General features: G+C 44.2%; 2 protein-coding genes across 2 annotated transcripts in view; one reads left to right on the plus strand and one right to left on the minus strand.

Moving 5' to 3' along the window:
* Positions 1 to 30495: 30495 nt before the first annotated feature.
* Positions 30496 to 41037, minus strand: LOC126003934 (homeobox protein SIX4-like). The gene is made up of 3 exons (XM_049770264.1): positions 40223 to 41037; positions 36430 to 37115; positions 30496 to 31315 (listed from the first exon to the last, which is right to left on the minus strand). The coding sequence occupies exons 1-3, from the start codon at positions 41035 to 41037 to the stop codon at positions 30519 to 30521; spliced, it is 2298 nt and encodes a 765-aa protein (XP_049626221.1). The 3' UTR covers positions 30496 to 30518.
* A 21984-nt stretch (positions 41038 to 63021) lies between these two features.
* Positions 63022 to 71865, plus strand: part of MNAT1 (MNAT1 component of CDK activating kinase) — a 193736-nt gene continuing 184892 nt past the window's right edge. Inside the window, exon 1 of the mRNA XM_049770473.1 lies at positions 63022 to 63114. Within this exon, the coding sequence (XP_049626430.1) occupies positions 63026 to 63114 (89 nt within the window). The 5' untranslated portion in view covers positions 63022 to 63025. The remainder of the gene's footprint in view (positions 63115 to 71865) is intronic.

The raw sequence follows: 71865 nt of genomic DNA on the forward strand, positions 1-71865 counted from the left end.
TCTGTGCTCAGAAATTGCTCCTGGCTTGGGGGACCATATGGGACTCTGGGGATCAAACCAAAGTCCGTCCTGGGTCAGCAGTGAGCAAGGCAAACGCCCTACGACTGCGCCACCGCTCTGGCCCAATTGTTTGATAAATTGATGAGAGTCCTTGGGAGGGTTCCCAGGTTCCCTGAGCACTGCTTAGGAGTTCCCCTCTAAAAGAAAAATTCTATAACACAAAACAAGAAGGCACAAAGAAGTGAATTTTGTCCTAAAAAAGTAGAACACATTATATAAGTGCATTTTTTTCTCAGCACAGTGAAGTAATGAGTCATTAAGAAAGGTGTCCAGCCTTGTGTACAGAACGTGACTAAAATACACAATCGAATTAGCAAACCAAACAGTGGAAGCAAACTCAGACAGAATTCTTTGCCCATCAGGACAGGCCAAATCAAATAAGAGTATTTTGTATTGGGCTGTGAAGGTCAATAAACCCAAACTTGGCCAGTTCAGAAGAGGCAGATATGAAGAGATCAGAGAGCGAGCTTTGTGCTCCAGCCTCACCCCAAAGTTCAGACTCAACAGCAAACTGTGTTCCTGTGGCCTGGAAAGTGACTTAGGAAGGAAGCAAACAACTATATGCTGGGTTCAGAAAATCATTTTCACAGGCCACCAAGGGTAAGCAAGTTGGATTCTAAAGTTCTAATTAGGGGCTGGAGAGAGAGAGCACAGTGGTAGGATGTTTGCCTTGCACGCTGCTGACCCAGGACGGACCTCGGTTCGATTCCCAGCATCTCATATGGTCTCCCAAGCCCCAGGAGATGGTGTTTCAATTCCTGGAATCCCATATGGTCCCTGAGCCTGCCTGGGGCGATTTCTGAGGGCAAAACCCAAGAGTAACTCCTGAGTGCTTCTGGGTGTGACCCAAAAAACAAACAAAAAAAAGTTCTTTTGTTTTGGGGCCACACCTGGCGGTGCTCAGGGGTTCCTCCTGAGCTCCTGGCAGGCACGGGGGACCCTATGGGACACCGGGATTTGAACCAACCACCTGTGGTCCTGGATCGGCTGCTTGCAAGGCAAACGCCGCTGTGCTATCTCTCCAGGCCCCCAAAAAATGTTCTAATTAGAAGGTAACTATGATCTTTTCCCCCAAGCAACTGCAAGGCAAGTAAGGAAGTTTTCCAGAAGCACATCGAAACTCCCAGGGCAAGAGAGAAAAGAAAGATATTATTTATTTTGCAGGCTGCTGCCTGGGTCCAATCCCCAGAATTCCATCTGATCCCCATTATTTCTAGAAGTAATTCCTGAGAGTAGTGTTAGGAATGATCCTTGAGCGTCACTGGGCATGGCCCCAAAGAATTTTTTTTTAAAGTAATTGTTTTTTATTATTTTTTGGATGATATGACACTGTGGCTTACTTTCTTTCTTTCTTCTTTCTTTCTTTCTTTCTTTCTTTCTTTCTTTCTTTCTTTCTTTCTTTCTTTCTTTCTATCTATCTTTCCTTCCTTCCTTCCTTCCTTCCTTCCTTCCTTCCTTCCTTCCTTCCTTCCTTCCTTCCTTCCTTCCTTCCTTCCTTCCTTCCTTCCTTCCTTTCTTTCTTTCTTTCTTTCTGTCTTTCTTTCTTTCTGTCTTTCTTTCTTTCTTTCTTTCTTTGTCACACCGGTGACACTCAGGAGTTACTCCTGGCTATGCACTCAGAAATCACTCTTGGCTTGAGGGACCATATGGGACATTGTGGGATCGAACCATGGTCCGTCCTAGGTCAGCCGTGTGCAAGGCAAACAGCCTACTGCTTGTGCCACCGCTCCAACCCCTGTGGCTTACTTTTCTAAGCATTGTTGTCATGATATTTAGTAGGAATATGTTCTGAAGGGCATCTGTGGCCTCTTACAAGTTCACAGAAGACAGTGTGTACAGAGAGTGTGTGTGCTTCTTCCTCCCCGGGAGTTTGTCTTAAGGTGACTGTCAAAACTTGTATGCACATAGGTAAAATAGTGTCAATCTTCACATTTAGTGAAATAAGCACACCTTTGTACTCATTAAAAAAAAGAAAAGAAAAATGAAAAGAAAGCTTAGATTCAAGTTGCTGCTGTCATCAGAGACCTCAGTCTTGTGGAAAACGCAGCTGTTATCGTTGATGCTGCCACTGAGCAGAGAGAAGCTGAAAGGAGAGCCTGGAAAGAGTTCTTGGTTCCAATCTGTCCCACAATGAGTGCCAGGAGATGATGAATTCCTTTTAATTATGGTGTTTTGTCATTTACAGCTAGGAGAGCCCTGTCTCATATTAAAGGACCGTGTAAAAGGAATGGAAACCAGGGATTGGGTTAGTGGTAGAGAACTTGAGTTATGTGTGAAGCTCTTGTTCAATTCCCAGCACCACAAGGTCCTCCTGAGACTGTTGGGAGTGACCCCCAGGACAAAGAAATGGGAATAAATTGATGAGCACTGGTGGGTATAGCCTAATAAGAGGAAGAAAGAAGGAAGGAAGGAAGGAAGGAAGGAAGGAAGGAAGGAAGGAAGGAAGGAAGGAAGGAAGGAAGGAAGGAAGGAAGGAAGGAAGGAAGGAAGGAAGGAAGGAAGGGAGGAAGGGAGAGAGAGAGGAGGGAGGGAGGGACGAAGGAAGGAAGGGAGAGAGGGAGAAAGAAAGGAAGAGAGGGAGGAAGGAAGGAAGGGAGAGAGGTAGGAGGGAGAGAGGGATGGAGGGAGGAAGGAAAGAAAGAGGAAGGAAGAAGGAAGGAAGGAAGCAAAGGATGGAGAGAGGGAGGAAAGAAGGGAGGAAGAATAGAAGGGAAGAAGGGAGGGAGAAGTGAGGATGGGAGGGAGGGAGGGATCATACCATGGGTAACAGAAGAGTTTGTATTCCTTGCCTTTCATGTGCCAACCTGAACTTGATCCCTGGCATTCCATGTAGTTAGTTCCCTGAGTCTTGCCAGGAGTCATTCTTGAGTACAGAGCCAGGAATTATCCCTAAACATCACTGGGTGTGCCACCAAACAAACAAACAAACAAATAGATAAACAAAAACAACAAAATAGTAAGAAAGGAATAAAGAAAAAAGGAAAGAAAACAGTAGAAACTAATTTGCAAATGTAGTAATACCAATTCTCAGCGACAATTGATTCTATTTTCTCATAGATACTTGTTTATTTTATTAAACTATTTTTGGGTTTTCATTAGATTACTTAAATCAACTTGTTTGTTTTTTGGGGGCAAATCTGGCTGCCCTTAGGGGTTACTCTTGGCAGGCTTGGGGGACCATATGGGATTCTGAGGATTGAACCCGGTAGGCTGCATTAAAGGCAAAGTCCTACCCGCTATGCTATTGCTCTGGTCACGTTTAAGCAATTTTTTAATCTTTTTTTTTTTTTTTTTTTTTGGTTTTTGGGCCAGACCCAGTGATGCTCAGAGGTTACGAGGTTACTCCTGGCTATGCGCTCAGAAATCGCTCCTGGCTAGGGGGGCCATATGGGACGCCGGGGATCGAACCTCGGTCTATCCTGGGTCAACCACGTGCAAGGCAAACGCCCTGTCATAAAGCAATTATTTAATAGGTGACACCCCCAGTAGCCCTTACGGGTCAAGAGAGCTGTATCTGGGGGTGCTCAGGGGAGTTTGCAATTCTGGCAGTAAAACTCAGGTTCTTGCATATGTGACGTGTATGCTCTTACATTTTTTCTCTTCCCCTTTTCTTCTCCCCTCTCCCTGAAATGTTACTGTTGTCCTGAGATGACTGGGGATCATGGGCATCTCACTATAGTGTGGTGCTTACTATGGGGGAGGGTCACAGTCCTTTGGCTGCGGCTCTTACAATTCCTGGCTCTTTTGCTCACCAGGGGTCACTGTCAAACCGAGCTTGACATGGGCTTGACGGGACAGACTTCCTTGGTCTTGTACAACTATGATATTGATGGTCCATATCTGGTGGTACTCAGAACCGATTCCTAGCTTTTTGCTTATGATCACTACTAGTGGTGCCCAGGAGACCACATGGGAAGCTGTTACTGGTATAGCCATAAGTAAGACAAGCACCTTAACTATTCAACACACACACACACACACACACACACACACACACACACCAGTTTATTCTTTCCTTCTTGTATTTATTTATGTATTTATTTAATTTCTCTCTTTATTTTTTTAACTACAAACAGGTCTTTGCTGAATATGTTCAAGTATATTTGTAGACAAATCGATGGTGAGAAAGTCCAGTGGTAGAGCATTAACTTTGAAGTTACTCTTGAAGTTTGATTTGATTCCAGCACCAAACAACAGCAGAATAGCAATAAAGACCAGGATGTGCTCAGGGATAGAGTATTTACTTTGTATGTATGTGTGAGTCCTTGAGTTTTGAATTCCAAGGCTCTAAAAGACAACAACAAAATCCCTGTATTTCTAGAGGAAAAGTTATTGGATTAGAATAGTGCATTTTGGGGCCAGAGTGATAGATAGTACAGCAGGTAGGGTGTTTGCCTTGCACACGGCAGGTTTGATCCTCAGCATCCATGTGGTTCCCTCAAGCACTGCCATGAATGACCCCTTCAGCACAGAGTCAATACTGAGCCCTGCTGGGTGTGCCCCCCCCCCAAAAAAAAAGAGAATAGTGTGTTTTGTGGGGGACAGAGGGTAGTTTGGGCTATACTAGCAGTGCTCAGAGTCTACATCTGACTCTGCATAGAGATTCCTTCCTGGTAAAGGGCTCAGGAACCCATTTCGGATGCCAAAGAATGAATCTAAGTCAGCTGAGTATAAAGCAAGAACCCTGCCACTATCCTCTCAAACTGGCCCCTTGTTGGTGGATTCCCCCCCCCCCCAGTTCAATCAATCTGTCATTTTCTTTAAATGGCTTTCCCTGATATGTCTATCATTTTATACTTTTAAGTGTCTCTGGTGTAACTTTTTATTTTGTAGTTTTCATGAGATTAGAATCACTTTATCTGTATCTCTGATGGTCTGTGTGTGTGTGTGTGTGTTTGTGTGTGTGAGTGTATGTGTGTCTGAACAGATTCTATTCAAGTCCTCCTTTCATTTGGTTCTTGTTTCATTTTATTTGTGTTTACATTTCTGTTCTGCATCACTATACTTAACAATTTCTTTTTAAGGGGTGTGATTTGGGTCATAAGCTGTGCCAGGAATGAAACTTGGGTCAACTGCATGCAAGACAAGTGCCTTGCTTTGCTTCCTTTATTATCTCTCCTTCCCCATTCTCAATATTTTGTTTCCCTTTTATCTTTCTTCTTCTTATAAAAGAAAAGAACAGGGCCCGGAGAGATAGCACAGCGGCGGTTGCCTTGCAAGCAGCCAATCCAGGACCAAAGGTGGTTGGTTCGAATCCCGGTGTCCCGTAGGGTCCCCCGAGCCTGCCAGGAGCTATTTCTGAGCAGACAGCCAGGAGTAACCCCTGAGCACCGCCGGATGTGGCCCAAAAAACAAAAAACAAAAAAAAAGAAAAAAGAAAGAAAGAGAAAAAAACATTTTTCAACTATATTGCCCTTTGTCAGGGAAAGTATTTCTCCATAATATTTGAAAAATAATTTTCAGAACTCCTGAACTGAAAATTTTTCCTTTTTATTTAAACATTGGGACAACAAAGCTGTTGTTTTTTTTTGGGGGGGGGTTTGGGTCACACCCATTGACGCTCGGGTTACTCCTGGCTATGAGCTCATAAATCGCGCCTGGCTTGGGGGACCATATGGGACGCCGGGGAATCGAACCTAGGTCGTCCTAGGCTAGCACAGGCAAGGCAGGCACCTTACCTCTAGTGCCACCACACCGGCCCCAAGCTGGTTTTTGTTGTTGTTGTTGTTTGTTTTAGTTTTGTTTTGTTTTGTTATTTCGGACCACACCCAGCGACGCTCAGGGCTTACTCTTGGCTCTGCACTCAGAAATGGTTCCTGGCAGGCCTGGGGGCCAGATGGGATGCTGGGAATTGAACCTGGGTTCGTCCAAGGTTGGCCGCTTGCAAGGCAAAAGCCCTAAAGCTGTGCTATCTCTCCAGCCCTACAAAGTTGCTCTTGACTGAGTTTCAATCTTACAGTGTACATCACCCTTCACCCAGGAACATTTCCCACCACCAAAGTCCCTGGTTTCCCTCCCACCCTCGCCCCTGCCTGCCTCTGGGGCAGGCATTTAACTCTTCACTCTCCTTCTCTGTCATGGTCTCTTCCCCCACCTTTTCCTTATTTGTCAGACACTGTGGTCTGCACTATTTTTAATGGAGGAGTAACCATGCATAGCACTTAATTGAAATATTTTTTATCCTTTTGAATTGTGAATATGTTGTTTCATTCTCTCTTAAATTGGAAATTGCTGACTGAGGAATCTGATCTAGTCTGACTGGGATGCATTTATTACATATTTTTTCCTAATAGCCTTTAATATGTTTATTTTTGGTTCATAATTAATAACAATATGGCCTTGGTTTTTGAAGTGTGTGTATAAGCTTTTTCTATTTTTTTTTCTTTTTTGGAGGGTGGTGTTGGTATTGTGTTACACCAGTAGCGCTAAGGGGATACTTTCTTTATTTTTTTTTTTCTTTTGGTTTTTGGGTCACACCCGGCAGTGCTCAGGGGTTACTCCTGGCTCCATGCTCAGAAATTGCTTCTGGCAGGCTCAGGGGACCATATGGGATGCCGGGATTCAAACCACCATCCTTCTGCATGCAAGACAAATGCTTTACCTCCGTGCTATCTCTCTGGCCCCAAGGGGATACTTTCACCCTGCTACTTAAAGGGTCCTTCTGGCCACTCTGGAAGATTAAGCAGTGCCAGAAGTCTGATCTGGTCTCATACATGCAAAACACAAGCCCTAGAACTTGGAGTTATCTCCCTATCAACAGCTTTCTGGATTTCTTTGGTTGCTTTTTTATTCGATTTTATAAATTCCAGTTACAAATTCTTTTAATTTTTTTTTTGGGGGGGGCCACACCCGGCAGTGCTGAGGGGTTACTTCTGGCTGTCTGCTCAGAAATAGCTCCTGGCAGGCACGGGGGACCCTATGGGACACCGGGATTCCAACCAACCACCTTTGGTCCTGGATCGGCTGCTTGCAAGGCAAACGCCGCTGTGCTAGCTCCACAGCCTCAAATCCTTTTAATTTATTTCTCTTTTTTCTCTTCACTTTCTGGCATACTCATCATCTTTATATTTTCTCTTTTAATAGTTTAATAGTTCTTGGAAAGATTCTTTTCTAAATCTTTTTTCTTCTTTTATTGTATTTTATTTTATTTTATTTTACTTTTGGTTTGGGGGCCACATCCAGCAGTGCTCAGGGGTTACTCCAGGCTCTGTGTTCAGAAATCTCTTCTGGCAGGCTTGGGGGATCATATGGGATGCCTGGAATCAAACCCAGGTCTGTGCCTGGTCTTCTGAGTGCAAGGCAAATGCCCTACTGTTACGCTATTTCTCTGGCCCCTTTTTTGTTCTTTTAATTTTTATTCAGAAACTCTGATTGACAAAGTTGTTCATAATAGAGCTATTTGAGGCATATGATCTTCCAACACCGATCCTGCCAACAATCTTTTTCTCTCCAGTGTCCCCAGTTTCCCTCTCATGCTCTCAATCTAGCCCTTGGCAGGGTTATAACAAATTTATTTCATATTACTTGCTCCAACAAAACTTAAAGGAATGACAAATGGGAGTATCAGAAAACAAGTCAATGAAAGTCCATTTGTGATGATTGATTTCTGTTTTTAATCTTTCTAAATCTAGTAGAGGTCAACCAACCTTATACATTAAATTTTTTTATAACCATATATACTTACTTTTTTTTGGAGGGGGTCACACCCAGCCGCTCTCAGGAGTTACTCTTTGCTCTGTGCTCAGAAATCGCTCCTGGCAGGCATGGGGGACCATATGGGATATTGGGATTCTAACCACTGTCCATCCTAGATTGGCTGCTTGCAAGGCAAACACCCTACCACTGTGCTATCTCTCCAGCCCCAATATACTTAATTTTTTAAATTTTATACTTAATGCCTCTTGTTGGGAGATTACTCCTGTCCCCTAGAGAAGTTCTTTTCAAGCTCCTTGCAAAACTGGTTTCAAGGTTATGAATTCCCTAAGCTGTTGCCTATCCATAAAGCTCTGTATTGTTCCTTCAAATCTCTTTTTTTTTTTTTTTTTGGTTTTTGGGCCACACCCGTTTGACGCTCAGGGGTTACTCCTGGCTATGTGCTCAGAAATCGCCCCTGGCTTGGGTGGACCATATGGGACGCCGGGGGATCGAACCGAGGTCCTTCCTTGGCTAGCGCTTGCAAGGCAGACACCTTACCTCCAGCGCCACCTACCCGGCCCCGTTCCTTCAAATCTCAATGATAATCTAGCTGGATAAAATATTCTTAGTGAGGTTCTCTTTCCGTTGTTGTTTTGTACTATAATCCCTCATTCTCTCCTGCCTTGTGGAGTCTCATTTGATAAATTTACTGTACAATTGTTGTGCTTTCCTCTGTATTGTACGTTTCTGTTTTAATGTTGATTTCAATATTCTGTGTCTGTCTTAGAATTTTGCCATTCTGGGTACAATGTGCCTTGGAGTTTTCTTTATTTGGCCTATTTTTGCGAGGACACTTAGGGCTTCTGGGATCTTGTGCCTATATTCCTGAACTTTGGGAATTTGTTTGTTGGTTTGTTTTGGAGGTTATACCTGGCAGTGCTCAGTGATAAACAAGGCAAGAGCCTTACCTGCTTTACTATCTCTCCTGCCCTCTGGGAAAATGTTATCAATGATGTTTGTTTGCTTGTTTGTTTCTTAGGTCACGCCCAGCGATGCTCAGGGGTTACTCCTGGCTCTGCACTCAGAAATTACTCCTGGTGGGCTCAGGGACCATATGGAATGCTGAGGTCAAATTCAGGTTGGCTGCATGCAAGGCAATTGCCCTCCACACTGTTACTATTGCACCAGACTGTCCATGATTAACTCTTGTTTCTTTATCACATTTGCTTTCCTGCTCTCCACATGCTCCAATGAAGCTTATTGTTCCTCTTGAACTTAACCTCACAGACAATTTTTCTATTTTCCTAGCAGTTTATCCTCATCTCACTGTCTTTGGCTTAACTTCTGTTAGTATGCTATTAAGAGATTTTATTGAGGGTTAGGTTTTTGGTTTCTTTTGGTTTTGGGTCACACTCAGTGATGCTCAGGGGTTACTCCTGGCTACGAAATCTTCAGAAATCGTTCCTAGCTTGGGGTACTCTATGGGACGCATGATCGAACTGTGGTCCATCCTGGGTCAACCTCGTGCAAGGCAAACGCCCTACTGCTTGTGCCACCGCTCTGGTCCCGGTTATATCGTTCTGGAGCAAGCCTCATATGGGATGGTAGAACAGGAAGCCACACATCTTTCTTTCTTTCATTCTTTTTTTTTTTTTTTTTTGGTTTTTGGGCCACACCCGGCGGTGCTCAGGGGTTACTCCTGGCTGTCTGCTCAGAAATAGCTCCTGGCAGGCACGGGGACCATATGGCACACTGGGATTCAAACCAACCACCTTTGGTCCTGGATCGGCTGCTTGCTAGGCAAACACCACTGTGCTATCTCTTCGGGCCCATTCCTAAAGTTTTGTTTGTTTATTCGGGGACCACTTCCAGCTGTGCTCGAGGCTTTGTACCCAGAAATTATTCTTAGTGGGATTAGGGCCATAGTGATCTAGGTTTGGTTGTGTGCAAGGAAAGCACCCTTCCCTCTGAACTACCTCTCTAGACCCCAAAGACCTCTAGACCTATATCTCTCTCTTTACTATAATTTTTGTTTTGTTTTTGGGTCACAGCTGGCTCAAGGGTTCCTCCTGGCTCTACACTCAGAAATTGCTCCCAGCAGGCTCGAGGGACCCTATGGGATGCCGGGATTCGAACCACCGTCCTTCTGCAGGCAAGGCAAATGCCCTACCTCCATGCTATCTTCCGGTCCTGTTTCTTTATTATAATTTAAAATTTTTTAATTTTATTTTAGGAACTGTGTTTTTCAAAACCGCTATTAGTAGGGTCTCCTAGTTGAAGGATTATAGCAGCACGCCCTTTACCAGAGTTCACTTTCTTCCACCATTGTCCCAATGCCTCCCTATTCCTTCTTCCCCATGGAAGCATCTACTAAAGACCAGTTCTTCATTTCTACTCCTTTTGGGCATTAGGTTATTCCGCTACCATTATTCTTCCTATCCCACATAGAAGGAAGGTCACTCTGTGTCTGTCCTTCTCCTTCAGTCAGTGTGATGCTCTCCATGTCAACCACATAGCCTCCAAACGCATGATTTCGCTTTTCCTTACAGCTGAGTAGTATTCCATTGTGCATGTTCATTGTTTCTTTATTTTGTCATCTGTTCTTGGACACTTGGGTTGTTTCCAGAGTTTGGTTCTTGTGAATAGTGCAGCAATGAGCCTGTCAGTGCAAATGTGTTTCCTGAGTACTGGAATTTTAAGTCCATTTTCACTTATTTTCTCTGAAAGACTGGCCTTGTTTGTTATGTTTTCCACAAAGGTTTTCAATTTATTCCTTGGTTTTTCATATTAAGTCTCCCTGCATGAGATGTTTTTACGGCCACAACCAGCAGTGCTCAGGGCCTCCTCCTGGCTCTGTGCTCAGGAATCTCTTCTGGTGGTGCTCAGGGGACCATACATGGGGACAGGAACCAAACCTATGCTTAGCCATCAGCAAAGCAAACTCAGTGCCAATGTACTTCTCTCTGTCTCTGTGTGTGTTTTTTGTTTGTTTGTTTGTTTTTTGGGTCACACCCAGCAGCACTCAGGGATTCCTCCTGGCTCTGTGCTCAGAAATCGCTCCTGGCAGGCTCCGGGGACACTATGAGATGCCGGGGTTTGAACCACCGTCCTTCTGCATGCAAGGCAAATGCCCTCCACGCTACCTCTCCGGCCCTATAAGTGATTTTTTTTTTTTTTTTTGTTTTTGGGCCACACCCGTTTGACGCTCAGGGGTTACTCCTGGCTATGTGCTCAGAAATCGCCCCTGGCTTGGGTGGACCATATGGGACGCCGGGGGATCGAACCGCGGTCCTTCCTTGGCTAGCGCTTGCAAGGCAGACACCTTACCTCCAGCGCCACCTACCCGGCCCAAGTGATTTTTTTTTTAATAATTTCAATCTCTAGTAAAGAACTTTTTATGGACCTGCATTCCTTTTCTTAGTTCATTAATATTTTGTTCTTCATTAGTGTGACTTGATGTAATTCATTGAATTACTCAAAACAATTCTTTTAAATTCGTTACCCATTAAACTCTCCATTTTCAAGTCATTAAGACTGATTTTTAAAGACTATTCTTTGTCCAACAGATTTAACTGTTTTTTTTTTTGTGTTTTGTTTTTGTTTTTGTTTTTTTTGCACTTGCTTTCTTTTTCCAGTAGAATACAAAAAACAATGGTTTGAACACCGCTGAATTTTAAGAACCTTGGGCGCATTGGGAGAGACAGATTGTATGCTGAGGTTCTAAATTTAATCTCGGACCAGTGGAGGACTAGCCTCCACTGGATATGGATCTGAAATCCCTCTCCATCTCCTCTCCCTTGTAATCAGACACATCTGTAAATGACTTGGTCCCAGATCCACCTTCTAGGCCCCATCAGTCTAAGCCACTAGTTACTGTAAGTGGCTGACTTTGGAGACGAAGTTTCCTGTGTTTCCAATTAAATAAACAGAAAGGTTTTAGCCTTCCACATTGTGCCAGTTCTCCTTCTCTAGGAGTTATTAAGGACAGGATTTTGTAGCCAGAAGTTTTGAGAATTTTAGGTTTTTATCACATAAAGTGTATGAAAGGGAAAATGAGAAAGAAGGGTTCTCCGTCGTTCTACCTGTGCTAAAATTATTGGGGATTTTGTTCAGCCATGGTTTCCTACCTTGGTTCTGTGGATCTTTTATTCCTCCAGAAAGGGCTCTTGAATTAGATATTGAAGGGTAGGGGATAAATAAAATTTAAAATAAAGATGGAAGAGGAGCCAGAGAGATAGCACAGGCTGGAGAGCATTTGCTTGCACACAGTTGACCTCGGTTTAATCCCTGGCACCTCATATGGGCTCCTAAGAGAAATGGCACAGCGGTAGGGCATTTGTCTTGCATGCAGCTGACCCAGGATGGACCTCAATTTGATACCCCGGCATCCCATATGAACCCCCAAGATAGGAGTAATTTCTGAGTGCAGAGCCAGGAGTGTAGCCCCAGAGCGACACCAGGTGTGGCCCAAAAACCAAAAAGAAAAAGAAAAAAAGATAAGGGTGCATTTGCACCCCATATTAATTGTAGTGCCATTTACAATAGTCAAAACCTGGAAATAACTAATGTACTCAATGGTAGGTAGGTGAATTAATGGCAACATATATATTTATGTTATATTTATATCTATCTATTGACACACAATAGAATAGTACTCAGCTATAAGAAAAGAATAAGTCAGGGCCGGAGAGATAGCATGAGGTAGGGTGTTTGTCTTACATGCAGAAGGACGGTGGTTCGAATCCCGGCATCCCACATGGTCCCCCGAGCCTGCCAGGAGTGATTCTGAGCATAGAGCCAGGAGGAACCCTTGAGCGCCGTCGGATGTGACCCAAAAACCAAAATCAAAAAAAAAAAAGAATAAGTCCTTCAGTTTACTAGAATTTGGATGGATAACTTATTATTTTCCAAAGACTCTTGTATGTGTTTTTACATTTATTCTTCCTATGTGTCATTCTAGTGTCTGGATTCTGGGTGAAGCTCAGAGTTTATCAGAGCAGAAGCAGTAACATAATTCTATTTTCCAAAAACAGTTATATAATTCCTTCAACAGAGCACAGAAAGATACTAACTTCTTTCTATAATATTTTTATTTTCTATATTTTTGGGGGTTTTTTGGGGGGGGGATCACACCTGGCAGTGCTCAGGGGTTACTCCTGGCTCTATGCTCAGAAATCGCTCCTGGCAGCTCAGGGACCCTATGGGATGCCGGGATTTGAACCAATGACCTTCTGCATGAAAGGCAAACGCCTTACCTCCATGCTATCTCTCCAGTCCCTATTTTCTATTTTTTTAATAGTAGTCATCCTAGGAGGTAGGAAGGTAAATGCATGTATGATATGTACATCTTAATATGTATCCTATGAGGCATCTTAGTACGAGCCATTTAATATATATTCCTAATATGTTGTAATTTAGATTTGCATTTATCTAATGACTAATAATGATGATCAGAAGCTGCTCATATATTGTTGGACAGTTGTATGTTATTTTCAAAGAAACGTCTATTTAGGTTTCCTGTCCCTTTAAAATCTGATTATTTTCTTTTTCTATAAGCTCAGTTCCATAGACAAGTTCTCAGGCTTTGTTGCATTTGGCTATTATTAATTCCCTGACTCTGTTTATTAATATCCCACATATGTTAATGCTCTGTCTCTTTCCTTCTGGCTTATTTCACTGAGCAAGATGTTCTCCAAATTTATCTATGAAACATTTTATCTTTCTTACAATTGAGTAGTGTTCCATGGGGTATATGGTGTTTTTTGTTTGTTTGTTTGTTTGTTTGTTTGTTGTTTGGGGGCCACACCTGGATGTGGTCAGGGGTTACTCCTTGCTCTGTGCTCAGAAATCGCTCCTGGCAGGGTTGGGAAACCATATGGCGTGCCGGGGATTGAACCCGGGTTCGTCCTGAGTTGGCCACGTCCAAGGTAAACACCCTACTATTGTGCTACTACTCAGGCCCCCATGGTATATATGTTCTACAGTTTCTTTATCTGGTTCTCTCTTCTTGGGTACTTGTATTGCTTCCATATTGTGGCTATTTTGATTAGAGCTACAAGGACAAAGGAATGCGTATGTCTTCTCTGGACAGAGATTTTGTGCCCTGAGTAGTTGCCAAAAAGTGGAATTACTGGATCATATGGAAACTCAATTCCTCGATTTTGAAAATTGTCCAGATGGTTTTCCCACATCCCAGCCAACACTGGTTGTGTTTGTTCCTTGCGCTTTTTGCCGCTAGTGAGATATGATATCTCATTGTTTTTGGTTTGCATTTTCCTAATAATAAGAGATGCAGCGTGCTTTTATATATAACTATTGACTGTCTATATGTCTTCTTTTTGGGGGGGGGGTCACACCTGACATCGCTCAAGGGTTACTTCTGGCTCTGTGCTCAGAAATCACCCCTGGCAGGCTTGGGGCACCATACGGGATGCTGGGAATCGAACCACTTTCTCCTGGGTTGGCCATGTGCTTTTCTTAAATTGATGTTGTCCTATTTGGGTTTCTTTCTTTTCTCTTTTGTTTTTGGGCCACAGTGCTCAGGGTTTACTCTTGGTTCTGAGCTAATGGGTCACTCCAGGCACACTTGAGGAACCATATGGGATGCTGAGGATTGAAAAGCGACAGCTGGGGGCCGGAGAGATAGCATGGAGGTAAGGTGTTTGCCTTTCGTGCAGAAGGTCATCGGTTCGAATCCCGGCGTCCCATATGGTCCCCTGTGCCTGCCAGGAGCAATTTCTGAGCATGGAGCCAGGAGTAACCCCTGAGCACTGCCGGGTGTGACCCAAAAACCAAAAAAAAAAAAAAAAAGAAAAAAAAAAGAAAAGCGACAGCTGGGCCTGGAGAGATAGCACATTGGTGTTTGCCTTGCAAGCAGCCAATCCAGGACCAAAGGTGGTTGGTTCGAATCCCGGTGTCCCATATGGTTCCCCGTGCCTGCTGGGGCTATTTCTGAGCAGACAGCCAAGAGTAACCCCTGAGCACTGCCGGGTGTGGCCCAAACACCAAAAAAAAAAAAAAAAAAAGCGACAGCTAAGTACAAGGCAAGCGCCCTACCATCTTGGAGTATTATCACTCTGCCCCCAATGTTGTCCCATTTGTTTATATATTGTGTGTGTGTGTGTGTGTGTGTGTGTGTGTGTGTGTGTGTGTATTTTGGCCAATCTCATTGAATCACTGAAGATACCTCTAGATTCAATGTCATGAAAGATTCAGTTTATGTTTTCCTCATTATAATTTGTGGATTGAAGTCTGATATCAAGCTATATATTTTGTTGTTGTTGTTTGTTTTGAGATACATGGTTTACTTCTGGTTCTGCACTTCAAAATCTCTCCTGGCAGACTCCAGGGATTATATGGGATGCTGGGAATCGAACACCATACCTGCTATGCTATAGCTCTAGCCTTCTTATATCAAGCTCTTTAAACCAATTTGAATTTTTTGGTTTGTTTGGGGGCCATATATGCTGGCGTTCAGGGCTTACTCCTATCCCCTATATTATCTCTTCAGCCTATTTCCTCTTCTTTTTATTTTTTATTTACTTTTGGGTCACACCCGGTGACACTCAGGGGTTACTCTTGGCTTTACACTCAGAAATCGCTCCTGGCTTGGGGGACCATATGGGACACCCGGGGATCGAACCGCGGTTTGTCCTGGATCATCTGCATGCAAGACAAATGCCCTACCGCTGTGCCATTGCTCCGACCATATTTTTCCTCTTCTTTTTTAAAAAATTACTTTAATTTCTTGAAGAAACCTAAGAGTAAAAAGTGAAACCAGTGAAATATCTTGAATCAGAAAAACTTAAAAATTAAAAAAAGTTAAAAGGCTCATATAAAGGCTATAAAATAAAATAACAGAAAATATTTATTATAGGTCTCACGTGGGGTCTCTACTATGATAAAGTAGAGAGAAATACTTTGTATTCAGCATTTCAATGATTATTATAATTGAGAGTGGTTTTTTGTTCTTTTGTTTGTTTGTTTGTTTTGTTTTGGGGGCACGCTTAATGATGCTCAGAGGTTACTCCTGGCTCTGCACTCAGAAATAACTCCTGGTGGTGCAGGGGAGACCATCTGCGGTGAGGTTGGCTGTGTGCAAAGTAAAGTGTTTAAAGATCTTGATAGCTTTGTTTGTTTGTTTTATTTTGGTTTTTGGGTCACACCCAGCAGCACTCAGGGGTTCCTCCTGGCTCTATGCTCAGGAATTGCTCCTGGCAGGCTCGGGGAACCATATGGGTTGCCAGGATTCGAACCAACTTCCTTCTGCATGCTAGGCAAACGCCTTACTTCCATGCTATCTCTCAGCCTCAACCTTGATAATTTTTTTTTTGTGTGTGGTTTTTGGGTCACACCCAGCAGTGCTCAGGGGTTACTCCTGGCTCCATGCTCAGAAATTGCTCCTGGCAGGCACGGGGGACCATATGGGACCCCGGGATTTGAACCAATGACCTTCTGCATGAAAGGCAAACGCCTTACCTCCATGCTATCTCTCCGGCCCCAACCTTGATAATTTTTAACTTTAAATAAATACTACACATGGGCCCGATCTTAACCATATATTTAATTTTCTTTTAATATGTACCATTTAAAATAAAATAAAGGTAAATTTAGTCCTATATTTTTCACTCTTTGTATAAAATAAACTTTACTGTCCCACTGTAAGCTCAGTATTGAACATAATTTTGCTACCTGATGTCAAAATAATGCACTATTTCTTTGAGTTATCTCCCAGACACCATATTTTTGTTTTTGGGTTTTTTTTACAGCTTAATTATAGCTAATAACTTTCAACACATAAATGCTCTAAAAGGAAGTTTTTCAGATTCTGTTTAAGACAACTACGGAGGAAACTCTACTATTAATTACTTTCAGAGTAATTCAATTTCTTGGTCTGAACTGGACAGATAGTTCAATGGCTTGTCTTTAGTACCATCTAGTCTCCCGAACATCACCAAGAGAGACCCCTAAGCACAGAGCCAACTGTGGTCTCCAAACCAAAAACAAAGAACAAATTCCGTATCTGGGGGCCAAAGAAATAGCACAGCAGTAGGGTGTTTGTCTTGCACGCAGTCAACCCGGAAGGAACCTGGTTTGATTCCTGGCATCCCATGTTGGCCCCCAGCCTACCAGGAGTGATTTCTGAGTGCAGAGTCAGAAATGACCCCTGAGCGCTGCTGGGTGTGGCCCTAAAAGCCAATCAATAAAGTTAAATAAAAACCCAATTTCATATCTCGGTCTTGATGAAGAACAGGGAAAAACTGCAGTGTTCTCTTTTCCTCAGATCGACCTTTTTTCTGTTCCCACTCTACAAATATCCTATATTTCTTTCTCTATCCTTTCCCCATTTCTTTTCTGCTCCTTTAATCCTGTTGCTTTTAAAAATTTAGAACGCTTTGCTCAGTATTGGGGTTTTTGCTTTGTTTTGTTTTGCTTTGTTTTGGGACCATAGGAGTTACTCCTAACTCTGCACTCAGAAATCCCTCCTGGCATGCTCAGGAGACCATATGGGATGCCAGGGATTGAACCCAGTGAGCTGTGTGCAAGGCAGCTACTCTACCTGCAGTGTCTAGTGTCGCTCAGCCCTTTGCTCAGTATTGTTAATCTGCATCTTATGGTCCATTGTTAAAGCTTGATTCCTCTGCAGTTTTCAAAGTCCTTAAAATGTAAAATCCCCGGGAATAGGAAGTTGGACTCAGCAGGCCTTAAATTGCTCATTGCCAACACCAGGATTACCACCTAAAGCTGAGGAGGATGTTCGGAAATGCCTGAGGCAAAGGCAGACCCATAGGGAGGAATAAAGTGGATGCCACTGGAAAAGGTATAAGAAGATGGTGGCACCCATCACAGGTTGTTTCCTCAAGATCACCTTTGTCAGGTGAAGAGACGGATAAAGTGCTTGCTTGCCTCATTTGTGGTTAACCCCGTTAGATCGCTGGCACCATCCTTGATCTCCCAAGCACTGCCAAGAATGATCCCTGAGAATAGGGCAGTAGTATGCCCTGAGCACCACTGTATGTGAGCACCCCCCAAAATATTTCACCTTATGTGACAGCACTTAAAAGGGTAGAGTCTGGGCCCGGAGAGATAGCACAGCGGCGTTTGCCTTGCAAGCAGCCCATCCAGAATCTAAGGTGGTTGGTTCGAATCCCGGTGTCCCATAGGGTCCCCCGTGCCAGCCAGGAGCTATTTCTGAGCAGACAGCCAGGAGTAACCCTTGAGCACTGCCGGGTGTGGCCCCAAAAAAAAAAAAAAAAAGGGTAGAGTCCACTTTTCATTCCTCGCTTGATATGATCTTTATTAACCTTGTTTCATTTTCTTTTTTATTTTGTTGTTGGGCCACACCCAGTGATGCTGGTGGGTTGCTCCTGGCTCTGCACTCAGAAATTACTCCTGACAGGCACCAGGGGCCAGATGGAATGCTGGGGATTGAACTGGGGTCAGCCGCGTGCAAGGCAAAAATGCTTTACTGCTGTGCTATCGCTCTACCCTTTGGTTTTTTGTTTTGTTTTGTTTTGGTAACTACATGGATTTTAGGGCTGGAGAGATAGTACAGTAGGTAGGGCACTTACCTCGCATACAGCTGACCCAGTTTCAATCCTCGACACCACATTTGGTTCCCTGAACCCCTTCAGAAGTAGTCCCTGAGCACAGAGCCAGGAGTAATCCTGAATAATAACCCCCCAAAACAAAACAAGACTAAATGGAGCTCAAGTACAATGATTGTTAGTCAACATATTCCTTTTACCCAGAGAGGTGGAATGATATTTCTTCCCAAATCTCATGCTAGTTAGAGTTCAGATTTTCAGATGGCAAAACTCATGCCTTACTTACTTTTCCTCATAGAATCTTTAGACACCTGTTTGGTTCAAACACAAATCATAGAAATATCGCCAGAGAGGGGATATTTTTAGAAAGCATATCTATACATTGGTATAAATAGCTTTTCTGCACATCACCACTTTTTGGAAACATTGATCTAAAAAGACTTAGTGCATACATTTTTTTGCTAATGTTCCACTTGACTGTCAAACTTTAGCCAAGTTCTATCATCTGGAACCCAGCCTCATTTTGGAGTAAGTGGAAAAAACCTTGGAACAATAACAACAACAACAACAAAAAGACCATCAAGAGGATCCGCTAATGTAAAAAGCGTCAAAGAACCACTCTACCCCAAAATGTATTGATTTATTTTTATGCTCTAAATAGGGCTAATACTTTACCCAATTTAGCCATCAAGTTCTCTAATCCATAGTAAGTGAACATAATTTAAAGGGATGCATGACGGAGTCACTAGTTATTCAATTTTTTTTTAATATATGGACCACACCCAGAAGAGCTAGGATTACCAGGGGAACACCCGATGATGCGAGTGTGTGTGGGAGTGGAGTTTGTGTGTAGAGATTGGGAGCTAGGCATGTGATACTACTTGGGTTCTATCTATCTATTTAACTATCTATCTTTACATATATAATTTTGTTTGTTTGTTTTGTTTTGAGGCCTTATCTCAGTGGTTCTACAGGGCTACTCCGGGAAGTACATGGTGGTTTGAGTAGTATTGTAATTTGGACCCGGCTTCCTGCATGCAAAACATTTGTTCTAGTTCTCTAAATTATCTCTCTGGCCCTCAACAAATACTTTTCAAGTATCTGCTATTTTTTTTTTTATCATACTGAATGCCAAAGAAAGAAAGAAAGATAAATCAAAGGACCAGAGAGATAGGATAGGGTATTTGTGTTCACATGGCTAACCCAGTTAGATCTCCTGCACCCCATATGGTCCCTTGAGCACTATCAAGGGTGATCCCTAAATGCAGAGCCAGGAATAGGCTCAGAGCTGGTTATGGCCCATAGAAACCAAAACAAACAAAAGATGTATGTGTAGAAGAACAGATATGTCATTGCAGTGGTGTGGTAAATGCTGTACTTAAGAAAGGTCTAAATCCTTGCCCAATCCTACCTATAGGGGCCAGAGAGATAGCACAGTGGTAGGGCATTTGCCTTGCACGTGGTCAACCTCGGATGGGCCTGGTTCGATTCTCATCATCCCACAAGGTCCCCTGAGCCTGCCAGGAGCCATTTCTGTGAGCAGAGCCAGGAATAACCCCTGAGTGCCGCTGGGAGTGACCCCAAAACCCAAAAATAAATAAATAAATAAAATTTTAAAAATCCTACCTATAATGGACCATACACAATTTAGCTTATGAGAATGAGGCAGAACCACTAAACTGTGACATGTAGTGAGCTGTAAAAATTGGGTAGATAAGAAGAACCCAGTTTCTTTTTTTGTTTTGTTTTGTTTTTTGGGCCACGCCCAGTGACGCTCAGGGGTTACTTTTGGCTACGCGCTCAAAAATCGCCCCTGACTTGGGGGATCATATGGGATGCCAGGGGATCGCTAGGTTAGCACGTGAAAGGCAAATGTCCTACCACCTGTGCCACTGCTCCAGCTTCTCTTTCTTTTTTTTTCTTTTCTTTTTTTTTTTTATTTGAAAAACCTTGTTTCTTTGGGAAGCTGTTTTGTGGACCTAGAGATGTAACTAGAAAGATAGGTAGGGTCTGGATCTTGGGAGTTTTGTATTTTGAATTACTAAATGGAATTTCCTAGACAGTGGAAAGTCACAGAAATATTGGGAGGGCTATATTTAAATTTTTTTATTTTTAAAATTTATTGAAGGGCTGAAACGATAGTGCAGTGGGTAGGGTAGCCTACCTGGGACTGACCTGGGTTCAATTTCCTGGCAACCTATATGGTCCCCTAAGCCTGCCAGGAGCGATTTCTGAGTGCAGAGCCAGGAGTAACCCCTGAACGCCACCAGGTGTGGCCCACAAAAACAACACAAAACAAAAAAATGTATTGAATCATCATAAGATACAAACAGAACTACCAAGTTATTTCTGATTCAGTTTTCGTCATACAAGGTTTGAAAGCCCATCCTTTCACATGCATCAACTTCCCTCCACCAATGTCCCCAATTTCCCTCCCAGCTTTCCTCTATGGGACACATTTCTTTTTTCCCCTTTATTCTCTTCAAGCAGGGGTCTCAAACTCAATTGACCTGGGGGCCGCAGGAGGCAAAGTCGGGGTGAGGCAGGGCCGCATAAGGGATTTCGCTTACCGAATATTTGCAATAAAAAAATCGCATTAGTAAGGAAAAAAAATCGCAAAAAATAGCATTAAACATTTGCATACCCTGAACGGAACTGCTCGGGGTATGCGAATGTTTAATGCGATTTTTTCTTACTAATGCGATTTTTATTGCGATTATTCGGTAAGCGAATAATTGTGAATACTGCGGTATTTGAAGGCCAGCCGCGGGCCACAAAATGTTGTATGGAGGGCCGCAAACGGCCCGCGGGCCGCAGATTGAGACCCCTGTCTTTAAGCATTGTGGTTAGCAACACCCAGTTTCTGTCCAGAGAGATGACTTTCCACTATCATTTGCCACAGTGGGCCCTTCTCTGCCCTAAGCGCCCTCCCATATGGTGGCAAGTTTTCTACTAGGACCAAGTCCTCTTGGTCTCTGTTTCTTTTGTATTATTCTTCTATTATGTTTCATTATATCTCACAAATAAGTGCAACCATTCAACATCTGACCCCCTCCTTCTGCTTTTACTCAGCATAAGGCTCTGCAGGTCCATCTGTGTCAGCACTTTTCTTGAATTCATTTATTCTAATGGCTGCATAGTATACTATTATGTAGTTGTATCATAATTTCTTTAGCCATTCAACTGTTCTAGGACACTGGTTGTTTCCTGATTTTGACTATTGTGACTAGAGCTACAATAAACATAGAAGTGTAGATGCTTTTTCTGCATTGTGTTTGGGAAATTGCTGGGTCATGGAAGTTTATTTCTTCTTCTTCTATTTTTTTTTTTTTTTTTTTTTAGGAATGATCATACTGTTTTCCCCAAAGGCTGGGCTAGTTGACATTCCCAGCAGTAGTGAAGGAGCATCCTTTTCCCCAGCATAACCCCAACACGAGTTTTTGTGTTCTTTGTGATGAGTGCCAGTCATTTTTGGTGTGAAACGATATCTCATTGTTGTTTTGATCTGCATTTCCCTGATGACTAGTGTTATAGAGTATTTTTTCATGTGCCTTTTGGCCATTGGAGTTTCTTCTTCAAGAAACTTTCTAGGGCCCGGAGAGATAGCACAGCGGTGTTTGCCTTGCAAGCAGCTGATCCAGGACCAAAGGTGGTGGGTTTAAATCCCGGTGTCCCATATGGTCCCCTGTGCCTGCCAGGAGCTATTTCTGAGCAGACAGCCAGGAGGAACCCCTGAGCAACGCCGGGTGTGGCTCCCCCCCCCAAAAAAAAAAAAAACCAAGAAACTTTCTGTTCATCTCTTCCCTCATTCTATGGGAAGAAGGCATCCCCTTCAGGAGCTACTTCTGGCTCTGTGCTCAGAAATCTGTCTTGGCAGACTTAGGGGACCATATGGGATGCCTATGATCAAACCTGGGCTGGCCGTGTGCAGGGCAAATGCCCTACCTGCTGTGCTGTCACTCGGGCACCTTCTCCCATTTTTTGATGGGGCCAATTAGATTTTTCCTCTTATAAAGTTCTATCAGTGCTTTATATATCTTGGATATTAAACTATATATAATCTCAGATGAGTGGTGCACAAATAATTTCTCTCAGTCTGTGGGGTGTCTTGGTCTACTGGTCTTCATTTCCTTTAAGGTACAAAAGCTCAATTTAACAGAATCCTATTTATTTGTGTTTGCTTCCTCTTGCTTGGTCAGTGAGCCACGGAAAGTTTTGAGACGGAAAAGTTGTGATCATGTGATGAAGATCATATTCCAGAATGAATCTTGGATTTGTTTTTGTTTTTGTGCCACACCCAGGCCTTACCCCTGGCTCTGTGTTCAGGTAGGAACCCTTCTGGTAGAGACCAAAGGCCATTTGTGATGGCAGGGTGTAAACCCAAATTGTCTGAGTGCGATGCAAGCACCTTACTCTCCATTTTTTCTTGGCTTTTTGTTTGTTCGTTTGTTTTACCAAACCATAGGGTGAGTGAACATTACAAAAACAGTGGGGAATAGGTTTAGGTTGAAGATAATAATTTATATTTTCTTTTTTTTTTTTTTGGTTTTTGGGCCACACCCGGTGACGCTCAGGGGTTACTCCTGGCTATGCGCTCAGAAGTCGCTCCTGGCTTGGGGGACCATATGGGACGCCGGGGGATCGAACCGCGGTCCGTCTCCTAGGCTAGCGCAGGTAAGGCAGGCACCTTACCTCGAGCGCCACCGCCCGGCCCCCAATAATTTATATTTTCATAGGCAGGGTCCTAGAGAACATTCTGAAAAGGTCCCTGGGGAGTTGGATCCACGAGCTTCCAGTTCACGGCGTCGGGTCAGATCGCAGACAGAGGTCTCAGAGAGTCCAAGATTATGAAGATATTTTGGGAAAAACTGCTCTATAAGTTTCAAGAGCTCCTGAAAGTGTTTCTAGTCTGACAGCTTCAGACAACATAACCAAGCCTTTGAGTGCTTGCATCCTACAAGGTCAGAACACACAGTCTACACGTCGATCTTTGAAAGTACAAATCCTGTTATCTCCCTCTTTGCTGCTCAAACTCTCGTCTACACTTTCTGGCACCACCTGAAGAGTTCTATCTGCGATCTGGCCCCTCCCATGGCCCTGACTAGACCTGCCACATGAACCTCCAGGTCCTTTCCTCCTGCTCTTCCCTATCTCTGGAATGCTCTCTCGGGCAGGCTCGCTTTCATCATTCAAGCCTCTTTGAAGAAATATTTTTTTTTCTTAGTCCTTCCTTGACCAATCTGTGCACCCACAATATTCTAAAAAAATTTTTTTGTGGCTGACTTTCTAGTTCTGATCTGTATCTGATGTCTATTATTTATGTATATATTTTATAATATTGGACATTGTGACATGCAAAGATAAATTTTCATAGTACTATTTAAAAAAAAAGTTCTTGGGTGTTTTTTTTTGTTTTTTTTTTTTTGTCTTTTCCCTTACCCTTATCCTTTCCCTTATCCTTGTGTGGACATGAGCAGGGCTTGCACATGGTTCGTTGTGTTGCTTGCCAGGGGTCACACAGTGGTTGCAGAATACCTCCTTGTTGGCCTCAGCTCTCATCAGATCGCACACTTTAGTTCCCTGCTTTCATAGAGGTTAATGAGGGATCTCACTCATTTAATTGTGACAATCTATTCTGGTAGGAATACTAAAGCACATGCAATTAAAGCACATTCAACACACACACACACACACACACACACACACACACACACACACACACACATACACTGTGTGCTTGGGATCCTAGATAGCAGAGGGGCCCGGGGCCTGTTTTGTGCATGTTGTTGACAAAGGATATAAACTCACAGCCTCAAGCTTGCAAAGCAGGCACCATCACCCAGGGCCCTGTATTTCATAATTTTGGAGATAAGGCATGTCTTTTATTTTATTTTATTTTTTGCATTTTGGGCCACACCCAGTGACACTTGGGATTGATTACTCATGGCTAGGAGCTCAGAAATTGCTCCTGGCTTGGGGGACCATATGGGATGCTGGGGGATCAAACAGGGGTCTGTCCTAGGTTCATGAGTGTAAGGCAAACGCCCTACCGCTTGTGCCACTATACCGGTCCCAAGGGTGTGTCTTTTAGTATCTTGGGGCATTATGTGGGACAGGGATCACAGCCATGCCAAACACACATGGCAGCTCTTTGAACTGACTCCCCAAATCTAACATTTCTTATTTCTTTTGTTTTTGTGGGTCACTCCTGGCTTTGCTCATGGCTTCCTTCTGGCTCTGTGCTCAGGAACTATTCCTGGCAGGGCTCAAGAGACCATATGCAAGGCCAGGATAGAACCTAGGTCAACTGTATGCAAGGCAAGTGCTTTATTCCCTATATCAGTGGTCGGCAACCTTTTTTTTCAACCGAGCCAAATCTCGCCAAAACCACGATGGAAACTTATTTTGAGAGCCACACAGGGCGCGCATTGACAGAGGCTAGGAGCAGAGTCCTGACTCCTGGAGCGGCCGCCCGGCTCTCACACAGAAGAGCCAAATGAAAAGTGGAAAGAGCCGCATGTGGCTCGTGAGCCGCAGGTTGCCGACCACTGCCCTATACCATCCTTCAGGCCTGATTAAGGGAAACTGGAAAATTGGGGAGAAATTATATAACCGAATCATTCCCACTGAAGGTTTCAGAATTGGATCAGCTACCCCTGAGGTGCCACACACAAAAATGTCTTCAGTGACTCAGTGACCTCATTGAATGTTTAAAACTGTTTATGACACTCTAGAAGGGGGCAAGAAATATACCCCAAAGGACTGGGATGTTTGTCTTGCATACATAAGCATTTTGGCCTCCGAAACCACGTGGATCCTCCCAGGCCCATTAGGTGTGGCCGAACCTTCTAGAGCCACTGGGTCCGGGCAGTCCCACCTTGCCTCCTCTCTATCCTGAACATCGGACCAAATATTTCGAGGGTGGTCCCTGGGCCCCAAGTACTACCAGTGAGCAACCCCTCACCTGTAAGGTGTTCCCGAATGTGCCTGCAACGTGCTTCAATAGCTAAGGCCATATCTTTGGTTGTAAGACCCTGGGTTAGATTCTTGGGGTAGGCAAAAATGTTCTCAGATGTAATTGATTCATACTAGTTTGATTCTGTTGAGATATACTGTTCACTGTAACTTGTTTTGATTATGAAATTTGATAAATGACAAACATATGAAGAAGTCAAAACATAGTTGAAATAATTTTGGTAGGACTTAACTAGTTTTGCAACTGAAGCTATTACCTAGTTTCTTCATTTCAGTATATGAGGCATTGAAAATTAAATGTCATGTTATTTTAAAATTAGGACCAAATCTACACCAAATGTCTTTTATATATATATATATATAGTTCTAACCATAGCCTCTGTGTGTATGATAGAGTAAGAGAGAGAGAGAGAGAGAGAGAGAGAGGAGAGAAGAGAGAGAGAGGAGAGAGAGGAGAGAGAGGAAGCAAGGGGGAGAGAGAGGGAGAGAGAGAGGGAGAGAGACAGATATGGTGGTGCTAAAGACACACCTAACTTTGCACTCAGGAATAACTCCTAGTGGTGCTTGGGGCCGCCATATGCAATGCCAAGGTTTAAACCAGGTTCAGCCTTATGCAAGATAAACACCATAACCCCTATACTTTCACACTGGTTCTGCCCATAATTTTTAAGTTAGCGATAGAACCAAATGTGATGTAACCAGATTGCCAAAGGACGGTACTTTAAAGATGGGTAATGGAGGCTGGATAGTACAATAGTAAGAGCATATCCCTGGCAAATGGCTGATGCAAATTTGACCCCCATCACTCCATGTGGTCCCATGAGCACAACCAGGAGTGATCCCCGAGCACAAAGGCAGGAGTTAAGTGCTGAGCAGCACTGTGCACCTCCCTCACAAACAAAACAAAAATTAAAAAGTGACAGTGAGGATTAGTAGATGGCTAGTTTTATGAGGCCTGTCTTGCAGGTTTGTGGCTGGAGCTAATCCCTGGAGCTGCCCAATAGGCTGAGAAAAAATCCAGTTCTGTCACAGGGTGGGCTCTGGTGCCACAAACTATTTCTGGTCACCTTTCAGGCATGTACCAGCGTTGTGACAGAAGGTACATCCCTAGCAAGCACCAACACTGTCAGATGCCTTAATATGATAACAAGAACAGACACATTTCTTTGAGGATGAAAATGAAGCCACTCAGATCCAGTGAATTTGATAGTTAAGCCAAGGGGGCTGGAGCAATAATACAGTGGGTAGGGGGTTTGCATTATATGTTGCTGACCCGGGTTCGATCCATGCCTTCCCCATATGGTGGTCCTCAGTCCACCAGGAGTAACCCGTAAGCATTGCCAGATGTGGCCCCCAAACCAAAATAGTTACATGAAGCTCAAACATTTTGGTAAGAGATTTCCCCCCCAAAACTGATCTTACTCTCCAGTTTATAGAATGTGTATGACTTTTCTGTTTTTCTTTTAAACACTCTACACTTTCCCAGGGATAAAATAATTCTTTAACACAAGCTATGTATAAATATAAAGTTTATTTAGCATAGTGTTTAGAAAAATAAGTTCACATCATTTCAGAAAACAAACAAAAACACTTAATTGTCCAGGCAATAACCCCTATTACAGTACGACATACATACTTTAGATCTCTTTGGTTGGGTAATTAAGCACAGAAATGTTCCGGGACATGCTCTGTGTGCCATCACCGACCAGTGCAGTAAAAACTCTGTCACCCATCCCATGATATACATTCTGTATAGATTTTCTTTGTGTAAGGCACAGTAAAACCATATGGAGTATATAGAATGGGTTGCTTCTAAACATACAGTACATGCAACAAAGGAATAAAAAACCTTTTGAGAACCCTGAAAGCCAAAAGTTACATGCTATATCATTTTGAGTAATAAAATGTATGATGGTAATATTAAATTAACATGAAATCTATCATTTAAATAATAATAATAAAAAAAGAACACCAACCGTTAGGCTCTATCCTCCAAGTTCTAGGAAGAATTTGAAAGGATTTTGTAAAATTTCATTCTTTCCCCCCCATTTTCCTGAAATGTTCCTATTTTTATGATGAGACCTGTCAAAAGCATTTAAAGAAATGAATGCCTGGCTATGTTTTAACGCACACTTGTCTGACGTGTAGCAGGGCAGGCTGCAACACATGCCAAAGAATCCATCCTTTATCATGCAAGACGCAGGGAGCACGTACAAGATTGAATGTCAGTGTGCAATTTAGCTCTGGGGTTTTAACCTATGTCTATAAGGTCTGCCTGCATTTCACGACTATGAATTTTTAATCTACGGCTATGCAGTCTGCCTGCCTCTGGTAACACAAGAAAAGCATGGACGTGTGTACAATGCAGTATTTTTATGACTATAAATATACATGATCTATAAAACAGTACAACAGAGGTGCGCTTGCTTGCTCGAGCACCAAGCGCACCTTCTTCTAAACAACAGACTGTCTTTTACTAGATGTAACAAAGAGCTGAATGCCAATTCTGGCTGATGGAGTGCATAGTCTCACAACAAAAGTCCCACAGCCAGCAGCAGGGTTTGGGGCTCGTAGGGAGAGATATTAGAGACCCCAATTCTGGTAGATCCTCTGAGGGGATCAAGAGATGATTATTTGCAGCATCTTCAAGCATTGGTTTATATTCGAGAAATTCTGCCACATAAATTCTAAGGGTTCAGAGTCTGGCCCTTTATTGCAAAAAAATAAATTTGCAATTCTGTGCAAGGAAGTCATGGAGGTTTACATCTTAATGTATTCACATATCTATGGGCTATATACCAACTGGCCCATATTTTACTGAAAAGAACAGAACAGTCCAGTTCTTTAGAATGTGCATTGATTCTTAATCTGGCATATCGTGTAACTACCTGGATAATTACAGAAGTATAATTCCATGATGTTGAGAGTATGGTTGGATTTCGTAGGTAAGTCTTAGTATATTTTGTGCTATCTTTTTCTTGAGAAAAGAGGAAGAACTGTGAATTATACCTATTTTTGGAAGACATGTAAAACACTTCCAGTTATATATATCACATATATAACTTTTTATACTTTCCCATTTCCCTTACTGGATGATTTAAAAATAATCCACAAACTTGATACCTGCAGCAATCAAAGAGGAAAACATTTTCATGTAAACTATACTATAGAACCATTTAGTTCATTTCAGTAATATGATCAGCACACACCCACAGGGGTGTGGGAGAAAATGTGTAAGTGAATGGAACTGTAAAACACCTGGCTTTGTAAAAAAAAAAAAATAATAAAAGTAATTTCAGCAGTTTAGAAACATTCACTAATTTCATTAAAAATGGGACCTAAGATCTTTTTTTTTTTTTTGTGGTTTTTTTTTTGGGTCACACCCGGCAGTGCTCAGGGGCCACTTCTGGCTCCATGCTCAGAAATTGCTCCCGGCAGGCACGGGGGACCATATGGGACGCCGGGATTCGAACCGATGACCTCCTGCATGAAAGGCAAACGCCTTACCTCCATGCTATCTCTCCGGCCCCGGGACCTAAGATCTTTATTAAAATGATGGGAAAGGAATCCTTAATAGTCTCATCTATGCCTGCAAGTTCCATCTGTGATAACAAAAGTTAAATCCTCTATGGCTCTTATTTCACAAGAGTGCGTAGGTATCTACAACACTCTGTTACGATCCCCAAGAAAACAAAACTGAACAACTTTTATGTCCAACTTAAAAAGCTCTGAAGACAACGATCATTGTCCTATTTCTTGCTTTCCAGAGACCCGAGACCTGAACTCACGACACAAATCTATCTGAATGATTGTACCTTGTGCTCAGAATCCTAATAAAAACTATAACCACAGCTCACAACATTATAAAAAAAAAAACAAACAAGCTTCTCAGAGAAACCCTCAAGATTTACTTTTAAAGACATGATAATATAGTGCAAACAACAGTCATGTCATAATGCAACAACTACTGTAAAACATTCAGAACGAGGCTGATGAACAGGATGGGCTTTTGCACAACAGAATGCACATCTTCTTCCTTTACTTTAACATAGGTGTTTTCGTAGCCTACAGGACTGATTTTACATGGTTGTCTAAAACGGTTACTTTCACTCTCAATGAAAAGCATCAGTAATCCTTATTCATCCATCTGCATTATGAACATCACCTATAAATGAAAACTCGAGTTCAGATTTAAAGCGATTTCGTGGTGAAGTTGAACCCTGTTAGATAGTAGGAAAGAGCCACCAGTGCTTCTGCGGATACTTCAGTACCTTAAGAATAAAAAGGCCACCAGGTCAAAAGGCACGGAGAAGTCTATAGAAAACAGTTTCAAATGAATCCGAGTTGCTAAAGAAAGAATACGACGCGAAGGAAAGTACCAAAATCCCAATATCAGAAGTCAGAGTTCCTATTTCAGTGTGAATATTGACAATAAACTCCTGATAAAAAAAATCATTACTTTTAAAATCCTACAAAAACTGAAACTTCGTCAAGAACTGAAAACTTCTGTTGGAAAACTTCCTGTTCAAACAATAAAAATAAATTAAACAGTAAGAAAACAGTTTTTTTTTTATAGTTCATAGTATCCGAAGTCTGAGAAACATACAGCATAAATAAAATCCACTGTAATTGCTGAAATCCTTGCTCATCAGTCTAACTTATTATTTACAACCACATTGAAGACTTTCAGAGTTTTTAGTGGAGTTGCAAACTTTCTCAGCCACAATGAGTTGTTTATTAGCAGTCACATCTGGAAATGCATAATACAGACAAACCAAGACTTTCACAAAAATGCGGAAAAACAAAAAAAAAGTATATACTCAAAAAATAGATATATATAAACTTAAAATAGTGTAAAGTACCTTTATATTTCTTAACCTTGTCAATGCCCATGGAGTAAAAAGTAAACAAAAAACTATTGTTTCTAGAGCTCTGTCATGTCATGTAGAGTCTGCTACATTAGGGATAGCTACTTTTGAAGAAATCACTTCTGTTCCATTTGATCTCAGAATCCTATGCTCAAGTTGGATTATACACGGAGTTAATATTTCATCTCCATCACTGCTTCCATCTAGTTCAGAGAGAACAAATGGTGAATAAAAGGCTGCAGTAAGGCAGCCCTATTCCTGCATATTTAACCATGATCTTCATTGCTGACCAATCCCTCCCCCCAAAAAATCACTTGAATGCATCTACTTGCAAAACTATTGGTTCTCCCGAAGTGGGAAACGGCTTTATGTCCTCTGAGCTTGGTGAAAAGATTTTCTCCCCTGAATGCAGAAAGAAAAAAGGCAAGGCAGTTCATAAGTCTTGCATATCCTCGTCCAACTGGACAGTCTGGAGCTTAGCGAGTTCTTTTTTGTCTGTTTCCAGGTCTTCACAGACCGCCTCCACCATGCCGTCCAGGACATATTTGGATTTAGAGTCTAGCATCATTAAGCTGTTTGTCGCTTTGCTTTCAGAATTTGTCAAGAAATTATCTTTTAAGTTAGCGACCGACTGCAGGACCAAACGATGATCCCGCACAAAATCCTGGTGCACGGCAGGGGCAGGGTGACTCACCTGGTCTTCGGCCGCTGCCACCATGTCCCCCAGGGCAGCCTGAGTCATGGGGACTGACAACAGATCTTGGCCAGTAATCAGCGAGCAGTTCTGAAGGGTGACGTAGTTAGTGCTGCTGACCGAGGTCACAGTAGTTTTGCTGGCGACAGAGGTGGACAGGGGCTGGCTCTCTGCGATGGCAGGGGTGAGCTCAGCGGGATTGAGCAGGGTCGGGGGAGTCAGGGGGAAAGAGTGAGTGGGGGACACGTTGACCAAAGAGGAGGCCAGTGGGTGAAGGCTACTTGCTGAGATATTCTCCGAGGACAGGTTGGCGTTTCCTTGTGCGTTTTGATTAACGGGCATCAACTGGGAAAAGATGAGGCTCCTTTCCAAGCCTTCCTGCTTCACAGATCCGAGGTGTTGGCCTGAGTTGGGGACGGTGTAGACCACCGCGCTGGGGGCCAGGGAGCTCAAGAAAACCTTGCCTTGCTGGACTGGGGTGGGCTCGCTTGTGAATGTGCTGCAGTCAGAAGTGCTTGAATTGACTGAAATATTACCTGAGAAGGAAAAAGCACAGTGTCATTGATGGAAGGGAGAAGGGAAAAGTAACATTTCTACAGTTCAATGGAATTGCTTGGAGCACTTCAAACTGAAATGTCAGGGGCTGGAGTGGTGGCACTAGTGGTAAGGTCCTTGCCTTGCTGGCGCTAGCCTAGGATGGACCGGTCCCCAAGTCAGGAGTGATTTCTGAGCGCATAGCCGGGAGTAACCCCTAAATCACCGGGTGTGGCCCAAAAACCAAATTGGGGGGCTGGAAGGATAGCCCAGTGGTAGGACATTTTGCCTTACACAAGGCGAGCTGGGATGGGCCCAGGCATCCTTTACAGTCCTGAGCCTGCCAGGAGCAATTTCTGAGTACAAAGCTGGGAGTAACCTGAGTGCTGCCGGGTGTGCCCCCCCCCCAAAAAAAAAAAACCAAAAAATATTGTTGATTTTTAGGCCACACTTACTCAGGAATTACTTCTGGCTGTGCGCAGGGTACCATATGGGAACCTGGGTCAAGTGCTTGCAAGGCAAACGCCCCCCTGGCTGCATTATCACTCAGGCCCCAGGGCTGTTATCTCTTACTTAATTGATAATTGCTGCTAACTCTGATAAACTGATCCAAGGCATAAATGCCAAACAAAACAACTTTATTTGGTTTGTCTTCATGGGCCACACCCAGGCACTGGGAGGTTCTTCCTGGCTCTGCGGTCAGAAATCGTTCCTGGCAGGATAAGGAGACCATATGGGATGTCTGGAATCGAACCCAGGTCCTTCCTGGGTCAGCTGCGTGCAAGGCAAATGCCCTACTGCTGTGCTACCAGTCCAGCCCCAAAGCAACTTTTGGTTTCTCTTACTTCACCTTGGCAGACCATATGCAGTAAAGTAACAGGGATCAAAGCCAGGTCAGCATCATGGAAGGCAAAGGACTAACCTGTATGTCTTTCATTTTGGACACAAATGATTTTGTAACAGTTTTTTTTTTTTTTTTTGGTTTTTCGGCCACACCTGGCGGTGCTCAGGGGTTACTCCTGGCTGTCTGCTCAGAAATAGTTCCTGGCAGGCACGGGGGACCATATGGGACACCGGGATTCAAACCAACCACCTTTGGTGCTGGATCGGCTGCTTGCAAGGCAAACACCGCTGTGCTATCTCTCCAGGCCCTGTTTGTAACAGATTTAAAACATAGACAATGTAGGGGCCGGTGAGGTGGGCTAGAGGTAAGGTCTCTGCCTCGCAAGTGCTAGCCAAGGTAGGACTGCAATTCGATCCCCCGGTGTCCCATATGGTCCCGCCAAACCAGGGGCAATTTCTGAGCACTTAGCCAGGAGTAAACCCTGAGCATCAAACGGGTGTGGCCCAAAACAAACAAACAAACAAAATATAGACAATATAGAAATGTAGACAACACAAGTTGTATACCCTGGAGCTTCAAGTTAATCATATGATCTTGTAAGGGCAAGTTGCAAACTTTCACCAAACTAAACTTAGAGTAATGTCAACTCAACAAAAACAAAATTTAAAAAATTTTGTTTTTTCTGGCCACACCCAGTGATGCTTTGGGCTTACTCCTGACTGCACTCAGGGATTCCTACGGGTAGGCTCATGCAACCCTATGGGATACTGGGGATAGATCCTAGTTAGGAAGCATGCAAGGCAAAAGGCCTACCCATCCTTTCTCTTGCCCCCCAAAATTTGAATTTTTATTTTTCCTTATGCTGTGCCAGTTCTCAGTATTCAATGTTGTGAAAGAAATGATAATGAAATGTACTTTATAAAAATATTGATTGGGGTCAGATATAAAGCTAGATTTAGTCAGAAAGTAAGTTGGTAAAGTCCAGTCTACTTCAACCTTTGACGCCCTAATTCCCCACCCAACTCAGGACTCAGAGTGGCCTTTGAGCATCTCCGGGTGAGGTCCAATAATGGCCCCCAAACACCATCCCAATGCCAGAGCCGGTGCTTCTCTAAAGGTGCCAATCTTTTGAGACTCTCAATGTAAGGATCTTCAGAGGCCAGAAGTTGAGGAAAGCTGAGTAAAATGGTCAAATTGGGTAACTCAGACAATATAGATGGGTCAGAATCTCAAATATCATCTAAGCCTTTACACAGAAATAAAATGATTGATAACAATTGCAATGCTACTGAAGAAAAATGAGATTTAGGGGAGAATTTTTAGATATGCTAATTCAGATATGCTATTTATTTGGTTATGGTTTTTTTGTTATGAATATTTAACAAATGATACTATCTGTTAAACTTCAGCCACAAAGGTAATTCATCCGAAAGTTTCCTTTTAATTATAGTTGTGATTAGATAGATATATGCTATATAGATAAATCAAGGTAAAAGGTTGCTATGTCTCTCAAATTTTCAGCAAGGCAGTATGTTTAAATGAAAACCATGTGGGCATGTAACTAAATGGGAGATTTGTATTAAGTCCTTTTGATTCCTAGCACCAAGAAAACAAAGACAAAAATAAAAATAAAAAACGAAAGTGCTATATTTGAACTTTAGCGAGAGTTATAAATTTAGGTGGCACTTTCCCCTAGCTGTTAAGGAATATAAGCAACCACTTCTGAATGTGTAGAAACAACATCCATTGATGAGGGGAAAACCACAAAATGTGATCTAAGATTTTACTTTGAAGTATAATGTAGGGCCAGGAAGATGCTATAGGGGCTTGTTAAAGGGCTTCCTCACAAATAGACAACCCCAGTTTGATGGCCAGTACCCCATATGGTCCTCTGAGTATGACCAGGAGTGAGCTCTGAGCAAAGAGTGATGTTTAGTCCCTGAGCATTGCTAGGGATAGTCCCCAAACCCAAAGAAAAAGCATAAAGCATAAACGCAATTGACTTTTTTTTTTTTTTTTTTGGTTTTTGGGTCTCACCCGGCAGTGCTCAGGGGTTACTCCTGGCTCCACGCTCAGAAGTCGGCTCCTGGCAAGCACGGGGACCATATGGGACGCCGGGATTCGAACCGATGCCCTTCTGCATGAGAGGCAAACGCCTTACCTCCATGCTATCTCTCCGGCCCGCAATTGACTTCTAATAAAACAATTCTGAATCAGTAGAATGATTTCCAATGAAACATTTTTAGGTTCAAAGCATAACTTAGTGATGATAAGAGAAATCCTACTTTTTACAGTCATAAAGTGAGCCAAGGATGTAAATACTCTGCTGTTTCATATAAAATCCTAACTAAAAATGGTAATCTCTCTTGCATCAATATTTTAAGGCTCAGTGTCTGTTTTTATGAAGGGCTGAATAGCTGAACATAGTAAAGAGGAATGAAATGCACAATTACTATCAAGGCACATTGTTTCTTAAACCCAAGTGATTAAAACTTAAAGCTTCAAATCACCCAGTTAAGGCTTGTTAACCTTGTCATTTGCTCTTAGCATTTTAATGGAAAAATGCTAATCTTAGTATTCCTATTAAATATCCCACTAAAATTTTTAGTGATGAGTTTGTAGTAATGTTTTTCTAAATGACAATAATTTCTGCTCTTCTTTTCTACCCTGAAGAATTACTTTTGCTTGTATTTGTCTTTAGAAAAACATCATCTACTGCTTGGAAATTCTGACAAGAGGAAAGGAGTTAAACGACTATAAAACGAATAAGCACTTTGGCTTTCCCTGCAGTTTGAACTTCTTTTGTGTGTCCTATGCTGGAGAGTGGCTTGGCTAAATTCTTTCTGTCACCTGGAGCAATGAAGACATTAATAGTATATTAATTATCTTACCTAAAGAAAAAGAATTACACTCCATAACAATTTTTCTCTGAATGCTTCACATCAGTGGAAACAGAAGAATTTAAAAGTTGTTCATATACACACATACTTTTAAAAAAATATAAAATTGTTTTTTACAGAATATCAGTCTTTAGGGCAAGCAATTACTAATCTGGACTTGGGGGCTGGCGAGGTGGTGCTAGAGGTAAGGTGTTTGCCTTGCGAGCACTAGCCAAGGAAGGGCCAGGGGCAATTTCTGAGCGCTTAGCCAGGAGTAACCCCTGAGCATCAAACGGGTGTGGCCTGAAAAAAACAAAAAACAAAAATACAAAAAAAAAAAAAATCTGGACTTGAAGATTTATTTACAGGCGGGCTAAACAAGCCTGCACAAGATTTCCCACTCCTGAATTCGAGGGGCTTTGCAACCTTGACTGCTAAATTCTACCCATTCCTGTTTCTATGTAGAGAAAATGACAGCACAATTCAGACCTGTTTAAAGTAATGAGGAACTGGCATATCGGTTTCAGGTTTCCTGAATTTCAGACCAGTTCTTAAATCTACTAGATTGTCTTTAATGAAGACATGAACATGCACTAGCAGGGGTCCTCTAACTTTTTAAACAGGGGGCCAGTTCACTGTCCCTCAGACCATTGGAGGGTCTGACTCTAGTAAAAACAAAACTTAGGAACGAATCCTTATGCACACCGCATAGATCTTATTTTGCAGTGAAGAAACAAAACAGATGCAGATACAATCTGTGGCCCGCGGGCCATAGTTTGAGGACCACTGCAAGGCTTAGAGCTGGCTGCCTTTACATACACGAGAGCAAGTCTACATGCAGAACAAAAGAAACCCAATCACCTGGTTCTCCTTTTAGACCTTTTAAATAATACAATGCAATATAAGGGACCTCGTCTTTTTAGCTTTATCCTCTAAAATCCTTATTTTTGTCAAATAAATAATGCTTAGGCAAAGTGCACACACTCTTACCAACTGCTGGGCTAATTTTGTGTTCGTAGCCATATTATTAATTTTTAATCTTAAAATGTCAAGCAATGGGGTTATTTTATAAGCATCAATTGACTTCTCATATTTCTAAAATCGTAGAACTGGCAAGACTTGCTAAGAACTGTATTTTTCCATTGGGCTGGTAGGAAAATAAAATAAAAGCTCATCCCCACGCTGCAAAGAAATCAAGCAGACTGGATAATTAGAGAGTGGGGGCTGTAGAGAACCAACAATTGATGGCGATTCTGCATTTGTTGGGAGTGAGAAAGGTACCAAGACCAAGGACATCAACCTCTGGCCCTGATCAAGAGGGTCATCTGTAGCAGCTGACTAACAACATAACCGGTTACTGGTGCATTGTGGTTATAACAAGTGAGACTTTTACCTTGTGAGGCTGACACTGAGACAGGAGGCAGCTGCAATGGAGAAAATCCAATATTCCCATTAAGGAACTGGCCGTTGGCCCCGGAATTGGGGATCTGGACGATGCCATACTGGTTGATTTGCACGGGCGTCGTAAAAGTCACCACAGAGCCCCCCTCCTGGGAAGCCACTGTCTGGATGCTTTCCCTCTTCACTTCTGTGCTGGGGATCAGCCCTGGGAATGAGGCAGGGGCACTGGGGGTGTAGGAGGTGATGGCGGAGTTAGCTGCAGAACTCTGGAGGACTTTGAATTCCTTCACATCCTGGGAGGCGGACCCCAGAATGTCAGTCATGGACAGCCCATTGCTCACGACGTTGGAAGCCATCTTTGGTGGGTTCAGTGACACGGTCTGTGTGTTCCCCACGTTTAATCCATTAAGGATGACTCCGGTGGGTCCCTGAATGAAAGAGTTTCCGTTAAGGAAGACAGGCGAAGTACTTGCGGGCACCAAGCTTCCGTTTAACAAGACTCCGGAAGAGCTTAGGGAGATCTTGGCGTTTCCGATTTGTTGCATATATACCGGCTCCATGGGGCTGGAAAGGCTGAGGTTGGTGACACCCTCGGATGGACTGGAGAGAGAATGCGGAGACAAATCCTCGTGTCCCTTGCTGGACTCATCTTCAGTGCTAGGATTGCCATCGGACTCGCTGGAGAGAGTGGGGGAAGCAAGAGAGTGGAAGGTCAGGGGATGACATTCGACACAGGGCCATTTGTTTGGAGAACCCATGAAAGGCACTTTTGAAAGAAAACACAGCAGGGAACCTTGCAGTCCTGTTGAAACAGGAGGTGCTGCAGCAGATTCTAAACAAGACTGAGAATCTGGGAAGATGCACTTTCAGATCACAATTATTTTTTTGCTAATGCTTTCAGATCAAGCCCATAGATCTGGGAGATGGAATGAAGCGATGGGGAGAACTGTATAATTAGAAATCGAACTTCTTACTGTCAAAGAGGCTTTTACCTTTACTACAAGAAAAAAACTCATGAAACACGGTTTTTCCTGTTTAGGAAGAGTCTATTCTTCCCCTAAAAGCAATCCAGATCAGTGTAATTTTTGGAAGGAGATGAAATTGCCAACAAAGCAAGAGATGGGATGCTGCCAGATTGTCAGCAAGGGACTCACTTTTCTCACTTCCTCCCGAACTTCTCCTCCACTAGACTATGACAACTTTCTCAACCAAGTGGCTGTCCTGGTTGTAGGAAAGGCGCTTTTCCACCCTAAGGATGGTGACCTACAGTCGCCTTTCAATGCAAAGGAAGCCACAAAGGGCCTGTTTAACACCATCCAGAACCCTGGTGAGGTGGGAGGGAAAGGCTGTGGGGGTCATTCTGGGTTCCTGGAAACATAACACTGCCAGTCTCCAGTCCTTTGTTTCTCCTGGGGCTGGAGGTTCCTATTTGTACTGGGCCCCGGGTGGCACGCATGGTTAGCAGCTTGGTGGATGCATGGCAGGACCTGGTATCCCTGCATGCCAGGCGGCCAGTCTGCTTTGCTTTCAAGCCGCAGGCTGGCGAGGGAATTATTCGGGGGGGGGGGTGCTTGGGGCTGCTGCGGGGCCAGGAGCGCAAAAATGCGCTTTGATTTACGAGCTGAGGTTGAGCTGCCACCGCCTTCTGCGAGGGTGACTCACCAGGGCTGCGTGGAGGAGGCAGATCCGGAGGGGCTTAAACCACAGCTGGGCCGGGGTAGGGGTGAGGGGTGTGGAGTTAATGGCAGGCAGGGAAGGGGGGGAGGAGAGGCAAAACCGGCCTAGGGAGACCCAGGGGACGGGAGTGGGCCTGGGAGCCGGCCTGAGCAGCGAAGGCCCCTCTCCCTCCAATGTCCCGGCCCCCAAGATTCCGTTGGCTGGTTGGGGAGCCTGACACCGGATCCCCGGTCTGTCGTAGGGACTCGGGCAGCTCGTGTAACCCAAGCCCCCTCCCGGGTGGGTCCTCCAGCCAGCAAGTCTCTTTGGGCAAGGGCTACTAGCAAGGTGCGTTTTGTTTTGGTTACCGCAGGCTGCGCGCCAGGGCGCAGGGGCAGGGGCGCAGGGTACGGGCGACAGGGGCGGGCCCTGGAGTGCTTGGAGATCACCTTCACCGGACTGGGGGGGGGGGTAAATCTCGGGGGTCAGGGGGTCCCCTCGGCTCCGAGAGGCTTTGGGTATCTTTCTTCCCAGTCCTCGCGGGCCTGCGGCCACTTGGCCACTTTTCTTTGGGCGACCTTCACCTTTCCTTTAACTCTGGCCCTCAACACACAAGCCAGGTGCGCCCCAAAGATGGAAAACCGGCATTTTCCACCGGCTGGGGGTGGAGTGGGTGGGGCAGAAGGGGGACCAGCCAGCCACACAAGTTCCACTGCGTAATGGCGAGTGAGTGCGTGCCCCGCGGATCTCGGCCTCCAGCCAGGTCACCTTCTACCCGCGACCTCCTTCCCTGGTGGGCCCCAAGCGACAGGACGACCGACGGACGGACAGACAGGCAGGCAGGGGCCCGAGGCATCCCAGCAGCATCCTACAAGCCCCACTCCCCGGGCCGGCCGGCGCTGAAACCCGATCTGAAAGGGCCCAGAATCAGGTTTCAAAACACAAGAGTCGCCGAGCGTCCCCTACACCCCACGTTGTCTTTGCCGCGGCCGCGAAGGGGAACGCGCGGGGTTTATGATTAACTCTGTCATGGAAAAAAAAAAAAAAAGCACCCCATACCAAAAACCCTCGAAGTCCCCAAAAGCACATTTCTTTTGGATCCCTCCCAAGAGTCACCCACTGCCCCCAACTCTTCCAAGGAAAGCTCCCAGACAACCAGAAGCGAGGAGCGTAGAACCCGGGGGCGTCCGGCAAGGCGGGGGAGCTCGCGCCTTCGCCCCGGGAAAGTTGCAGAACCCGGGGGGCCTCAGGGGGACCCAGAGGGGCCGAGGAAGCCCCCCAGTTTGCTCAGGGGTGAGCTCCTCCACCCTATCCATCCGTTTTCCCCCAGCAGCCGGAGGAAAAAAGTGGCCACTTCCAAGCAGGAGGGATCGAATGAGATGGCACCAGGGTGGGACCCGGGACCAGGCGAGGCAGAGGGGAGGACGGAGCCCCAGGCGCGCGGCTGGAAACTTCTGGGGGGGAGCAGGGGGAGCAGGAGGAGGAGGAGGAGTAGAAATAGGAGGAGGAGGAGGCGCTCCCGCCCCTCTCCCTACGCCCCTCTCCCCTCTCCCCTGGCCCGGGGCGCGCGGGGCGCAGCCAGCCAGCCAGCGGGCGGGGGGCGGGGAGAGGTGGGCAGCCGGGCCGGACCCGGTGGGGAAGGAAGGAAGGTAGGTAAGCGCCATGTTTTCCGAGCCCCAGGAGGGAAAGGCAAAAAAGAAAAAAAGAAAAGAAAAAAAAAGAATGAAAGAAAAAGGGGCAGTTGGGCAGAGGCTGAGGCAGGGCCAGGGTTGGGAGGGGTGCCGGGGGTCCCCAGTGGGGTCCTCCCACTGCCCCCCCCCCGGTGCCTGGCCTCAGGAGGGGGAGAAGGCCAAATAGAAAAAGAGAAGAAAGGCAAGCTGGGCAGGGGCAGAGGCTGGAAGAGATCCAGGGGTAGGAGCCGGGCCAGGGTTGGGGCGGTTGTCTTAGGGGGTCCCTCCAGTCCTTTCCGCCCCCGTGAGCCCAGGAGGGGAAGAAGGCAAAAGAGCAGGAGGAGGAAAGGCGGTTGGGCAGAGGCCGGGAGCAGGAGCCGGGCCGGGGTCGGGGAGAGCGCGCGCCCGGGGCCCCCCGTCCTCCCCGCGCCCCGCTCCTCCTCTCCGCCTCGCACGCACCTCTTGGACTGCGCCTCGGCCGGGTTGCGGTCGCGCTGGCGGCGGTTCTTGAACCAGTTGCTGACCTGCGTGAGCGACAGCCCGGTGATCTTGGCCAGGTGGCGCTTGTCTGCGGGCGACGGGTAGCGGTTGTGGCGGTAGAGCTCCTTGAGCGCGTTGCGCGAGCGCTCCTTGAAGCAGTACACCGTCTCCTCGCCGTCCCAGATGGTGCGCGGCAGCGGGAACTTGCGGCGCAGCCGGTACTTGTCCACGGCGCCCAGCGGCCGGCCGCGCGCGCGCTCGGCCTCCTGGTAGCGCGCCTGGTACCACAGGCGCTGCAGCAGCGGGTGGTGCGCCGCGTCGAAGCTGTGGCCCTCCAGGATGCGGTAGAGCTCGGGGAACACGCCCTGGTGGAAGGCCACGAGCGCGCGCGCCCGCAGCAGGCTCTGGTCGCCGCGCAGCAGGTCCCCGCGCGGCAGCGACCACAGGAAGCGCGCCAGCCGGTCCAGGTGGCCGCCCTGCTGCAGCGCCTCGCACACGCACGCGACGTGCTCGGGGGACAGCGACAGCGCCGGCGACAGCGCCGGGGGCCCCGGGGACGCGGGCTCCGCGCGCGCCTGCATCTGGAGAGCCTCGGCGCACAGCTGGAGGGGCTCCGCGCCGGGCTCCAGGGCGAAGGGCGCCGCGATCGGGCGCGAGAGCGGGCTCGGGGGGCTCCGCCGCGCCCCCTCCGGAGGGGCCCCCTCCGGGGCGCCCTCCAGCCCATTCTCGCGCTTGATGTCCGCCGCGCCCGCCGCCTGCTGCGGCCGCTGCCCGCTGGGGGAGGAAGAGGACATGTTGGCCGCCCGCTTATTGGCCTCCCGAGCTCTCGGCCCTCTTTCTCCGGGCTCCGCCGGCGCCTCCTCCTCCTCCTCCGGAAAGCCCCCTCCCCCAGCTCCCCCGGCTCCCCCCTGCGCCCCCGGCCTCGGCTCGGCCGATCAGGTTTCCCCCCTCCCCGGCCACGCAGTCACCACGCGCGCGGACCGCCGAGCCCGGACGCGACGCGCGCTCCCCGCCGCCGCCGGTCCCCCCCAGCGGGACTCCTCCGAGGCTCGCCGCATACTAGAAGGCACTGGCGGCCCAGCAGGGCCCCGGCCGGCCGGGCCGAGCCGAGCCGAGCGGCCTCATTGGCTGCCCGTGCGCACCGGGGGGAGGAGGAGGCGCCGCCGAGGCTCGGGCTGGCCGGAGCCTCCCCCCGCCACCCGCCCCGGCCCCAGGCGCCTCCCTCCCGCGCCTCCTCCGCCTCCTCCGCCTCTCCGCCTCTCCGCCTCTCCACCTCTCCACCCCGCCGCCCGGATCCGAGCCGACCCGACCCGATCCCCCCCCGGGCACCTCTCTCCCTCTCTCTCTCCTTCTCGGTACCTGCAGGGAAACGCCACCCGCCCGCCCGCCCGCCGACATTCTTTGCAGGCTCGCGAGGAGGGCCCCTGGGCGGGAAAGCGGCTCCCAAGTGGACAACAGACTTGGGCGAAGCAGGAGAGAAAGAGGGAGAGAAAGAGGGCGAGCTCCGGCAGCTCCTGCGCCGCTTCAGAGGGGTGTGCGCCTCTTGGATTGCCCGGGAGAAAGTTTGGAACAAAAGATGCGACTGGGAAACCCCAGCGCCCAGATGACAAAACGTTGCAGAATTCACTTAGAAAGTTGATTTCCAGGTAGCTGCTTCCAGGCGCACGCACGCACACAAGCAGACACGCTCTCTCACCCTCAGACCTCCCTTTGGCTGAGGGTTTAATCTTCTCGGGCTTTTTTTTTTTTTTTTTTTGGTGGAAAAGGCTCCAGAAGAGAAAGACTGACTGACATTCGGGAAGATGGTGGAGACTTAGAGTGCACCAGAATTCCGAAAGGGAGGAATTGCTTGGAAAAGCTGCACATAAGTAGGTGGCTAAGAAGACAAAAACAGGAAGTTTCCCAATTTTTTTTTTTTGTCACCTGGAGGATCCAACTGAATTGAGCATCAATTAACCAAGCATATGAAATATTAACCCTGAGTTTATCGTGGGTGACTGGGGTGGGAGAGATCTAGGCTTTCGACTACAAGAGGATGGAGAGCGGCCTTCTGGAGGGACATTTTGAGTGTGCAGGGAGGAACAGTTTTTTTTGGAGATCATATTTCTGGCAGGCACCGCCATGGCCTTGTGCAGGTGCCTGCCTGGGAGAGATCATTGCGGGATCAGCAACCCTTTCTCCAGCACGGACAGATGGAAGGAAGGCTGCCCTCTGGGTGGAGGTGAAGGGCCTGGGGCAGAGACTTGCTGTTTTCTGCAGTTCTTTTGCTTTCATTCTAACTTCAGACCATCTCCATTTCTTCAATTGTGTTGGGTCCCCTTGCTGCTGCTGCTGCTGCTCAAAATCAGCATTTTAATTCACTGTCCTCACCTTCATTTCAGGGTGGCCTTGGGTCATTCCTGCTTCCCCATGGTCCTTAACTGAAGACATCAGCTGGTTACAGAGCAGCTGTTCAGTCACCTGCTATCATGATCAACTTGGAGAGGTTTTCATTTTCATGGACAGGTTGCATTTTATTGCTGGTCCACCAAGATTTTGTCATTGGAGTTTGCTCTTGACTGCTTTGATGTCCCTACTGAACACCCAGCCGTGCCATTTCTGGTAGATATAAAATTCAGAATCATAAAAAAAAATCATTGTTTCCATTCCTATTGAAATATTTAGTTAGGTATTGAGTTTTAGGACAATACATAAGAATATATTTAGGCTGTTAAAAATACGCTTATTATTTTAGAATGACTTTGACCTCTGTAAAAGTCACAAGAAGAGTACAGAAGTTTTACATCAATTTTTTTTTAAAAAATAAAAAAACCCTACTTTCCCAAGTTAACACCTAACATAATGGTGCTTCTTTGCCAAACACCTTGACATTAGTATCTACTATTAAATATATCTTAAGTAGATTTATTAAATATAAACTATTAAATATATCTTAAATATATATGAAGTATCTGGTCTTTTGGGGAGTTGGTTGGTTTTAGTCCGCAATTGGGGTGCTCAGGTCTTACTCCTGGTTCAGTGATGAGTCCTGGAAGTACTTGAAGGGCCATATAAGGTGCTGGGCATCCAGCCACATGCAGGGCTTTGGACAAATGCCTCACCTTTACCTGGTATCAGGGACCAGAGACTCTCCCAGGTTTGTTTTTTATTTTATCTGCCTTCTGGTGCATCGTCTAGTTCAGCAAGTTTTATTGCATTTGATTTCTTGAAATTTTAAATCTCACTTATCAGAGCAAACAAGAGGCATAGTGTTATGATGTTATCGTTGCGTTCCAGTGGAGGGATGTGGATTTGAGGATCAACTAGCTAGATATAGGTTTAATCCTAGCTCTGCCATTTATGGGCTACTTTACTACAAAAAAAATGCAGGATTATTGTGAGGATTAAATGAGTTAAGATGTCCTTAAAAAGCACCTAGCATATAATTAGTCTTTGGTACGTCAAAGTAGAAAACTTTGCAGTTGTATTATACTGAATGAAAATTCATTTCGTTTTATTATGAGACCATCTAATTTCAAGCCAGAGGCATTTTGTTCGAGCTTATCCAGCAGATAGAGTGTTGTGTGTAGGAAAACCGCACATTGAGTTTCTCCATGTCCTGTCTAGATGCTTCCTGAGACCTATATGCCTTTAGGATATTATATATATGCCATTAGAAGATTATATAGAATCAGCAAGGACTGTATCATTCCTCTAGTCCTCTTTACACTGTTATTCCATAGCTCCAGGAGATTTCTGAAGGACTAGAGTTGATTCCCAACAGCAGGTAGAGTGCTTGTAGTCATTCATGTAGTCAACCCAGGTTCAGCACCCCATTTGGTTCCCTGAGCACCACCAGGAGTAATTCCTTAGTGCAGAGCCAGGAGAAACCCCAGAGCATTACCAGGTATGGCCTAAAACAAACAAACAAAAGACCAACATTAGGCTTAATGTTTTTTTTTTGGTGCGGAAAAGTGGGTGTCCCACAGCAGACAGTTCTCAGGAGTTACTCCTGGCTCTGCTCTCAGGAATCACTCCTAGAAATGCTCCAGGGACCTGTGGGATGCTGGAGATTGAACCTGGGTCAGCTGCCTTCAAAGTAAACAATCTGCTGGTGTGAAGTTAATATCCAAATGCTGTTTTTTTCCAAATTTATACAATTGATGAATGATTGTTTCTAATTCTCTTCTTCTTCTTCTTTCTTCTTCTTCTTCTTCTTCTTCTCCTCCTCCTTCTCCTCCTCCTCCTTCTCCTCCTTCTCCTCCTCCTCCTCCTCCTCCTCCTCCTCTTCTTTTTGCTATACCCAGTCGTGCTCAGGGTGACTCCTGGCTCTGAGCTCAGAAGTTACTCTGGCACAGTTGGGGGACCATATGGTATCAAAACTGGGTCAGCTCCATGCAAGGCAAAAGCCTTACCCGATAGTCTCTCCAGCCCCTGCTTCTACTTCCTATGTCTGCCAAACCTTAAACATTGAACTGCTGTGCTGTTAAATCATTTGGGGGGGGGGGCGGAGAGATAGCACAGCGGTGTTTGCCTCGCAAGCAGCCGATCCAGGACCAAAGATGGTTGGTTCGAATCCCGGTGTCCCATAGGGTCCCCCGTGCCTGCCAGGAGCTATTTCTGAGCAGACAGCCAGGAGGAACCCTTGAGCACTGCCGGGTGTGGCCCAAAAACCAAAAAAAAAATAATAATAATTTGGGGGGTGTGTGGTTAGTAAATAGTGTGTGTGGCCATAGTCGGCAATGCTCAGGAGTTACTCCTGGCTCTGCGCTCGGACATTATTCCTCGTAGGCTTGGGGACCATATGGGATGCCCGGGATTGAGCCCGGGTCAGTTCCTTGCAAGGTGAATGTCCTACCTGCTGTGCTATCACTCCAGTCCCATCTGTTAAACAGTTTTAAGCTGTGTTGTTATTGGGAATAGAGTTGAGGATTTGATTGTGTGTGAGTTTAGAACATCAAAAAATTTGGACTATTTTTTTTTGGGGGGGGGGATCACACCCGGCAGCGCTCGGATTACTCCTGGCTCTATGCTCAGAAATCGCTCCTGGCAGGCTCGGGGGACCATGTGGGATGCCGGGATTCAAACCACAGTCCTTTTGCATGCAAAGCAAATGCCCTTCCTCCATGCTATCTCTCCAGCCCCAAAATTTGGACTATTTATGTAACTTTTCCTTTCTTGAAATGGAGCCTCCTAAAGATATCTCCTAAAGATATATTTTATTTTCAGTGTATTGAAATTCTTGTTCAAAATGTTACACTCGAATATACCTAAGGATGCTGTGTTACAGAGCTAAAAGTTCTTTTTTCAAAACTTCTGATTTTGTTTCTGGAAGATAGCTAGCCCATTTGATGTTATCTTGGTGAATTATGTCTATTTCAGAAAATCTGTATTTTTGTCTACTTCAGAATTTTTTTTCTTTAGTTTTTTGGACCACACCCGTTTGATGCTCAGGGGTTACTCCTGGCTAAGTGCTCAGAAATTGTTCCTGGCTTGGGGGACCATATGGGACGCCAGGGGATTGAACCGTGGTCCTTCCTTGGCTAGCGCTTGCAAGGCAGACATCTTACCTCTAGCGCCACCTCGCTGGCCCCTACTTCAGAAATTTTGCTGCCACTAAGGAGGACATTTTGAAAATAATCATCCCTGGGACCAAGACATAGCCCAAAGTATGTGAATATTTTGCGTATGGAATACCTAGGTTAGTTTCCCCTTATAGATTGATCCCCTAGTTGCTGTCAGGAGTGACTTCTGGTCATGGCCCAAAAATTAAAAAAAAAACAACCCAGGTGAAATGACTGTTATTTACTAACCAGTGGTTGATGACGTGTAATTGAAAGATCATTCATTTGTCAAATATTTGGATTCTGATAAAATACAAGGTTTTACAGTAGGCACTGAATGATAAAAAAGATGGATATATTGGAGTTTCTAACATGATGGGCATAAATGCTGATGGGGAAGAGAAGAGGGTCAATTATGTACAATAAAAAATTATGTACAATATAGGCTACGGGAGTCATGAAGATAAACAGATTTAATTTTGAGAGGACTTAGTTTGGAGTGGTTTTTTGGTTGAATTTTTAAGGGCAACATTTGTTTTTGTTTGTTTTGTGGCCACACCTAGTGATTCTTAGGGGTTACTTCTAGTTCTTCAATCAGTAATCCATATGCTGGGAGACCACATGGATGCCGGGGATTGAACCTGGGTCAGCTGCATGCAAGGCAAGTGCCTGACTGTACTCTTTTTCCGGCCATCAGAAAATGGTTTTTGAGAGCACACACATTAGCAGTAGAGAGAATAGAATGAGAAAATTTGATGCCATGAAGGTGTGTGATAGTATTTCGAAACTAATTTTTTTTTGTTTTGTTTTTGGGTCACACCCAGCAGCGCTCAGGGGCTACTCATAGCTTTCTGCTCAGAAATTACTCCTGGCAGGCTCGGGGGACCATATGGGATGCTGGGATTCGAACCACCATCCTTCTGCATGCAAGGCAAATGCCCCACCTTCATGCTATCTCTCCGGCTCCTCTAAACTAATTTCTAAGCTAAGTGAATAAATATGTGTTTTATGTAAGTGGTAGATTAGCTTAAAAGGCACATTGAGAATTAGTGAATTTGAAGGTTATGAAGGATTTTAAATGAAATGTTTTCTCTCTCCTCATTCCCTCTCAGGCTACCTTAATCCCTGACTTAGGTGTTAAGGACATTGATCAATGTTCACTTTTTTAATTTTTATTTTGTTTTGTCTGTTCATTGTGCCATACTGGTAGAGCTGGAGGGATTGCATGATGTTAGGGATTGAATCTGGGGTTCCCACATGCAAAGCATGCACTCCAGATCTTTGAGCCATCTGGCCAACCCTCATCATCAATTTTATATTCAATTATACTGGATGATTACATCTATATTATACACATAGATGAAATTATCTAATCCTTACCTCTCTCCCTTTGGCCCATTTTGTTTTGCATAATTCCTGGTAATTGCATTCTTTTAAAAGGGACTTGTCCTAGAAAGTTGCCACTATGTTAGCTTCTTAAACTTCGGGTTCACACTTCCCATCTTCATTAAAGAGGATTTGCTGCTTTTATCTTCTGCTAATTTGAAAAATTCTAGGCAAGATCTCTGATGAGAAGATCTATAATTGGTCCAGTAAGGGATCACTTCCTAACATGCTCATTAGAACCTGGGTTGGGGAGATAGTATTTCTTGCCTTGAATATGGTTGACCTGGATTTGATTCTTGTACCACATAGGGTCCCCTGAGCTCACCAAGAGTGATCCCTAAATCCCATGAGCAGTTAAACTCAAGCCCTAGGCTCTTTGCCATGTGGCCAAAAAATAAAAAAAAATATATAAAACAAGGGGTCGGAGAGATAGCATGGAGGTAGTGTGTTTGCCTTGCATGCAGAAGGACAGTGGTTCGAATTCCAGCATCCCATATGGTCCTTCGAGTCTGCCAAGAGCAATTTCTGAGCATAGAGCCAGGAGTAACCCCTCAGCGCTGCTGGATGCAACCCAAAAACCAACCAACCAACCAACTAACCAACTAAACAAACAAACAAAAAACCAAATGAATGTTCCTTTCAGATTAGGAAAGCTTCTAGTGGTGGAAAGAGAAAGGAAAATCTATATTTGAGAAACTCTAATCCCAGGGATATAGAGTCTACTTTCTTTTTTTTTGGGGGGTGGTGGTGGTGATGTTACTTCCTGTTGCTGGGGTAGACCATGAAGGTGTTCTGTGGACTGCGTGGTGCTGGAATGGAGGCCAATACTCTGCCGCCATCTTCTCCAGCCCTTTGCACACACTCTCTCTCTCTCTCTCTCTCTCTCTCTCTCTCTCTCTCTCTCTCTCTCTCTCTGTTTTTGTTTTTTTGTTTTTTTTTGTTTTTGGGCCACACCCAGCGGTGCTCAGGGGTTACTCCTGGCTGTCTGCTCAGAAATAGCTCCTGGCAGGCACGGGGGACCATATGGGACACTGGGATTCGAACCAACCACCTTTGGTCCTTGATCGCCTGCTTGCAAGGCAAACACCGCTGTGCTATCTCTCTGGGCCCATTTGTGTGTGTGTGTGTGTGTGTGTGTGTGTGTGTGTGTGTGTGTGTGTGTGTGCGCACTGTCTCTTGAGCCCATAGAATCTACTTTAAAAAAATCTTTCAATGTTTTTTTTTTTTTTTTTTTTTTTTTTTTTGTGTTTTTGGGTCACACCCGGCAGTGCTCAGGGGTTATTCCTGGCTCCAGGCTCAGAAATCGCTCCTGGCAGACACGGGGGACCATATGGGACACCGGGATTCGAACCGATGACCTCCTGCATGAAAGGCAAACGCCTTACCTCCATGCTATATCTCCGGGCCCTCAATGTTTAAATAATTAAATAAAAGAAAAAAAAAAAAGAAAGTATCATCATTTAAACACCATGATTACAAACATGATTGTCGTTGGGTTTCAGTCATGAAAGCAACAATCCCTTCACCAGTGCAAACTTTCCACCACCAATGCCCCCATCTCCCTCCTCCCCACCCCTGCCTGTATTCAAGACAGGCTTTCTACCTCTCTCACTTATTGAGACTGTTACCATAGTTGTCAGCATAGTTATTTCTCTAACTGCACTCACCAATCTTTGTAGTGAGCTTCATATTGGGAGCTGGTCCTTCTGGCCCTCATCTCTATTGTCTCTGGGCATTATTACAATAATGTCTTTTATTTTTCTTAAAACCCAACCCATAGATAAAATTGAGACTATTCTGTATCTCACTCTCTCCCTTTGACTTATTTCACTCAGCATAATAGATTCCATGTCCATCCATGTATAGGAAAAGTTCATGACTTCATCTCTCCTGACAGCTGCATAATATTCCATTGTGTATATGTACCACAGTTTCTCTAGCCATTCATCTGTTGAAGGGCATCTTGGTTGTTTCCAGATTCTGGCTATTGTAAATAGCACTGCAATGAATATAGGTGTAAGGAGATGATTTTTGTATTGTATTTCTGTGTTCCTATGGTATATCCCTCGGAGTGGTATAGCTGGATCCTATGGGAGCTCAATTTCTAGTTTTTTGAGGAATCTTCATATTGTTTATCATAAAGACTGGACTAGTCGGTATTTCCACTAGCAGCGAAAAGAGTGAATGAAATCCCACAAAATCTACTTTTAACTAGAATGAGAATGTTTGAGAGTGATTTCATTTAGGAAGGGAAATAAGTGGTCCAGTTGTTCCAAATAGATGTCCTGCCATCTGCAGACTCAGGGAACCAGACTCAGGAATACCAGAGCTGGAGAAACAAATACTACAGTAGGTAAGGTGCTTGCCTTGCACACAGCCAACCCAAGTTTGATTCTGGGCATCTCATTTAGTCCCCCAAACCCTTCCAGGAGTGATATCTGAGCACTGCCACTGTGTGTGGTCCAAAACAAACAGAAACAAAAATAAATAAGAAAACTTGGGTCTGTAGAAATAGAACAGGGATCTAGGCACTTGCCCAGTGCATGGCCAACCCCTGTGTAGCCTGGGCATTTCATGTATTTTCTCTAGCACTACCACTAGGTGTGATCTCTTAGCACAGGGTCAGAGTAAATCCTGAATACTGATGGGTATGGCTCAAAATCAAGTCTGTCTGTCAAAGAAGGTTGGGCTCTTCTGTTAACATTATACCACCTTTATGAGACACTATCATTACTAATCATACTGCTAGTCATAGCTACTATTTATTTTTGTTTGTTTGCTTTTGTGCCACATCTGGTGGTGCTCAGGGGTTACTCCTGGCTCTTTGACCAGAAATCACTCCTGGCAGGCTCGGGTGTCCATATAGGATGCCGGGAATCGAACCCGGGTCTGCCCCAGGTCTGCTGCATTCAAGGCAAACGCCTTGCCACTGTGCTATCACTCCGGCACCATAGCTATTAGTTATTGAGTTCTTATTCTTTTTTTTTTTTTTTTTTTGGTTTTTGGGCCACACCCGGCAGTGCTCAGGGGTTACTCCTGGCTATCTGCTTAGAAATAGCTCCTGGCAGGCTCTGGGGACCATATGGGACACCGGGATTCAAACCAACCACCTTTGGTCCTGGATCAGCTGCTTGCAAGGCAAACACCGCTGTGCTATCTCTCCGGGCCTGTCTCATTTAATTTTTACAAGCATTATTCTCTTTTTGGAAGGGTGATCACACTTGGCTGTGCTCAGGTATCACTACTGGCTCTTTTCTTGGGGATCATTTCTGGCAGACTCAGGGAACCATATAAATGGAGTACCAGGAATTAAACCCAGATCAGCCACATTGAAGGAAAATATCCACCATACTATTGCTTTGTCATCTACAAGCACTATTTTTGTTTCGTTTTGTTTTGTTTTTGGGCCACACCGATGATGCTCAAGGGTTACTCCAGGCGATGCATTCAGAAATTGCTCCTGGCTTGGGGAACTATATTGGACACTGGGAATCAAAACAAGGTCTGTCCTGGATCAGCCACGTGTAAGGCAAATGCCCTACCAATATGCTATTGCTCTGGCCCAAGCACTATTTTTTTTTTAATTTTATTGAGATCAATGTGAATTACAAGTCTTTCATAGTTGTATTTCAGGCACATAGTGACAGTGAATTAGGGCTATTCCCGCCACCAGTGTTGACCTCCCTTCACCAGAGTTCCCAGCATGCATCTCATACCTCCGCCCTTAGCTCCTGGTCTACTAGTGTAACAGGTCCATTTTGTGTTTAGCTTGTTATAGTTGGGGTTTCTTGATTCGATTGTTGTTGACTTTGGTTTGGGTATTTAGATATGACTTTTTTTATTTCCACTCAATGCTCCTGAGACCGCGTGGCCCCTGGTTCCCATCAACTTCTCTTTTCTTTTTTCAATTAGTAGTGAGACATAGAAATATGAGGCAGAACAAAATGATTCATGTTCTATGGTTCTTTAAAAAAGGCAGGAGCCCCTATCTAGAAGCTATAAATATAAATAAAATTAAAAGAAGAAAATAAAGGGGGGGCAGATGTGACTTTTTTTTTTTTTTTGGTTTTGGGTCCACACCTGGCGGTGCTCAGGGGTTACTCCTGGCTCTGAGCTCAGAAAATTGCTCCTGGCAGGCAGGGGGACCATATGGGATGCCAGGATTCGAAATAACGTCAGTCCTGGATCAGTCGCTTGCAAGGCAGATGCCCTACCGCTGTGCTATCTATCCAGCCCCCACCCAATTTTTTTGAATAGGCACAGTAAATGTTGGGAAAATTAGAAAGGAAATTTCCTTGGCCTAAAGATACAGGGTGTCTCTACCCTTGAAGCATACTGCCCTAAGGTTGGTTACAGGCTCCTGGCATGTTAGTTGTCAAACCCCAAGGTCTTTCTTTATGGTACCAGGAAAAGTTCTGCTCAGTCATGGTTGTCAAAGTCAGTCTTCTGTAATTAAAGATCTTGAAGATATCTTTTTGTATAGATCCTAGGACAGAGGGTCTTTTGATTTCATCTGAGAAATGGTGGTAAGGTAGGGCAACTTGCCCTTAGATCAAATTGTTGCTGTTTCCTTATCATTAGGTGTCATATGAACCTACCCTGGAGCAAGTTGGTGCTAGAGTGGTATTAGGGCCTCCCTGGGAGGGGTGGGGTGGGAGTTTGGTTCCTGGTGCTAGTGCAGGGAACTGTGCCAGTTCTAAGATTGGGATCCGGGGTTCAGAGTTGGATGGTCGATGTCTGATCAGTTGAGGCCTAAGTCAAGTCCACATGACAAATGTTCAGGGTGGAAGGCGCCCCCGTATTATAAAATTTATGGGTTTTTATCCCTATTAGTTTAGAACTTGTTTCTATACATAAAATTTCCCTGCTTTAGTGTCCCTATGAAAAAAGGAATGGTGCCATATTATTGGTGCATTTGTGGGTAAAAATAACATGGTAGTCTCTAACCCTAGTTTTGATCTAAGGTCTTATCCCAAACAAGATTTTATACTAGAATTTTCTGTTAAGTAGGACTAAAACAAGCAAAAAAAAAGGGGGGGGGGGAATGGGGAAGTCTACTTCTACGTATGGAAATAAACACTAAGAGTTATAACTATTGGGCCCGGAGAGATAGCACAGCGGCGTTTGCCTTGCAAGCAGCCGATCCAGGACCAAAGGTGGTTGGTTCGAATCCCGGTGTCCCATATGGTCCCCCGTGCCTGCCAGGAGCTATTTCTGAGCAGACAGCCAGGAGTAACCCCTGAGCACTGCCGGGTGTGTCCCCAAAACAAAAACAAAACAAAAACAAAAACAAAAAAAAAGAGTTATAACTATTAAAGAAATGCATCTACAGAAACATACAAATAATTCCCATTAAGTCTTTTGAGATAGTCTGGGGATGGGGGGAAATAAGACCCAATGTGAAATGGTGGATTGTGCATTCCAAATTCCCCAGAGAGCGAGAGGGATAACCATGCCCCTAATCCAGGCAGAACAAGAGACGCAGGTCCAGCAGCAATTCCGACGCAGGAAATAATCCACACACTATTGGGAAGGTTTAGCAGGCCAGAAACGCACAAGGCGAACTGTTCATCCACAAGCCAGTAGCTCCACCACGTCAAGATGGCAGCTCCCCCTCCAGGCCGCCTGAATAGCCTTTACTGGAATAAACAAAGTTCACCCCCAAGGGGAGGGGGGAAATGCCAGATGAGGAGGCACTGGGGAAATAACTTTTTAAGAAGAAAACCAAAGGAACCCATCGAGAGACAACTAATTAGAAGGCAACATGAGGACTGAACCAAAAGCGTCTACCAACAATCCGGGTACATTTTCATTCCACACTGTGATCTTGTGGAGTCTGAGAAATGTTTTGCAGCAGTCAGGAATCAGGTAGTGTCCTCCAGCTTCAGTCTGTCTGGAGCTGGTGCTGGTAACAACCTACGGTTCACATTGAGCATATGTGGGAGAAAAAGACACATCGAATGAGGCAGCAGGATTGTTGGCTCCATCTTGGCCTGAGGAGAATTGGAGGGAGGGCTGGTAGGGTGTCCTTTCGCTTTGGGAGCCAGGTGGCAGCTTGCTGGAGCTGGAGCAAGAACTCATTCCTGAGGAGTTAAGAGCTGAGGGTAAAGAAGGTTAAATAGGCAGAGATAATGAGATAAGGGATCAGGTGAGGGGGTGAGCAGATAGAAAGGGTTTTGTAAGGGGGTGAACGGGGTGGGCGGGGAAGGAGGGATAATATATAACAGGGACTATATACAATATAGGCAGGGATTATGTACAATCCAGATCAGACAAACTGAAGTCCACCAAACACTCATTCACACCCACTTATAGACAGACATTGGAAATCTGTTCATAGTCTGTAGTTGGAGGCCAGACCCTATGGGAGGTCAGAGCATACAAGCACTCTCTTTCTTTCTTTCTTTCTTTCTTTCTTTCTTTCTTTCTTTCTTTCTTTCTTTCTTTCTTTCTTTCTTTCTTTCTTTCTTTCTTTCTTTCTTTTCTTTCTTTCCTTTCTTTCTTTCTTTCTTTCTTTCTTTCCTTCCTTCCTTCCTTCGCTTCCTTCCTTCTTTCCTTCTTTCTTTCTTTCATTTCTTTCTTTCTTTTCTTCTTTCTTTCTTTCTTTCTTTCCTTTCTTTCTTTCTTTCTCTTTCTTTCTTTCTTTTCTTTCTTTCTTTCCTTTCTTTCTTTCTTTCTTTTCTTCTTTCTTTCTTTCCTTTCTTTTTCTCTCTCTTTCCCTCCCCTCCCTCCCTCCCTCCCTCCCTCCCTCCCGTCCCTTCCTTCCTTCCTTCCTTCCTTCCTTCCTTCCTTCCTTCCTTCCTTCCTTCCTTCCTTCCTTCCTCTCCCTCTCTCTCTCTCTCCCTCCCTCCCTCCTTCCCTCCCTCCCTCCCTCTCTCCCTTCCTTCCTTCCTTCCTTTCTTTTTTGTGGTTTTTGGGTCACATCTGACAGTGCTCAGGGGTCACTTCTGGCTCTATGCTCAGAAATCGCCCCCTGGCAGGCACAGGGGACCATATGGGATGCTGGGATTCAAATCAACGACCTTCTGCATGCAAGGTAAAGGCCTTACCTCCATACTATCTCTCCGGCCCCAAGCACTATTTTTTTTAAAATAATATTTTTTTGGTTTTTCGGGCCACACCCGTTTGATGCTCAGGGGTTACTCCTGGCTAAGTGCTCAGAAATTGCCCCTGGCTTGGGGAGACCATATGGGACGCTGGGGGATCAAACCGTGGTCCTTCCTTGGCTAGCGCTTGCGAGGCAGGCACCTTACCTCTAGTGCCACCTCGCTGGCCCCTTAAAATAATTTTTATTTTGACCAAAATGGATTACAAATCTTTCACAGAAATATTTTAGGTACATATTGACATTGAATCAGAGGTATTCCCACCACCAAAGTTGTTCTCCCTCCACCCCTTGTTCCCAGTATGCATCCCATATTCTTCTCCCTTACCCCCCGAGCTGCTAGTATAAGTGGTCCCCTCTGTGTCTAGCTTGTTGTAGATTGGGTATCGATTCTATTGTCGTTCGCTTTGGATTTGGAACCTAAGTCTGATCATTTTTAATTTCTACTCAATGTTCATATGACTGTTTGGTCTTGGTACCCTCCATTATATCTCCCTCAATTTTTTTTATCCCCCTTAATTTGTGAGGCGGAACAAGATGGTTCAAGTTATGTGGTTCTGTTTGAAGGGAAAAAAAAAAGGGGGGGAGGGAAAAAGCAAACAAGCAGAAAATGGGAGGAGTCCTTCTAGAGGCTATAAATATCGATTTAAGAGAAGAAAGGGAGGGGCCGGAGAGATAGCATGGAGGTAAGCCGTTTGCCTTGCATGCAGAAGGATGGTGGTTCAAATTATGGCATCCCGTGGGAGAAACTATTCACCCAATACCCATCAGATAAGGGGCTAATCTCCAAAATATACAAGGCACTGACAGAACTTTACAAGAAAAAAACATCTAACCCCATCAAAAAATGGGGAGAAGAAATGAACAGACACTTTGACAAAGAAGAAATACAAATGGCCAAAAGACACATAAAAAAATGTTCCACATCACTAATCATCAGGGAGATGCAAATCAAAACAACGATGAGATACCACCTCACACCCCAGAGAATGGCACACATCACAAAGAATGAGAATAAACAGTGTTGGCGGGGATGTGGAGAGAAAGGAACTCTTATCCACTGCTGGTGGGAATGCTGTCTAGTTCAACCTTTATGGAAAGCGATATGGAGATTCCTCCAAAAACTGGAAATCGAGCTCCCATACGATCCAGCTATACCACTCCTAGGAATATACCCTAGGAACACAAAAATACAATACAAAAACCCCTTCCTTACACCTATATTCATTGCAGCTCTATTTACCATAGCAAGACTCTGGAAACAACCAAGATGCCCTTCAACAGACGAATGGCTAAAGAAACTGTGGTACATATACACAATGGAATATTATGCAGCTGTCAGGAGAGATGAAGTCATGAAATTTTCCTATACATGGATGTACATGGAATCTATTATGCTGAGTGAAATAAGTCAGAGAGAGAGAGAAAAACGCAGAATGGTCTCACTCATCTATGGGTTTTAAGAAAAATGAAAGACACCCTTGTAATAACAATTTTCAGACACAAAAGAGAAAAGAGCTGGAAGTTCCAGCTCACCTCAGGAAGCTCACCACAAAGAGTGATGAGTTTAGTTAGAGAAATAACTACATTTTGAACTGTCCTAATATTGAGAATGTATGAGGGAAATGTTGAGCCTGTTTAGGGTACAGGCGGGGGTTGGGTGGGGAGGAGGGAGATTTGGGACTTGGGTGATGGGAATGTTGCACTGGTGATGGGTGGTGTTCCTTTTATGACTGAAACCCAAACACAATCATGTATGTAATCAAGGTGTTTAAATAAAAAAAAATTAAAAAAAAAAAACAAAACAAACAAAAAAAAATTATGGCATCCCATATGGTTTCCTGAGCCCATGAGTGATTTCTGAGCGTAGAACCAGGAATAACTCCTCAGCGCTGCCAGGTGTGATCCAAAAACAAAAAACAAAAACAAAACAAAAAGAGAGAAGAAAGGAAAAAAAGGAAGAAAAACATAGCAATACAAAAAATATCAAACAAAAAACCCAAAAAGCACCACAGCAATAAAGACAACAACCAAACAATAACCATGGTCCTGAAACAAAAACCAAACATGGCACAAACAAACAAACAACAATAACAACTAAAACATTAATTTGTGCTTTTTTTCATAGCCATATTAAATATTGGGGAGATTAGAAAGGGAATTCCCTTGGCCTAAGAGATACAGGGTTTCTCTGCCCTTGAAATATAATGTCATGGGAATAACTCCAGGCTCCGTACATGCTCTTTTACTCTTCCCTAGGTCCTTTTTTGTTTGTTTATTTGTTTTTGGATCACACCCGGCAGTGCTCAGGGGACACTCCCAGCTCTACGCTCAGAAATCGCTCCTGGCAGGCTTGGGGAACCATATGGGATGCTGGGATTTGAACCACCGTCCTTCTGTACACAAGGTGAACGCTCTACCTCCATGCTATCTCTCCAGCCCCTCCCCTAGGTCCTTTTGTGGTCTCTGGAAACTTTCTGCTCAGTCATGAATGATAAAAATCAGGCCTCTGTAACTAGAGATCTTGATATTGCACAGGTCATAAGATGGAGTTTTTTCTTTACGGTTCTAGAAGTTCTGTTCCATCACTGTTGTTTTAATCAGTTTTCTGTAGTTGGTAGTCTTGTTTTTTTGCACCGATCCTAGGATGAAGCCTAGGATAGAGTCTTTCATTAATTTTAGAGAAGTACTGCTCAGTTACAGTTGTCTCAGTCAGACCTCTGGAATTTGAGATCTTAGTTGTTGTACAGATCGTAGGCCAAAGCCTAAACTAGGGTCTTTTTTATTGATCCCAAGACACATTCTGCCCAGTCATGGTTGTCACAGTCTTCTGTAGTTAGTAATCTTGGACAAGCACTATTTTTTGTTTATTTATTTATTTATTTATTTATTTGGTTTTTGGGTCACACCCAGCAGCGCTCAGGGATTACTCCTGACTCTAGGCTCAGAAATCGCCCCTGACAGACAGAGGACCATATGGGATGCCGGGATTCGAACCACCGTCCTTCTGCATGCAAGGCAAAGGCCTTACCTCTGTGCTATCTCTTTGGCCCCTTGTTTTTATTTTTTATATCTTTATTTAAACACCTTGATTATAAATATGATTGTAGTTGGGTTTCAGTCATGTAAAGAAATTCCCCCTTCACCAGTGCAACATTCCCATCACCAATGCCCGAATTTCCCTCCTCCCCATCCCACCCCCGCCTGTACTCTAGACAGTCTTTCACTTCTCTCATTCATTCACATTGTTAGGATAGTTCTCAGTGTAGTTATTTCTCTAACTGCACTCACCACTCTTTTTGGCGAGCTTCATGTTGTGAACTGAACCTTCCAGCCCTCCTCTCTTTGTCTCTGAGGATTATTGAACAAATGTCTTTTATTTTTCTTAAAACCCATAGGTGAGTGAGACTATTCTTCATCTGTTTTTCTCCTTTTTTTGGTTTTTGTTTTTGGATCACACCCGGCAGCACTCAGGCATTATTCCTGGCTTTATGCTCAGGAATTGCTCCTGGCAGGCTCGGGGGACCATTTGGGATGCCAGGATGTGAACCACCATCCTTCTGTATGCAGGGCAAATGCCTTACCTCCATGCCATTTCTCAGGCCCCCTATCTTTCTCCTTCTGACTTATTTAACCCAGCATAATAGATTCCATGTTCATCCATGTATAGGAAAATTTTATGACTTCATCTCTCCTGACAGCTGCATAATATTCCATTGTATATATGTACCACAGTTTCTTTAGTCATTCATCTGTTAAAGGGCATCTTGGTTGTTTCCAGAGTCTGGGGATTGTAAATAGCGCTGCAATGATATAGGTGTGAGGAAGGGATTTCTGTATTGTATTTTTGTATTCCTAGGGTATATCCCTAGGAGTGGTATAGCTGGATTGTATGGGAGCTCAATTTCCAGTTTTTGGAGGAATCTCCATATCGCTTTCCATAAAGGTTGGACTAGACAGTATTCCCACCAGCAGTGGATAAGAGTTACTTCTTCTCCACATCCCTATCAGCACTGCTTGTTCTCATTCTTTGTGATGAAGCACTATTTTTAACTTACAGTTGGGAAGATTGATTTCTGAGGTCATATAATTAATAAGTCATGAATTTATCCATTTCTCTTGATACCAGTGACAAAAATCTATGAGCACCATCTACTGCCTCTAGCTTCACTGCCACTAACCCCAATGAGCTCTTGTTAATAAACTATTAATATTATGATCAAGCAGATGACATGACTTATTTGCTGAGGGTAGTAGTTTCTTTTGCCAAGACCAAAACCCAAATAATTGCTAAAGTCCCTGGTATAAAATGGCTTAGTTTTTGTGTCTATTCTATGCCTGCTATCTAATACAAGGCAAGTTTGATGTAAATAGTGGTTATGGTATATTGTTTATGGAATCCTAACAAGAAAAATCTATTATGTGTGCAGTACATATACAAACATTATAGGCCTAACCACTACTTATTTTTGATCTGTGGTTGCTTGCTTTTGAGAATTTGGAACTCATGATTATGGAGAGCTGACTGTAATCCTTACCTGATAGTATTCCAAGTCATTTTTTACAATCATGCCTCTATAACAGTGGTTTCCAACCTGGAATAGTTAAGTCTGTGAGTAATATTTCTCCTTCTATCTTATGTGTTTATTTTATTTTGATTCCAAAGTTTAGATAAATAAAAAACAATTCATTTTCCAAATTGGCTAAGATATCATATTTAAAGACATGATTAGAATTGTCCTAGAGATTAAAAAAAGAAGAAAAGGGGCCTGAGTGATAGCACAGCTGAAGGATGTTTGCCCTGCAAGTGGCTGACCCAGGATGGACCTAGGTTTGATCCCGGGCATCCCATGTGGTCCTCCTTGCCAGGAGCAATTTCTGAGTGCATAGCCAGGGGTAACCCCTGAGCATCACTGGGTGTGGCCCGAAAACAAAAACAAAACAAAAAAAATTGTCCTAGAGATAGTAAAAAGTAGTCAGTTGAACGGATGTAGTATTGGTTAAAATGTTTGTTTGTTTTTTTTTTTTGGTGGGGGGGCCCTGGAAAGATAGCACAGCGTCCTTCTGTCTTAGATGTAGAAGGATGGTGGTTCAAATCCCGGCATCCCATATGGTCCCCGAGCCTGCCAGGAGCGATATCTGAGCGTAGAGCCAGGTGGTATCCCTGAGCGTTGCTGGGTGTGACCCACCTAAATACTAAAATATTTTTCTTCTTTATTTTTGCATTTTTCCCTTGAAGTTTCTTGTTAAAACGCCCTGTTGAAGAGCCCAAAATTGTCATATTCTTAGATATCTTCACTCTGTCATGTTTAGCTAAGATTTCTTTCAGGAAGACAACAGCAGCAATAATGACTTTCTAGGTCAGCACAACAAGTTGTAGTGTTTTAATAATTTATTTTTTCCTCCTTTCATGTTGGGTATCAAACCAGTTCTCATGCATGTAAGGTATATACTACTGAACTACATCCCTCAGTCCTGCTTAGCGCTTGCTCATGAAGAGTCTTATGGCCAAGCAGATGACATGATTTATTTACCATTCAGGTGAATTTGTAATGTGAAGTCTTATTGCTTTGCTTTCCTGGTTCTCTGATACAATATCCAGTTGTGGGTTAAGTTCCCATGAAAATCAACTACCATATTTTCCGGTGTATAAGGCGACCCCCTCATTTTACAGTTAACACATAGGTTTAGGCCTCTATTCGCTGTATCAGACAGAACGTTCCTGTGCTGCAACTGTATGTACCACAGTGAGCCAATCACAACAACAAAGGTTCAAAGGTCATACTGTAATAGACTTGCTCTCTGACTCTGGCCCATCTGAGCAGGCTTTTGACAGTGTAGATTTGGGACAGAACATTGTCTACTTTGCATGCATCAAAAGCCTGCTTGAATTGGCGGAGTCAGAGAGGCGGTCCGAGCAGCCTGGCAGTGATTGGTGCAGGATCGAGTTGGAAAATTCGTTTTGTGGCAATATTCAGACAATTTTCGTTGAGCGGCATATTGAAACATTTTTCGGGATATACTCGGCGTATAAGACGACCCCCGATTTTCGGTTGACTTTTTTTCGTTTCAAAAGTCGTCTTATATGCCGGAAAATACGGTACACATTGCTAAGTGGGTTCACTGTTTAAATACCTATTCGTAAGTTTGGAGGGAAAGTGCAGTGGGGAGGACACTTGCCTTGTACATGGCATACTTGGGTTCAATCTTGACACAGCATAGGGTCCCCCAAACCCCACCAGAAGTGATTCTTCTTGATCACAGGGCCTGGAGTAAGCTCTGGGAAAAGTCAGGTATAGCCCAACTTTAAACTGCAACAAATAAACAAACAAAAAGTAATTGGATAGAGAAATGAAAGAGTTGACACATATGCTGTACATGGTGGAGGAGGTCGTCTGTGGTTTGACCCCAGCGCTGCCTGATCACCTGAGCACCGCCAGGAGAGACACCTGAACACCATGCTGAGGGTGTCTCCTGAGAATACTTTCCTAAGATTGGCTCCAAACCAAAAACCCATCTCGCACTGATTCTTTCTTTGTTTTTGGAAAGAGCAAAATTGTATGAAAAGTTAAGATAACTGTGACTGCGTAAAGCTGATAGTCAGTGTTTGGATTTATTTGAAAACTTTTTTATGTCCACCTTTTTTGGGGGGGTTTTGGGCCCACACTTGGTGATGCTCAGGGATTACTCCTGGCTGTGCACTCAGAAATTGCTCTGGTAGGCTTGGGGGACCATATGGAAAGCCGAGGATCAAACCTGGTTCTGTCTCCACTCACCATGTGCAAGGCATTTGTGCTACTGCTGTGCTATCACTCTGGTTCCTGTATGTCCACTTTTGATAGAGTTTGGGTGAGATTATAAAATGAAGCTTTGGATAAACATTTTCCACATTATACTACTATATCCTGATAATTCCTCTTTCATTTTTCCTATACATACAGTGCTAATAGGTTCTTGTCATGGAGAAGAAACATGTACCTTTTTATTTCTTGATTTTGGGTCACACCCGGGAATGCTCAGGGGTTACTCTAGGCCAATGGTCCTCAAACTACAGCCTGCGGGCCACATATTGTATTTATTCCCATTTTGTTTCTTCACTTCTAAATAAGATATATGCAGTGTGCATAGAAATTTGTTCATAATTTTTGTTTTTACTATAATCTGGCTCTCCAACAGTATGAAGGACAGTGAACTGGCCCCCTGTTTAAAAAGTTTGAGGACCCCTGCTAGGCTCTACGCTCAGAAATCACTCCTGGCAGGGTTGGGGGGACCATATGGGACGCCGGGATTCAAACCACTGACCTTCTGCATACAAGGAAACGCCTTACCTCCATGCTATCTCTCTGGCCTCAGATAAATTCTCTTTTATAAGAGCAGCCTAGAAGGGCTGTTGGAGCCAGATGACACAGTAAAGAATCTTCAAGATTCTTGAAGGAAGCTGCTCTTACCAGAGTATATATATCAGTTGTTATTTATAAAACTATTCTGCTCCTTAGTGAGAATAGGTCATAGTTAGCGTTAAGCTCAAAATTTTGGTTCTTGGAGACATTGATGGTGAGAATGTTGCCCTGGGTGTTCTTTATGACTGAAACCCAACTACATTCATGTTTGTGATCAAGGTGCTTAAATAAAGATGATATTTAAAAAAAACACTTTGGTTCTAAATAACTTTTCCAAACTTAATATCTGCATGAAGTTGCATGACTCTGAGTGCAAAATCTTTTTTAAGTGGATAAATAGCATTTTATTTATTATTATTTTTTGTTTAATTTTGAAGTCTCATTTATTATTATTTATTATTATTATTATTTTGGTTTTTGGGCTACACCCGGCGATGCTCAAGGGTTACTCCTGGCTGTCTGCTCAGAAATAGCTCCTGGCAGGCACGGGGGACCCTATGGGACACCGGGATTCGAACCAACCACCTTTGGTCCTGGATCGGCTGCTTGCAAGGCAAACGCCGCTGTGCTATCTCTCCGGGCCCTCATTTATTATTTTTTGTATTTTTAATAAATATTTTTATTTTGACCAAAGTGGATTACAAATCATTCACAGTAAAATTTTAAGTAATGAATGCAAAATCTTTATTCTGGAGTTGCAGATATAAAGGCCCAAGATGTCAAACTATGATATTAAGACAAAAGAAGTCAGACTTATCTAATATATGTACTGACTATCACTGCCTAAAAAAACTTGGGCATGCCTAAAGGCGTAAGATGTCAAAAAGTCAGACTTATCTAATATATGTACTGGCTATCACTGTCTAAAAAAACTTGGCCATGCCTAAAGGCCTAAGATGTCAAACTATTCTATTAAAACAAAAAGTCAGACTTACCTAATGTATGTACTGGCTATCACTGTCTAAAAAAACTTGGGCATGCCTAAAGGCCCAAGATGTCAAACTATTCTATTCAAACAAAAAGTCAGACTTATCTAATATATGCACTGGCTATCACTGTCCAAAAACCATGGGGCATGCCTCCAGACCTAAAAGGACGGTGGGCTCCAAAACGCAGCTGGATGCGCAGAGAGGAAGATTTGGGGGTGCAACCTGCCTCTTAAATCCGCTCCCCCTGAAGCCAAGGGGCTCCTCCCTGTGGGTGGGCCCAGTTGGCCGGCGGAACCCCGGAGCTGCGCTCGCCCGGTTCCTGGCCGGCGCCTCGGCGGCGGGACCTCCGGAGGGCGGAAGCCGCCGGGCCGCGGGTCCGGGCTCGGTGCCGGCGTCCGCGCTGGAAGCAGGCTGGCGCCATGGAGGACCAGGGCTGCCCGCGCTGCAAGACCACCAAGTACCGCAACCCGGCGCTCAAGCTCATGGTCAACGTGTGCGGACACACGCTGTGAGTCCAGGGGCGACCCGGCCCGGTCCTGCCCACCAGGCTCCCCTGGAGGGATGCGGGGTGCGGGGTGCGGGCATTCATTCACCCCCCCCCCCTTGGCCTGGCTGGCTGGCAGCTGCTTGGCCTCTGGAGGGTGTGTGTGTGTGTGTGTGTGTGTGTGTGTGTGTGTGTGTGTGTGTCTGTGTGTCTGTGTGTGTCTGTGTGTGTGTGTGTCTGTGTGTGTCTGTGTGTGTGTGTGTCTGTGTCTGTATGTGTTGGATTCTCTAGCCTCACACCAAAGTGCCATGAGAACAAAATGACTGTGAGCTGTCTAGTGCAATTGTAAGTGTGAATTCCTTAAGAATACACAAAACAACTCTTGTATTACTGTGTGTCTCTGTGTGTTGGACTCTTTAGTCTCACACTAAAGTGCTATGAGAACAAAATGACTGTCAACTCTATACTGCAATTGCAAGTGTGAATTCCTTAAAAAAAAAAAAGCAAAACAAAACAACTCTTGTATTATTGTATATGTGTGTGTGTGTCTTTGTGTGTGTTGGACTCCTTAGTTTCATGCTGAAGTGCTATGAGGACAGACTGTGAACTGTATCCTGCATTTTAATGTGAATTCCTTAGAAAACAAAACAATTATTTTATCGTGTGTGTGTGTGTGTGTGTGTGTGTGTGTGTGTGTGTCTCAGTGTTGGACTGTTTAGTTTCACACCAAAGTGCTCTGAGAACAGACTGACTGTGAACTATATCCTGTATTTTAAGTGTGAATTCCTTAAAAAAAAAAAAAAAAGCAACCCAATTCTTGTGCTATTATACTCACACTTTGTGCTGTTGGAGTTTGGTTTGATTACCACCACTGACATGTAGGAAATGCAGGAAATCCACCCATGAGGGTTACTTTTGGAGATAAGATAACAGGAAGTGTTTACTGAGTTGTGCGTCTTCTGTGCCAGGCCTTGATCTAAGTATGTTGCTGTTTTCGTATTTTACATTTCATTCCTGCAACAGGCCTCCTGACAGGGGTCCACAAACTTTTTAAACAGGGGGCCAGTTCACTGTCCCTCAGACCATTGGAGGGTCTGTCTATAGTAAAAACAAAACTTAGGAACGAATTCTTCTGCACACTGCATATATCTTATTTTGCAATGAAGAAACAAAACAGATACAAATACAATTTGTGGCCCGTGGGGCATAGTTTGAGGACCACTGGGAGAATTCCCCTTTCACAGGGCAGGAAACCAAGACTGCCCAAGATTGCTTATAAGAGTTCCTGTCTGACTGGGGGCACCCTATTGCTGGGAGTCAGGGATGGGAGGTCTGAGATGACAGACTTAAGTGGTGGCGGTATTTCTTGCTGTCAGTTCTATGATCAGATGTCATCCAGTAAGGCATTTTTGGAATGAAACTATGTGCTATGAAGCATACCTACATGTATGACAGATAATCCCTTTGGGTCAATATGCCTATTTGTAGTTATTTGTTAATCTTTATTTTCCGAGGCAAAGGAATCTGTGTATATGGGCCATTACATTTTTTGGGGGAAGAGGTCACATTGGGCAGTGTTCAGGGCTTACTCGTTTCAGCTTAAGGGATCATTCATGGCAGGAATATGTGGTACTGAGGATTGGAACCAGGTTCAAGTGTTCTGCCCACTCTGGTCCTGACTGTTAAGTTTTCAGATTGAATCCTGGGCAGCCTTGTTTAAGACAAGTGCCTTACCAGCTGTACTATCTCACTGGTATCAATTTCTTTTTTTTGGGGGGGGGGTGGTGGTGGAGGGAGGTTTGGACCACACAGCAGCTTCCTGGGCTTACTCTTGGCTCTGTGCTCAGAAATTACTACTGGGGGCCCGGAGAGATAGCACAGCGGCGTTTGCCTTGCAAGCAGCCGATCCAGGACCAAAGGTGGTTGGTTCGAATCCTGGTGTCCCATATGGTCCCCCGTGCCGCCAGGAGCTATTTCTGAGCAGACAGCCAGGAGTAACCCCTGAGCACCGCCGGGTGTGACCCCAAAAAAAAAAAAAAAGAAATTACTACTGGGAGGTTGGGGGACCACGTGGGATGCCGGGGTTGAACCAGGGTTGGTTGCACAGAAGGCAAATGCCCTAGCTACTATGCTATCGCTCAGGCCCCAAATTATTTATTTTATTTTATTTTATTTTATTTTTTTGGTTTTTGGGCCACTCCTGGTGATGCTCAGGGGTTACTCCTGGCTATGCACTCAGAAATCACTCCTGGGTTGGGGAGGATCGAACCCAGGTCTGTTCTGGATCAACTGCTTGAAAGGCAGAAGAGTTTGAAGAGTTTCTCTCATTCTACGGGCAATCTCTGTATCCTGGTCTCTGCCCTACTGCTACGCTATTGCTCCAGCCCCCCAAATTATTGATTCTTAATAAACCACTGCAGTCCAGTGGTTCATGGAGTTCCATGCAGTGCTGTGGTTCAAACCCACCTCCTGTATGAAAGCAAGCACTCTACCCCAGTTCATTGAACCATCCTCTGGCCTTTCTTCCTTGATTAAAATCAATTTTTTAAAATCCCTCTCCCCAACTCTTTCACTTTGTTTTGTGATGACAGGGAGGTTTGGGCCACACAGAAGCTTCCTGGGCTTACTCCTGGCTCTGAGCTCCGAAATTACTACTGGGAGGTTGTCTGCCTCTGTGGCAGACATTGTTCTCTCCTCTCTCTCTCTCTCTCTCTCTCTCTCTCTCTCTCTCTCTCTCTCTCTCTCTCTCTCTCTCTCTCTCTCTCTCTCTCTCTCTCTCTCTCTCTCTTTCTCTTCCATTTGCAATATTATTATTTTGCAAATATAGGGGTATACAAATAAATTGGATATTTTGCAAATATGGAGGTATCATGCCTATTACTTTATCTCCTTTCAGCACCCAGTTCTTGTCCAGAATGATCAGTTCCAACTACATTGTCATCGAGGTCCTTTCTCTAGGTGCCTGACTTCTCTCTCTCAATATTGTAGGAAGCTTCTACTATGGACCTATCCTCCTGGCCTTCATCTTTATTGTCTTTAGATATTGTTAACATAGTCTCTTTTGCTTTTATATCCCACAAATTAATACAATCATTCTATGTCTATCCCTCTCTCTCTCTGACTCATTTTGCTCAGCTTGATACTTTTCATATCCATCTATTTAATGAAGCAAATTTCATGACTTCATTTTTCCTAACAGTTGCCTAATATTCCAGTGTGTACATGTACCATGGTTTCTTTATCCGCTCACCTGTTTTCAGGCACTTTTGTTGTTGCCAGGTTCTGGCTATTGTGAATAGTGCTGCAGTGAACGTAGGAGTGCAGATGCCTTTTCTGCATTGTGTTTTTGGGTCCCGAGGGTATATTCCTAGGAGTGGTATTGTTGTGTCCTATGGGAGCTCAATTTTTAGTGTTTTTGAGGAATATTTTTATTGTTTAACAAAAAGCATACTACAATTTCTTTATCAAGTTCTTGGGCATGGGGTTGTTTCCAGATAGTGGATGTTGTCAAGAGTGTTTCAATGAACATAGGGGTGCAAATTTTTTCCTAAGATAGTAGTGGTTTTGTGCTGTTGGGGTAATGCAAGGAAGCTGGGTCAATGCTTAGTTTTTTGAGAAGCGTCTGTATTGTTTTCCAGAGGTTGGACCACTTGCTATTCCCCATGGTAGTTGATAAGGGTTCCTTTTTGCCCTCCCCCTAAACAACTGGTTGATTTTGTTCTTTGTGATGTTTTAACATTATTGATGGCATGTCATACTCATAAATATTCTGGTTGTAGAATTTGCTGGGGACACCCCTTTGTTGTGTTCACACACACACCTGGCTCTGGTTCAGCTAGAAACTGACTGAAGCACCAGGGATCACAGATAACAGAGCTCTGAATGGATGATGATGATGATGATGATGATGATGATGATTATAATTACAATTTTTTTCTTTTTTAGTTTTTAGGCCACACCTGGTGACGCTCAGGGGTTACTCCTGGCTATGCACTCAGAAATCACTCCTGGCTTGGGGAACCATATGGGACGAAAGGGGTGGGGTGGGGTGGGGAATCTAACCTTGGTCCATCCTACGTTAGCGTTAGCAAGGCGCTGCCACGGCTCCGGCCCCTAGAATCTGGGATTAAACTCTCAACCACACTCCTGCAATTATTGGCCAAATTTCTCACTTTTTGTGCCTCATTAAAAAAATTGTATAATAGAGATATTAGTGCTAACTATATTAAGATGTCTGTGGATTAAGAACCATATATAAAACAGTTGAAGTATGTAGTTTCTCTTACAGTATCTACTCATATATATTTGATATTATTTGTGGATGTACTGGCTGATATACAGACACAAAATAAAAACAGTTTTGTTTGGCCTGTTTATTAAAGACTTGCAAATAATGATCATCTGTAAATAAAATTAAGAAATGGTTAAATCAGGGGTCTCAAACTCAATTTACCTGGGTGCTGCAGGAGGCAAAGTCGGGGTGAGGCAGGGCCGCATAAGGAAATTCACTTACCGAATATTCGCAATAAAAAATCGCATTAGTAAGAAAAAAATCGCAAAAAATCACATTAAACATTTGCATACCCCGAACGGAACTGCTCGAGGTATGCGAATGTTTAATGCGATTTTTTCTTACTAATGCGATTTTTATTGTGATTATTCAGTAAGCGAATAATTGCGAATACTGCACTATTTGAAGGCCGGCCACTGGCCACAAAATGTTGTATGGAGGGCCGCAAGTTTGAGACCCCTGGGTGAAATGTTTACGTGCAACTTTAATCATAATGTCCTGTTGTTACTTTTTTACTCTGAGCTCATTGTGTTCTTTGTTGAAGAAGTGTTTTTTGGGCGGAAGTGATAATACAGCAGGTAGGGCACATACCTGGCACGTAAGCAGACTCGGACTTGATCCCCTGTATCCCATATGGTCCCCTCAGCACCACCAGGAGTTTTCCCTGAGTGTAGAGCCAAGAGTAGCCCCTGAGCATTGCTGGGTGGGGCCCCAAACAAAACCAAACAACAGCAAGGACAAAGAAAGAAGTACTTGAATGCATGCTAGAATTTGTTCTGTATTAGTGATAGTGAATGCAATGAGATTTTTATAATGGATGAAAAACGTTGATGTCGTATTCTATTGTTGCAGTGTTGGTTATAAAATCCAGGACCTCATGTGTGCTTGGCCAGTGCTCTACTGTTGATCTACCTCTTGGCACCGACTCAAAACTTTTCAAAATTGATATAAACATTTGATAACTAAAGCAACATAATGATATCTTGTACTAAGTTATCTAGTTTACTTTTCCTGAAGTCACAAAATTTAGGGTGTGTCTTTTAAGATAGATGTGTGTGTGTGTGTGTGTGTGTTTGTGTACACACACACACCCACAACACAAATGCATGGATATATTTGGGTAGACAACCTTTACTCAATGTACGTGAAACTATTTAACTCCTTGTTTTCTAAATTTTTTTTTTCTTTTCTTCCTCAACTCAATGGTGATTAGTGGTTTACTCTTGGCTCTTCACTCAGAAATTACTCCTGGTGGAGCTCAAGGGACCATATGGAAGTTGGGGATCCATGGAGGGTCAGCCACACAGGCCTGTTGGACTATTGCTCTGGCTTGCCTTATTTTATTTCATTTTATCTACTTATTGGATATCATTTTTAAGTTAGCATATATGAGTTTTGTTTTAAATTGACTAGTAGGCCATTGTTCAGTTATAGTAAAATTGTTTAACCAAGGAAATTATTTTGGGGGGCTTTCTTTTTGGGTCAGACCTAGCTACTATGGTCAGGTCTTACTTCAGATTATGCATTCAGGGATCCTTCCTGGCATTGGTTCAAGGGCCACATAGGCTGCTGGATCAAACATAGGTTAATCCCATGCAAGCAAGCACCCTGCCCATTGTACTATCTTGCCAGTCTTAACTTTACATTTTAATGAATGCAATAGGCAAATCATGGCTAAAATTGTCAAGTCATGGAGTTATATGTGACTTTAAAGTTGTCATTTTTATGAGTCAGGAGATACTACAGGGATTAATATGTGTTAACATTAATATTAATACCGTAATCTTGTATGCAATTGACCTAGGTTCCAACGCCAGCACTACATATAGTCAATTCTCTGAGAACCCCTACATGTTAGTCCAATGTATAGTCCCAAAATAGAACAAAAGAAAACAGTTTTTTTTTGGTTCCCCATCTCCTAAGCTTTAGGAGGCTTGGGGTCTCCTCCAGTGGTTTTCAGCCAAATTGCTTGTGGTTTAATACAAGAGTCCCAGGCTGTGGTGTTGCTTAATTTCTGCAGTACTAAGGATTACTGAGCCGGCCCAGGCTGCCCACACCTAGCACCCTTGGGGACTGCAGGACTGCCTTTATGGGGTGCTTTGGTGACCCTGCGGTGCTGTGGTTAGATCAGTGCTTGTGGCATGTGAGGCATGCATGTGAGCCCTGGTATTACCTCTTTAACTTGGTTTTAAAATTTTGATAAATATTACCTTCTTGTTCCCAAAAAAGATTCTGTCAGTAACATTTCCAACAACTGTGTAGAAATTGCTATTGCTACACTTTTTTTTGTTGATGTTGGGTATAAAGCATTTTGTTATTCTGATACAAAATATGAGTGATGTGAAATAATCGTAAAAATTCTGATGTGAAATAGTACTCAAATAGAATGCTGAGTTTGTGTCGCAATTTTAATGGGCTTGAACTTGCCATTAAAATATTATTTGGGGGTATGGGAAATAGTGCAATGGTTAGGGAGCATGCCTGGCAGACTCCTGTCCTGGCGTAGTTTCCAGTACCATGCGTTCCTCTGAATTTAAGCAGGGTGGGACCCTGGAAGCCCCCAGCACTTCCAGATGGAATGGGTACTCGTGGCACTGATTACAGGTGTGCTGCACGTATGATGGATTGCATTCCCATCCTCTTGCACTGACGCATCAGCCCTGTTGGCCAAGAATTGTTAGTGAGACTGTGTGTGCTTGGGAGATCTCTCAGGAAAACAATCGTTTTAGGATTGGAGAGATTTTTAGGGTTTTAGGAGATACTAGGTTACCCATAGAATGCTGTGTAATGAATCACAGTAAAATTAAGTTAAAAAAGCACACAACGGTGACACAATATCTCATTAAGTGTCTAAAAGTCAGGACACAACGGTGACACAATATCTCATTAAGTGTCTAAAAGTCAGGAACCAGAGTGGCTTTAGTTGAATGATCAGGCTTTCTCGTGAGGTTATATCAAGGTTATATGCAAGGTTACTTACCTTGCATGCAGCTATGGCTGGGACTGATTCAATCCTGTCGTCGCTTAAGATCCCAGAAGCATTGCTAGGTCTGGCCCTGCCCTCAGATTTTATTTTTATTTTTATCCCCTTTCCTCTTCTTTTTCTTCAATGTTCTGATGCCTAGGATGGCACATTTGATACTTGTGGTAGTGGCAGGGATTGGATTGGGTTTGTGGGTAGTGCTGGTGGCTTCATATAATATGATATAATTGCTCTAACACTGAACCATATTCAGTATCCCCCCAAAATTGAATTTTTATTTTTTGTTCATGTTCCACATTCAGTGGCGCTCAGGGATTACTGGGTTACTCCAGACTCTGTGCTCAGGAATCACTCCTGGCAGGCTTGGGAGACCATATGGGATTGAACCCCAGTGGACCAGGTGCAAAGCAAATGCCCTACCTGTGGTACTATCTCTCTGACTCCTTGTCTGCCTTTTTTAAAAACTAAGCATAATCCCCTCAAAGTCCATTCCATGTTAAAAAGAAAAGCTGCATTTCACTTTTTTTTTTTTAATGCTCAGTAATGTTCCATTGTCATCCATAGAGTGGAAATGAAGGGTCAGAGAGATAATACAGTGGGTATGGTTGCCCACTGGACTGACGGCAGTTTAATTCCTGGCACCCGACATAGTCCTTCAATCTTCATCAGTAGCGAATCCTGTGCACAGAGCCAGGAGTAAGCCTTGAGTAAGCCTGGCAGACTTGGGGATCATATGGGATACTAGGGATCGAACCTGTGTCAGCCACAGGCAAGGCAAACGTTCTAACTGCTGTGCTACTGCTCCAGCCCCCAGGTTGGCATTTTATAACAGTTATCTGTTTGAAAGGAGCAGGAGTTATTTATCTTCTTTATACTCATTTTATGATGCTGTGTAGTGGATCCCTCACACTTATTTGGTTAGAACAGCAAACATTGTCTTACACAGTATATGAATTCAGGAATCTGGGAGCAGCTTAGTTGAGTGATTTTGGCTCAGATCTCTCATGAAGTCGTAACCAAGCTGTTGTCTGTCACTGGCATTTCTGGTTCCAAGGTTACTCACATGACTCTTGGCATGTTTTCTTTTCTTTTCTTTTTTTTGTTTTTGGGCCACACCCAGCGGTGCTCAGGGATTACTCCTGGCTGTCTGCTCAGAAATAGCTCCTGGCAGGCACGGGGGACCCTATGGGACACCGGGATTTGAACCAACCACCTTTGGTCCTGGATCAGCTGCTTGCAAGGCAAACGCCGCTGTGCTATCTCTCCAGGCCTTCTTGGCACGTTTTCAGTTCATCCTAGTGGAACTTCCGTAGGGCTCCTCATGACATTTACCGTTAATAACAGAGACAAAGGGACCCAAAGCCACACAGCCTTTCGTAATGGAATCATAGAGGTGAATTAAAAGTATTCCTGATAACATTTTAACTTTTTATTTAACACTCACATGGGAATTCATTTACATAAGCTAGTCTGACTACTGTGAGGCAGGAGTCACTGTGCC

Source organism: Suncus etruscus, chromosome 3 (genome assembly GCF_024139225.1).
Source record: "Suncus etruscus isolate mSunEtr1 chromosome 3, mSunEtr1.pri.cur, whole genome shotgun sequence".
Lineage (NCBI taxonomy): Eukaryota > Metazoa > Chordata > Mammalia > Eulipotyphla > Soricidae > Suncus > Suncus etruscus.

Coding starts and splice junctions, on each gene's coding strand:
- LOC126003934 (XM_049770264.1), bottom strand. CDS start 41,037: ATGTCCTCTTCCTCCCCCAGCGGGCAGCGGCCGCAGCAGGCGGCGGGC. Junction 37,116..40,222: donor GCCGAGGCGCAGTCCAAGAG/GTGCGTGCGAGG, acceptor CACTCTCTCCAG/CGAGTCCGATGGCAATCCTA. Junction 31,316..36,429: donor CTCAGTGTCAGCCTCACAAG/GTAAAAGTCTCA, acceptor TTTCCTTCTCAG/GTAATATTTCAGTCAATTCA.